We start from the raw sequence: 50,525 nt of genomic DNA, 5'->3' as shown, positions 1-50,525 counted from the left end.
AAGCATGATATGGTTTCTTTTTTTAAGTCTAATCTCCTTCCAGGAACTCAGTAGGGTACTTCAAAAGTTTCTTGTTGCAGTCTTGACTTCTAGTTGATCCAGAATCATCTTTTTGCCATGTTCATTCCTCTGGGGCCAAAGATGCTACTGATTTGATTCTGTGGGGCGGTTACTCTTTCAAACTGTCTTGGAGAAACACTGAGGAAATTTTTCACTTTGTGAATTGGCACCGATTTTGACAGGCAGGTTTTCAGAAAAAATGAAAAGAGCGGTTTTCTAGAATTCCTGGCTCCCTTTTTCTACCCCTGACCTCTCTTTCAGCTCCCAAGAATACAAGCAGGGCTGTTCCAAGACGGTCCAAAAATCTGTCTAGCCCAGCATCACACCTCCAACAGTGGCCAAAAGCTGTTCCTCAGGAACAGAATGAAAATAGACAAAGCATTTTTTTGGTGCTTCCCCAGACGACTTTCCAACTTTCTGACATTTTGTTAGGGAGTTCCTGACCAGGAAAAACATTTTGTTTTTAACAACGCACAATGAATTTCTGTTTCACTAATTTGCCCGGTCTCTCTGTGAGACCGTGTAAACTTTAAGCCTCTGGTTTTCTGTGGTAAGAGTTGCACAACTTGAACACATCTTAAGAAAAATACTTTCACGTGTTTGTTTTGAATGTGCTTCCTACCAGCTAGCCTGTGTAGTGGATGAAACATGAAGCAGTCATTCCTTAATCACCCTTCCCATGCCACTCGTGACTACATAGACCTCTGTGATATTTTCCCTCATTCATCTTTTTTCCAAGCTGAAGTGTCTTCTGCATCGCAAATAGCAGCACCTAACAGGAAAGCAGATTTCAACTTATGCAGGCCCATTTGAGAAGACCAGAGTGTCTCTGCTTTCTGCTGGATGTTTTTCAAGGAAGAACATGGACGAGAAGCGTCTTGTGAGAAAAGGTGCAGGACAGGAACTCTGCGTTCAGCTCTTGGTTTGCCACCAACTCCCTGGGTGCCTGAGCTGAATGCCATTGCCCTTGAGTGTGTCTTGGCTTCTCACCTGTGGAATGATGGTGTAAATACTTCCCAGAGCTCCCAAGCTCTTCAGAAGTTGTGATCACTGGCACAGACAAGTCAACTGGCTACTGTGCTGGCATTATTGTAAGAGCCCAGTCTTCACCCAATACAAAATAAATTCTAAATAAAACTCAGCTGTACATCAGACTTATGGTTGTATCCCTGCACCCTAAAATTAAAATATAAATGGTAATTTGAATAGAATGGAATCATAGAATGCCCAGGTTGGAAGGGACCTCAAAAGATCACCTGGTCCAACATTTCATGGAAAAAGGAGCCTAGATGAGATTATCTAGCACCCTGTTCAAGCACATCTTGAAAACCTCCAGTGATGGGGACTTCACCACATCTGTGGGCAGGTTGTTCCACTGAATAATTGTTCTTACTGTAAAAAAAATTCTTTCTTGTGTTGATATGAAACTTTGACAGTACAATATGTTCCTGTTGCCCCTTGTTTTCTCCATGTGGCTTCCTGTGAAGTCTCTGTCCTCTTTGCAGCCACCTTTTAAATACTGGAATACCGTAATGAGGTCCCCCTGAGCCTTCTCCTGGGAGAAGAGAACAAAGTCCTTCAGTCTTTCCTCATAGGGCAGGTTTTCCAGCCCTTTGATCATCTTTGTAGCCTTCCTTTGCACCCTCCCCAATCTGTCTGCATCTTTCTTGAATTGTGGGGGCGAGAACTAGACACAGTGCTCCAGGTGTGGCCTGACAAGCACTGAGTAGAGTGGGATGATCACATCTCTATCGCTGCTACTAATGCCTCTGCAGATGCAGCCCAGGGTCTGATTTGCCTTCGCTGCTGCAGCGACTCACTGCTGACACATGGTCAGCTTGTTGTCCACCAGGACCCCCAGGTCCCTTTCAGCAAGGCTGCTTTCCAGCCACACAGATCCCAGCCTGTACTGGGCTCTTCGGTTCTGTTGTCCCAGGTGCAGGACCTTGCACTTGTCCTGGTTAAATTTCATACAGTTCTTGCTTGCCTGCTCTGCCATCCTGTCCAGGTCTCTCTGTAGGATGGCTCTTCCTTCTGATGTGCGCACTGCACCACCCACCTTGGTGTCTGTCATCAGCAAACTTGGTGCGGGTGCTTTCAGTCCCACCATACAGATAATTTATGAAGATGTTGAAGAGCGTAGGACCCAGTACCAATCCCAGGGGACCCCACAGGATGCCAGCCGGAGTGAAAACTGTCACCACCCTCTGAGTGCAGCCAGTTAGCCAATTCCCTACCCATCTCACAGACTACCCACCCAAGCTGTATCTTGCCAGTTTTTCCAGAAGGCTGTGGGAAACGGTGTTGAACATTTTGCTAAAATCCAAGTGAACAACATCTACTGCTTTCCCATGTCGAGAGAAGATGTTATTTTGTTGTAGGAGGCAATCAGGCTAGTCTGGCATCATTTGTCACTGGTAAATCTGTGCTGGCTTTTCCCAATCACCTGCTTCATTTGATCAGTGATACTTTCTAGAAGGACTCATTCCATTACTTTCCCAGGGACTGAAGTAAGACTAATGGGCCTGTAGTTTCCTGGGTCCTCTTTTGGGTCTTTCTTGTAGATGGGTATGACAATTGCCCTCTTCCAGTCATCAGGGACATCCCCTGATCTTCACAACTTTTCAAATATTATAGACAGTGGCCTTTCACTGAGAAGGAACTACTTTTCATGTCCCATTTAGCAATGGTCCTGTGTCTTCCCTGTGCTTCTGCTCACTGCTTCATGTATCTGAAGAACCATTTCTGTTGTTCCTGACGCCTTTGGCCAATTTCAGTTCTAGCAAAGGCTTAGCCATGCTGGTATCCTCTCTGCATGCCCTAGCAAGGTTCTTGTAGTCCTCAATGGCTATATGACTGCATTTCCAAAGCCAGAATCTTCCCTCAAGTCCTGTGACTGTATTTCTATCCCACTTGTAGACCTCGCCTATCAGTATCCACAATGAGTTTTCAGAATGAGAGTTGCTTGTTTACATTAGAATTTTTTTTTTAATTAACCTGGATATTTTTTAAATTATGTAAGGTTACTGCATCATCATTAGAATGCTTGCAGAACTGCATTATTTTGTTTTGCATTGTGTAGAAAATAAGTCAGGTTTCTGGTTGCCTTAAACAATATCATTACTGTTGGTGTCAAGCTTAAGTAAAACAGAAATTTGCACAAAAAATCCAAGATCAGTACTATCATAACCCAGGCAGGTCTACCAAGCTTGTGAGCTGAAGACAGTAAAATTAAAATGGGGATATGGCATTCATACAAATCACTGCTCTGTGCCAATCAGTGGACTTTTTATCTATCTGTCTAGTGTTTTGTATTATCTGGGGGACTTGATTTCAAGTCTGTGTTTATTTCTTAATGCTAGTGAGAGCTAGAACACTGTTATTACATATGCTTGACCATATCAAAATGGCAGACAATTAGCTTCACTTATGTAGAATATCTGAGGGATGTTTAATTTATTAGATTTTTAATTGGTCTCTGTGTGTAATGGACTAGGAAAAGGTAAGAAATAAGGCTGTATAACTCATCTGAAAAGAATCTTGTTTCCTCCGCTTATTCCTTTCCTTTCAACTCTTAAGATTTTTTTTAAAAAATTTGTTACTGTTTTTGTTATTTATAACTTATTTAATTACCTGCTTCAGAATAATTTTTTGGTGGATACTTGCCAGTTTACTAATATTCACTGCCCACTACCTGATGGTGTCACAAAGACACCATCTGTTCACTTGTGCCTTCCAAAAGTCTCTGAAGTAGCTAGCTGACTCAAGCTGCAGGTGGTAGGATTGCTCAAAATATATAATCACCAAACTTCTAAATAACAAACATTTTCTTACATGTGTGTTTTTTTAAAACTACATTTAATGAAGGCTCTCTCAGCTACCCCTCTGTTATACACAAGCCTACCTCCACCACAAACAAATCTGGTACCATTATGCTGAAGAAGACTAATGCCCTGCTTCCCCATTTTAATTTTTTTTTTTTTTTTAATGAAGGGTTTCTCAGCATATCTTTCCATGATTGGCCCAAAACTATGTGTCCCAGTCCCCGGACACATTTCTCTTGATATCCTACTCACCTGCCTAGTGGTAAGCACCACTTGTTCGGTATATTTGAGAGTGATGTGAACACCACTTACCTTTGGCTGTACCCCTGCACCAGCATCTCTGCATCAAAGCCAGATCCCACCAGCCTTTGCACCTCCTTCCCCCTCTTTTCCTCTCACTCCTCCATCCTTTCCTTCCTGAAAGCCACAGAAAAACCTGTGGCATTTAGGTGCATTGGTCTTCTGCATGAACCAGCGAGGTGTATGGACAGTGAACTGAACAGAGCTGCCACTTATCAGATGGAGAACAAGAGTTTGGGGGTGCATTTGCATTTATAGGTACAATGGGCCCAGAAAAGAAAATCTAACATGAAAAAGGAATCGATAACACCAATAGTTACAAAGTTTAAGTAAGTTTCTCTAAATTACTAACTTTGAGTAAAAGCCTAACACTGGAAATTCTGCTCTTCAGTTAAGAGCAGAAGGAATGGCTGAAAAATGTGTAGTATAGTCCTGAAAACATTTACTTTTCACTAATGCCCTTGGCTTTATGACTGTCCTTATCTAACTGTCTTGCTGGTAAATATTTCCAGAAACAGATTTATGATCAGCATCTCCTTGTAGAATCACATGAGAGCTTCCCAGTTGCCCCTGGGAAACAACTTGTCATGTTATCTGGAATGAACTTCAAAAGTGTTAGGCAACTGACTCACACCAGAGTACTTAGGCACATTAAATGACTTTGTAAAACTCCGTCTTTGTTCATTCTTCTTCTGAGTTATGGCGGGAAAATGAATCTCAAAGCTGGGAACACCGGCTCAGCCTCCAGCTCATGCAGGACAGTGGTCATGGCTCTGCTGTTTTGTGGCTGCTGTGCCCTTTCTTTCAGTGACTAATGAATTAATCCTTGTTAAAACATTTTCAAACAAGAAATCTCAGTAGGTTACATGAGTAATAATATAATTCGTTTAAAAGGGAAAATAAAACAATATTTTTGGTGGGATAGTGGATATCTCTACAGGCTTTTACTTAAACTCCATGAAACAGTCAGTGTTATTTCTGCAACTGAAGATTAATTTCTGTGCCACTATCAAATGTAACCCTTGAGGAGTTAATTGCATTTGTATCTCATATCGAAGTTCTATTTATATAATCCAGCAATCTGGAACAGATAAGCCCCTTCTTGGGAAACCTCTGCTGCTCAACAATATTTGACTTTGCCTCAGACAGGTTATGGCCCACTGGGAACTGAGGAGCTCACTAAAACACCATTTGTAATGCAATGTGACAAATCCCGGAGCCAGGGTGATAATCTCTGCAAACTCTGTACAAACAGTCCCTCTGTCTCAGCAAAAGTGATTAATGGGCTCTGCAGAATCAGCATTCGTCCCTCCGTATTAATTACTTCAGAGGGCTGCTAAATGGAAACCTCAAAGCCTGCACAGGCTCTGGGGGGGAGGCTGGGGGATTTGCGAGGCCAGGCTGGACGCGGGGTCCCGTGCTTTGGCTGTAAGTGGAAGGGATGCGCGGCAGCCTGAGCTTCCCCCGGGAGCCCCGGGGACAGCTGCGGAGGTGGCGTGGGGTCCCCACGGTGCAGCTCTGCAGCAGCCTCAGCTTTGCCTGCGCTCAGCACAGCGAGCTGAATCACACCCGCTTGTCTGGGGTGGGCACGCAGGCACGGAGCTGCTTCTGGCTGCAGCTCTGCTCCTGCAGGCACTTCTTGTCCCCAGGTCAGAATGGTGGATGAGAAAACCTCCAGCAAGCCTGGCTTTTAAGTGGAGACAGGGAGAGCAGTCAGGTGGGGATCAGGAGCCGGAGCAGATGTGGTCATTCAGATGAGACTGTGGTTTGCAGTATTCCCTCTGTCTCTGCCATCTGAAATGATTTGAAATGCACAGGCCCTTTGTAAAAAATTGCAGCTCTACTGCAATCAGTGTAACCGTGCCAATTTATCTCTAGGGAAGATCTAAGCCTAAATGTTTTACAGAGAAAGAAGGAAGATGAGAGAAGTGTGCATTTATCTTTCCAGTATGTTCTCTGGGCCTCATCCAAGGTGAAAACTTCTGCATCTTTGTCTCAGGACCTTTAAATCCCAGCTGTGGGACTCTGGTTAGAGACCCTCATGGAAAAGTCTTAATGAATTTACCATGGATTTTTTTTCTAATTCATTAAAAATATGTCAAATCCAGTAAAGCATGCTAGACTGCCTATGTATTTCTCACTTGTCCCATAAAAATCTATGGCAGGGATATCATTGCCTGCCCAGCCCTCTGGAGTTACGCCGTGATGGCACAGCCCCAACCACTCTGCCAGATGTGATGTATTTGTGCCCAGCATGCTGAACTCCCACTCCTTACACCATAAAAGTGATTTCAGCTGGAAGAAATAATTTGATTATTCTGACTGTTTGGAGTGATCCGGTGACCACACAGGACTTTGATGCGCTCAGACAGAAATTGTATGGGTTATTGATGGTACTACATCAGGTGTGGAGCCACCATGACTAACAAAAATTTGACGCTTTCTCTTGTATAATAGCCTGTGCTTGTGACGGTGGCATTCGTCAAAGGAGGGGTACAGTTCCCTACGCTATGTTATACACAAGGAAAAAAAGGCAGAAGTAACTTTTCCAGTTTACATGCAAGGGTTAAAATTTTCAGCATTTTGGTTTCCTTACCTTGTGCTTATCACAATGTCCTAATCAATTCTTAAATGTTGTGTTCATCTCATGGTCACCCTTTTAACTGAAACAATACACCAAAATGGATAAATGTAGGAAAAATTACTTACTGGGACACTTTGCACAGTAGGGTGCTTCATACCGGGGTAGGAGGGTTTAAGCATAGGGAAATTCATAGGACAATTTTTCACTTGCTCAAAGGATGCACTCATTAGGCATTACACCTGATTTCTAAAGGTGTAGCGAGAGGTGATCTAAGTGAGAGTTAGGAACTCAAAAGCTTACAAATCATCTGTAAAGGCAGTATTAAAAACCCTACAAGTCATTTGGTAGGATCTTCAAGCATCTTTAAAAATGTGGCTTTCAAAACATCACTGGTGAAGCCTGAACTAAATCTCCACAGGTAAAAGCTCACTGTTTTCCTTGAACTACTCTGTCTTGAGAAGAAAATGTATGAAATGTTTGGAAAATACATAGCATGCAGTTTTACAGAGTATATTCCCCTGAAATTGCTTGGATAAAGGCAGAGCAGCAAGAAAGTCACAGCCATAGGAAGTAGGCTGAAGTCTCTCCTTCTGAGAAACAAGACAGCTGGAATTCTAAAGAAACTTCAAAAAAACCCAAGCAGTAAAATAAAACAATGATTCCAAACTGTTCTGAAGTCTTGCCACTTATCTGGCTGATTAGTGGGCAGGGAGGGCAGTCCGTGTAGGGACACTTAGCCCAGAATGTCTGGAGGGAAGATGCACCATGACATCCACGCAAGAGGCTTTCTGTGTGGCATAAACAATTTGATGGACATTTTGTACTGGAATAACAAAATCAGTCGTGGATCTATTCAAAAGAAAAGTGTCTTCAATCTCAGGTAACTTTTCCAGTTCCAAAGCCACTCAGTTGGAGTAATTACTACAGGATATGTTTACTTCTGTGCTGGAAGAGTCTCTCCTCAAGGCAGACAGGTCAGAAGAGCTGATGGGAACACCTTGATTGGAACAAGTGCTTGGGTAGGGGCAAGAGCAATTGGTCTGGGGGCAGCAGGCTCCTCTTTGTATCACTTCTTTTGCACCTCGTGGAAGGAGTCTATTCTTCTGTGGGAAATTTCTAGCTTTTGTGTTACTCAGAGAACAGTTAACCCACGACCACTGCCAGCAGCTGAGCACCAAGAGGCTGTGTTAAAGAAAAGCCACTGAAAATTCTCTGAATTGAATTTCCTCAAAATGAAACAGGATAGATTGCAACATCTCCTTGGCAGGGGCCTAAAACTGAAATGATTCTCCTCTGGCTAAGTAATTTCATGCACTGGTTAGACCACAGCCTGCAGCCAGAGATGGAAAGGAAGCTGACTTTTCCTTAAATTCTGTCCCTTGCTCTCATGAGAGCTTGAAACAGGACTAACACGAGGTAATTCCTTCCATTGCCAACCTTGGGCTCCAGTTTGACAACTCACTGCATTAATTTAGTGATTCCATGATCTGAACCCACTGGTTTATTGATTTAGTCTTAATAGGAACCCTGATGCAATCATGGTTTTTAATTAACTTAGCAAAATTGTAGCAGATTAACCCTTGTTGCCTTAAGACTAAACTCCCTTGCTTATTTTTTTCAATAAAATCCACCACACCATTTTATTCTATCAGTCTTCTCCATGCGTCAGAAGCCGAAGTGCACATGGGCTTTAGAATAAGGAATAAGGAATAAGGCCATTTGATTCTTCCTTCAGATTAGTATGAATCCCTCATATAATGCAGGGAGAATAAGAGTGGCACAGAAAGGATCATGGAAAACAAAGCTGAACAGGGGACAAAGACCTGTTTACTCATGCTACTTATTTTTCCAGAAACATGCTATTGAATTTCTAATTTAACTACTGACAGGTAGAAAAGGTTCAGAAATATGATTTAAGCACGAGGAAAATAACTGTTCTTACTACTAGATGGCTTTCCAGGTGTCAGACTATTTAGTAGGCTGGCTTTAAATAATGGTCATAGTACATATTTGTACAGTACCTTACAGCCTGCTCTGCCTTCTGTCACATTTGATAAAGACATAGTCCACTTACTGTATTGAAATTTCGACTGCAAGCCTCTGTAGAAAGCAATCATACAATTTTAGGGCATTTTCCATGCTGGCTATCTGGTGCTATTAGCGAACTTTTCAACTCGTTGCCCATGCTTTTTGCAGCATGATCATACCTTTTATTTCTTTCTCAGCACTCTTCCTGTTAGCTGTTGCTCACAGAAATCTCCAATACCAGCTGCCCAGGTACAAAGTAAGGCTGCACAGTCTGGCCTGTGGACCTTATTTCTTAAACAGGGAGCTCCTGCACTTATTGTGTGTACCCTTCTGGCACTCTCAGAAAGATGATTGGCTTTCTCCGTCAGTTTCCCTGGCCCTACAAGTAACATATTTACATCAGGTATTCTTGTTTATCTGAACCAGAGCCAAAACAACTCACCATAGGCTGAATACATGCATTTGGAGATGAAAAGTTCTATTAGTTGGTTCTCAGATTTGATTTTCTGAATCAAACAGTGCGTAGAAAGAAGGAGGATAATGGGCATGTTGTTTTGCCTAGAAAAAGTAGGAGTCTATAAATGAAAATATGGGTAAGAAACAACGAGAAATTACTAGAATGTTGATGCAGTTCAATTTCAGTCTCCAAAACTACAAGCAAGAAAATGAACTGCATCTCAAAGACTTGTAAAAGAAACTGGGGCATTGACTACAATGAGCTTGAAGCTGCTGTAATGAAATCATTCCATCAGATGTGTGCAAACAGCTGGAAGAGGAAAACAGCTGGTGTAAAGACCCTGGGATAAATTGCTCACCAAAGTAAGAGAAACCGCAGAAATGTGTCAAATTCGTTCAAGATTCAAGGAGAAGAGACAGCTGCTGACCACACTGGTGCAAAGGAAAAGGGGGCTGCCAAAAAACCCCAAAGGTTATGAGCCATGAAACATCCACATCATCAACAAGACAGATCCTCTTTTCACAGCAGCTCTCGCCTGGGCTTTGACACTTCTGGGAGCTCACAGAATGGAGGAAAACTCGTGGCTGGAGGTTTCACCGAGCTGGTCCCACATGTTTACACAGACCGGAGCCTCCACTGATGACAAAACCACTACAGGCAAGACCCTGCTGGTCCTGTTGTTGTAGCTGGGATGCACTGGGGACTCTTGGGACCTGCCCTGGGACCCTGCTGGGACTGCAGATGCTGGGGATGGAAGGTGGCTTTGATCGGCCCATGGCATGGTTTGCCAGAAGTCGGCGCAGCAGTCCCAAGGGTTTTGTTTTCCTGTATTTGATGTGTTATTGTAATGCCATCAACATTTGTGCTAATTTTTGATACAGATTGGGTCCGTCTGCTCTCCACTAACGAAAATATTTCATTTATTGTCACACTTGTTCCAGTTTTCAAACTTATGCTGCTGAGAGAGCTCAAAGGTAATCCTGTGAATCTTGTGAGTGGGATAGAGCAAACAGAAAGGCCACAGCACTGTTAGCTCACCCACTCATCCCTTCATAAATTCAACTTTTCCTGATGAAGTGCTTCACAAACTAATATTATACACCAAAAAGATTAAGCTTTTGGAATGAAAGAAGCAGCTGGGTCACAGTTTGGTGCGCAGTGGGTGAATGGTAACTGGAAAAAAGCCTGTTTAATATCAAATACAATGGGAACCTTACAGCATACTGTAGGAGCCACTTGGTAATTTTAAATCTTGTACAATGGACCACCATCACCCTATTCACACTCGCAAATAAATTCGATGAGACTTAATTTTCTATATGTCCCATGGAAGTGTGAGGCTGGTTCAACTCAGCCAGAAGAAACACAGCTCCCGAGAGTCCCACAGTTTCAGTTCAAAGCTCAGATCAATAAAGTATTCCTGTGCCTTAGAATAAAGACTTGTAAATATGTACTTGCCACGTGATTCTCTTTGTAATACAACCAGGGGGTATGTCTCAACAAGTGATAATTGGAAAACAACCACATGTGAGAAATCACCTTCCTTCAGAAAAGAGACAGCCAGAAATAAAACTGAGCAGATCACAGCCCAGGGCGCTCCAGGATCTTTCCACATGAATGAGAGCAAGTGGATATGAAATGGCAAAATCACAGCTGATGACAGCCTGCCTGTTAGCTGTGACCTGCAAATGGAATTTAAAACATTTCCAACCACTATCGCAATTCAGGCTGCATATCCTTGTTACCTGCACACAGAGGGGTATTTTAGAGGGCAAGAGGTGGCTTTTTTTTCTGGCCATACCTCTTAGCAGGTGTGAAGTATCCCCAAACTCCTTGGCTTGGTCTGTGGTATCTGCTATGCATCTTTCTATGCCAAACACTCCTTTTCCAAGTCACTTTAGGAGTAATGAAATTGCCATTTCCAACAGATGTGAATGCTGTGCCAGCCCTGGTTTGGTGCTAGGAGGCAGGATCCATTGTGTAGGCTGGAGCTTGGCAGGACGAGGTGGGCAGGTTGGGTTTCAAACAAGTAGTGGGATTTTAAGAGCAGGAGACCAAACCCAGGGTCTATTTGGTCTCGTACCCTGCGTTCAACAACTGCCAGGGCTGGGGGCCTGCAGGTTTGGGTAGGACAAGATATCCCAGGTATTTGGGAGTCTTCTTTCAGGAATGTGTCTGGTCACCAGACTGACCACTACACAGGTCAGGTGTCTGTACATCAGGGTAGCTTATTTCAGCATTAAAAGCATTTTTGTTTTGCTTCTAACAAAGTGGAGGATGAGATACGCTCAAAGGGCATCAGAAAGCACCACCATGCTTAGGTTGCCTGCATATCTGGATGGAAGCATTGTCCAAGGAAGATGCAGTTTTGGCTAAGGTTACTTTAAAGGAGGATCAAGCATCCCATCTGAGTTCCTGCTCTTTGACAGCAGCCAGATCCGTTTCCCTGTTGAGCAGGACAGCCTGACTAGAAGAAACCCAAACTGCAGAATTCGAAGACAGGCTGCTGTTATGGCACGTGGGCTCCTCACTTACCTTCACCACACCAAACACCTTGAGAGGTGAGCGACCATAAAGATTTTAACTGGGCATGGAAATAACTAGCAGACAACAGCTACAACAGGACAACAAAACAGGAAAAGAAAACAACAGACTAGCGATCAGTATTGAACTGTGATACTCGCCCAGTACCTGATCCTCTGCCTAACTTCCTTCAGCCAGCAAGTGGCTTTGTCTGAGGCTGGCAATTTGCCTGTGTTTCTTTTAAACCCCAGAAGACAAGATCACTTCCATCTATCTTGTTCAACCTGCAAAAAATGGAGGGGCAATCTTCCTTCTCTGGGCTGTGGTTTTAATTGCACCAGTCATTTGTAGTGTTCAGTAGATTTATATTTCAGGGGAAGGGGACACTTTTTATGCTCCTGTCTCCAGTAGTGGTCATAACATGGGTCAGACAAGGAGATCCCTGCTGGGACTCCTTCCTCCTCTGCCACTGAAAGCAAAAGGGCAGCACGTAAGTTAACTGACCAAATTGTCCAATGGCCTCATAATGATAATGTTTGAATGTTATTTGTGTTCTCTCAGCATAAGGAATGAGGAGACAGTGGAGGAGTGGTCGACACCAGCCCAGCACAGACCTCTGGGGTGACCACAGTGCTTGGTTGCAGAGGGTCACATCTTCTCATGAGGCGATGAAGACCATCTTTCCACAACACCGTTTCTGTTTGTTATAGTGCTGGTGGTGAGTGAGAGTGAGCAGCGACACAGATGCAGCACCAGCTCCCATGGGCCGTGATCGCTGGTGTTTCTGGCCAAGACCATAGAGCATCCCTCCCAGTGAGCCCAGCTCCATGGTCCCAAATTCCAGGACTGCAGCTCCAAGTTCACTGAAATCCATGGGCAAATTTCCACTCGCTTCAAGAGTGCTGGCATTTCAGCCAATTTTTGCTTCATGTGACCAGATGCCACACTTACCCAGTCATTATTTTTGCCCATGTAGCAAAGTTTCCATTAGTATTGGAATGACTTTCACCTGCCTTTGGCCTAGAGCAGGTGGGGTCTTCATACCTGGACAAAGAAAAAAAAACAACCCACATTTGTCCTGTATTTTGAATTTAAAAAAAGAAAAGAAAAAGGGAAAGAAAAATAAATAGAGGAAGATGAAGCCACAGGTAAGGAGGCTAGGACACCTGAAACGAGTAAGTCCTGAAGAGGTGGAGTATTAGAAAGACAGTAGGTCAAAGCTGCACGTTGAGTTTATCACCAAGCTTTTTGATTTTTATATAGTTGTGTCATCCATCACAGGGATGTTTTCTCTAAATGAGTGAAGTGTATGGCAAGCTGCCCTTACAGTTACGTGCACACACAGGAGTAAAATGCCTCGTCCTAAGTTTTGCCAGAAATTTCCGAGTATGCTAAGAACACAAGGAGAATTTTTTCTGATTCCACTTACTGTAGGAACATGCTTCTCCCCCTGGTTTTATAGTAATTCTGCTCTGAAGGTGGGACATCAGTTGGATTCATTATACTTCATTTATCAGGTCTGCAAAGATACACAGAAGGCATCCCTTGAGGGACGGGAAATTCTGATACTCAGAGAAATAAAATTTAATATCTACTTTGCTGGTGTAATGGAAAATTTTATTACTTTCAGAAATATATTTCAAGTTGGGAGACAAAGGTTTTAGGCAGACCTTTGAGAGAAATTTGTGTTTTATTGAAAATAGATATAAAAGTAGATCAAGTTTCTTCCCATACATACCTTGGTCTGCTTCAAGAAGTCATTCCAGCTTATGAAAAATCTGAGCTTGTATACCTGGTAGGTTTATCAGAGGACATCGTACAGGTAAGCCCAGTATTTACTTTAAAGCATCCCGAACACTGGGAAGTGTCTGTAAAACCAGGCAAAAGAAAACAAGACTAGACAATTAGAAAATGCATGGTGACCAAAAAAATACATATGACAAACACCTGGGCAAATATCTCAGATGCTGTAATATAATGTAGCAGCAGTAACTTCAAGCAGACAAACTGGAACTGGTGTCTTGGGAGACATGAGCACAGATTTGATTTCTGCTCTTTTGGCAGCCCCTAAGTAATGAGCTAAGATTTGATACCATTGCCTGGAAGTTAATGTCTCAGAGTAAAACACCATCCTCTGGTGTTGACACTCTTCTTACTTGCCAGCAGACTTGCAAAGCAGAGTGGACAGGACATCACTGGTGATCTTCAACTGTGGTGAATCTCTTAGATGGGCCTCCCATCACCAAGAGGGTCTGAGACATCCATCTCAGTGCCCCAAAAAGATGCAAAGGTAGGTCCAGCACAACCCTGTAATGGGCTGTAGTTGGCACAACTGCTAAGGAGGTTGACTGTCCTGGATGCTGTTCTGGGATGGTGACAAAATGCATCAGACCTGCTTCAGCCTCCAGTAACAAACAGCTTGAGAAATGACAGCCTCCAGGGAAAAAAAAATAGTCTCTTTCTGAAGCATATCTGGGAGTGATGCTACTGTTAATCCGTACCATAAAAAAAAATCCTTCACCATAGGAAAACCAATATTCCTCCTATTCTTCTGGACAGATCCATTCTGCCACATCTTCCCAGTGTTCACCAATATGAACTCCTCTGTGCAATTCCCCTGGCCCCAGCATACATCAGCACCACTGCCCTTGTCTCCATTGTTCAGGTCAGTCAACATCTTCCCATACTCCGTGCATGGACAGTGCGCGAATGGCTCCCTGCCCAGAAGGTTTCCTGACACAGCTCTATTGGAATGAGCCATCTTCCTTCCTGCTGCTCTTAGGACCAAAAGCACCTGGTTCTTCTATATCTCCCTACATTCCAGCCAACATATAGCATTTTGTACCAGAGAACAGGCCGTACATGGACCTAGGTTAGCAAACACTCCTGTACACTTTCAACTTGATGGACAATCTGAAAAACTGGAATGTCACGTGAACAGTTTCCATTGCATCTACAAGAGAAAACTAGCAACAAAGTGATTTGTATGGGGAAAATGCCAGAGGGGACTCTTTTATGCTACTGGAGCTCGGTGGTGATGCTTCGCTAAGCTGAGCACTGCTGTTGATAGCAGATCTGTGCCAGAAGTGCCCTGGGAGTGGAGAGAGAGCAATTGCCAGAAATTGTGGGAATAAGACTCCTCCAAGGATTTTCCAGTAACATTCCCAGCTGAGCAGTTTCCTAACTGGATAGTTTAAAATAAGATTTTATATTCTTTGTCTGGGACATTTAGCTCCTACAGGTTGTTTTTATTGGTTGAGTAGTTTGGGTGATTCCCTTTGCTAGCTGTGACTCCCTCCAAGGCAGCTGGCTTGGCCTTTCCTGGGAGGCTTGTGCTCTGGTGCTGATCTCCTGGCTTCCTCAAGCCTCCTAAAACCTTCTGAAACCTCCCCTTGCTCAGGAGCCATCCTCCCCAGTCACGCCTGGCTGTAACCACCCTGAGAAGCACAGTTCCTTCAATATGAAGTTGGTGTCTCGTGTCATCTGGAGTTGCCACCGCTTTTTGAGTGTGTGGATGACCTTGGCCTCTGGCATTTCAAATGAAGGCTCCGAAACAGCTGGCTAACCTAAATCCAGATCAAGAAGGAACTGGACAGTTACTTTCAAAGTTTTGCCACGTACCTAAGTTACGTGGGAGCGTTGTTAAGATGTGGTCTCATTCTAATGAGCAGGGTGAAGGCATCCAAGAAGCCTCTTCTGCCCAGAATACCTTTCAGATTGGAGGACAGAAGAGGAAGAGAATAGAAAGAGTCTCAAAATCTGTTTTCTATACAACTAAACTTCTCCATGGCAAAGAAAGCATATGGTATGAATGCAGAAACTCATTAGTCCAGACCTTTGGGAGACACCATGATTAAGCAAAACAGAGCCAGATGAACATTTGAGAGAAACAACAAATTGCCAACATTGGAGAAAAATAACTGAGAGACATGTGACTACAGCCACAGACTCATGAAAAGAATACTCAGGAATGTGATTTCTGTGAAAGACTTGTTCTAAGAAAGGTTTTTGGCTCTGTGAGACCAATCCAGGTGTGGAGGGAGCAGGTTAGCTCAGTCCTCAGCGGTGGTGCAGATGGATATTTAGGTTCGTAGCAGAGGACTGATGACATTTTTCTGTGGACTGTACTCATAGTACTTCAAATACCTCAAGAATCTAAGATGCTTCCCTGGACTCCTTAAATTCTTGGTCCTTCTTTTTACAGCCAGGTTCTCTAAAATTAAAATACCAATGCAGAAATGCTATGAAGATAAGTTTCCTTCCCCTCCCAGGAAGAAAAATGGAGTCACAATTGAAGATAAATACATGTGACCTCACACACGTCCTTCAGTCAGCAGGAAATTAACTCCTTTAAATCTTCTTTTCTTGGCCTTTTGCCCACCATTACATGGCTTTCATCAAGAACTCATACCTCCCAGACTTTATTGTGCTTCTAAACCCTAAGCTGCAAAAGAAGATCTAATTCAGCCAATTGGAGGAAAAAAATACGGAGAAACTACAGTTTGTAAGGGATTATTTTAAATGCTAGCTGGTTCTGCTACACTTCACTGGGATCTAGAAGCTGGTTACAGGAGGACGTGTTTTAAACACATGCAGACTATGTATTGTGGTGATGATCTGTCAAATTATGAGCCAGTTAGTTCTGCAATCAAACTTCATAAACATAGCGCCTCATCGCTACCTGTACCTTTTGGTTAAACTAGATTTCTCTAACCTGTGTTTGGAACAGAATTATTTTGGACAGCATCAATTAGAAGTTGAAGTTTTCAAATAACGTACAGTCTTTGTAGTAGGCTAGTCCAGTGGCCTTAAAACCTTATTCTGGCTTTGAATCTCAGTCCAAAATGTACTGTAACATTTAAAGTTACCTCTTTGGATGTAAAACCTGGTGCTAACTTGGTACCTGTCCATTGGAGTAGGCGGAAGGGAGCCATGGATGAGCATTCATTACTCACATCTGTGTAATATTCAGGTGAAACCAGCCTGATTTCTGCTTAAAGGTTGCATTGTTTTCACGTTCCTACTATAAAGCATACAGATATCTTTTTTTGTCCATGGGCCTTGTCCTGGTGCTCTAGTCTAAGTCTTACCCAAGTGGTGAAGAACTGATTGTGCATCAGTGCCTTGGGTGCAAGGACTCTGTCCTGACTGTGGGGCTCTTGGTGAGGGATGCTCTCTCCACCTTACTCCTCACGTCTGCCACAGGCAGATCATGATGTGACAGGGAACAGGGTGTTGACTTTCTTCTGCAGCTGTGATGTGCTCAAGGTGATGAGATATAAGAGTGAAATGTCAGGGCACATACCTTAATCTTCTTCACCAGGTTCTCTCACATGGGCTTCACCCTGCTTAGCCATGATCAGGCTTTCCAGTAGGATGGGCTGGGAAATTCCTCTGCCAGAGGGGATGGAGAATGGGCACTTTGTAGTCCAGGTGATGTGTCAGGTGCTGTTCACAGAGAAGTGTTTACACACATCCTTTCACATCCCTGAGGAAACCATCAGCTCCTATGGAGTAGGCAAACCCTGAGTCCAAGGTTTTCAGGGAACTCTGGGCAGTTCACAGCTGGGTACCAGACCTGGTGCCACCACATAACAGCATCCATTTTCCCTTTGGGAAGTAGAACACTCGGGCCAAAGTTTTTACCTGTGTACTTAGAAATTATGCGTGAGCTGGTCACTACCCTACGGGAATCCAGCAGCTGTTGTACCCTTCACAAATACTGCTGTCTCCCTCAACCAGACATAAACACTGATACCATGTGTGCGTTTTCTTTACAGATGACAAGTTATAAATCACACGTACTACATTGCCATGCATCCAGGCATTTTTCAGCCCAGCTCCTCTTACCATAAGGAATAAAGTCTTAGGTTCAAAAAATTGCTGCTGTTCAGTTGTTAACTAAAGCCACATACATTAATACAAAAATAGAAGTGCCACACGTAGGAGGCAGGAGCATGTAACAACAAAAATCTAAAGAGTAAGAGTAGTCTCGTCTTTCCTTCCAGTATGGCAAGCATGATTTGGTTGTGTTTTTCCAGGAATGATGCCTTATTTGCATGTGAGGTAAAGGTGTGCTTTGCTTTACAACACAGAATGAGCACACGTAGCCTTGGTTCCAGAAATCTGGTCCTTTGGCAGAAACGTCTTGGCCCTAAAATTAAGCCGAATACTCTGTTACAGCTGAAAAACTGGGCCTCGGGGACCACAGGAACGGAGAGACGTTTTGAATAAAGACTGCCGAGACAGCATGTTCATATTTGTACCCGCGGATCTTTTGAGCAGACAGGTAACTTTGTCTTATCCTTGTCCCAGCAGCCGAACTGCAGGCCCTGGCTCTCATCCTGCTGAATCCACCTCCACAGCTGGCAAACTTTATGCCTCCACCTCGCTCGCAATGAAAACCCACAGTTCTCTCACTTTCAGTCCAGCCTCAGAGCTTCAGAGTCCTATGGTTCCACTCTACGTATGCCCAGCACATCTGGCAGGATTTGGTACCCGCTGCACTTCCCTCGGGCATGAATGATCTGCACATCACGTGGAGCAGAAACAGCGTTACTGAGCCATAAGAAGAAAGACTGCCATAAATGCAAAATAATTTTAGACAGGGTTATAGGTGCACACCTCTAGCTAGACCTAACGCTCCTCCCGGAGGCAGGCTCAGCCTCCTCCTGCCCGGGCTCTGTGTGTTGGGAGCGATCAATCGGCACCCGCCCTCCAGGGAACAGCTCCTGCCCATCAGGACAGGGACTACAACGAACTGCATCAAAAGCTTCCTCCGCAGCTGCGTGCACCAGAGGCTGAGCTGCTTGCTTGGTTGTGCCACGTCAAAAGCAGTTCGCTGGTAATCGGCAAAACCTGTTGAACATCTGCAATGCTCCAATGGTCATGTCACCCCTGCCAAGGGAACAGCACAGGCAAGACAGGGGAATGACAGCGGTTCTACCGCTGATGTGACAGATGGTTTAAGTACTCCTGATACATTCCTCTTGCATGCAGCAGCTCTGCTCTTCTTGGATTTGGTTTTAAACCTTTTTAGGATCAGGACTACCTGCTCAGCTCCGAACAGAGCCTCCCTGTAATTCTGCAGGCTTGGTGGCAAAGGTGACAGAGATCCCAACCCCAATTCACACTGCAGGGAGCAGCCTGCCGCAATTAACAAACTGGAACTGCTTCCACAGCTGTGAAGATGAAACCTGGTGCTGGAAGCACCCGGTGTCTTCTGCACTTATTTCAGTCTTGAGAAATGATCAAGCAAAACCTGCAGCTTGTGTTGCTAAGTAGCTGCCACCATAACAAACCTTTTTGTGCCTTTTCTGGCTCATTGCTGCCTCCCTCAGCATCATCAAGACCAGCTACAAGTTTGCATTCATGTAATTACAAAAAGCGCAAAATGGTACACTTCATTTATTTTCGGAGTCTCTCATCAGTTATTTGACCAATCAGAGAAACGTTCCTACGTTAAGCATCACATGTGGCTTTTGAATCCAAATGCTAAGCTGCTTCTCCTATTTTTTCTCACAACATTGACTGTGGTTTCTTATTCCTTAAACATCAGCATTTCTTTTGTTTTGGAGATTAGTCCCGTAGTCAAGGAATACAAGAAGCAGCTTAATTTGCACAAAAATAAATTTAGCTGAACTTTTCTGCAAAAATGCTCAGTGGTGGAATGGTTTATGGTATTCCAAACCCTTCGTTTCAGAGTTAACAACCCACTGTGATGTGTGGCACATGCTGCCTGTGAAGTGCACGTTGACTCTATTCTGGCTTGCTCTCAAGTAACATGAGGACTGGATATATTAACATTCACGAAATGAACAGAAAGCAAGTGCAGACACATCCTCTGGCAGAGGCTGGACTTGAGCTCTGTCATAGAAATACCCAATTTGAGGAAGAACATTCAACTTCTGCCTTGGAAAAGCAGAATATTAATACTGGTGTGCAAGCTGACAATAAACATGCCAATCCACCAGTTTTAGGCAGTGCTAGGACTCCTGAATTCAAACAGTATTATTGGGAATAATTTTCTTAGACTGATTTAATACACATGCAAAGCTGGCACAGCCATCTGAAAAAGCAATCCTCACCCCTTCCCTTCTCTATTCTCCTGCCCGGTGCTTCTTGCGTTATGCTGGCACAAGTTTCTGTATGGCTGCCCAGTGCACAGGATGTAGGAATCGATCCAGGCGGAGGAAAAAAAAAAAAAAACAACCATATTTTTTTGGTGGGTTTTACCCTGAATCGGTTCCCACCATCCCCAAACCTAGATAACTAAATTGTACAAACAATTGCCAGCACTGCCTGGGCACTGCAAGGCACGGAAGGGGAAAGCACTCCAAGAAAGCAGCAGAACAGTTTGATTTCGGGAGGAGTCCTTGCATGGAGAACGCTACTGGCTTTAAAACCCCATCTGCTCTAGAAGGATGCTGAGTGTCATGAGCAAATCTGTGTTTCTCATCACATGTATTCTTGATCGATGTCAAACAACGTCTACAAACATCTGTGATTAAAGATCAACCATACAGTCCTCAATTATTTAGTGTTAATTTCGGGCTATGTTAACTATAATGGTTTTTTGTTATGATGTTTAACATTTTTATCAGAAGCAAAAGTTGGGCAAACAAGAAAAGCAGGGGGGGCTGGGGAAGGGAGAGCATGGATAGACCCAGCTCATGACAGCCAGACTACTTGTATCCTTCCTGTCTGCTGGGAAATAGCTAGGGCCAAATGAAGTTGGAGGCTGTGTTCTCCCAGAAAGGTTCTGGCACTTTATTCTACTTATAACACAACATTAATGTTAGTGTTTGGCTAATAAGAATATTTTCTCCTAGCTGAGTTTTTGGATTTTTCTGGACCCTGTATTAAAATGTTTTGAACTAAAACAAATGCAGAACTAGCTCCTGTGAGAATAACACAGGAAAACCTTCCCTTTTTCTACCTCCTGTTCCTGTCTCTCCAGTGGCTTTATCAGACGTTAGCAAGACATGCAGAGGCTTGTCTTTTCTTCCCTGTGTACCGAGACAATCCATTTCCTGGTCCTTCAGCTTTTCTTTATACTCATTTTACAGAAGTTTGCAGTACATAGCCTAGCAAATTCTTGTACGTATAACAAAAGAAAAAATCTTTGAAAAAGCACAAGCAGGAACATGATAACCACTTGAGGTAACATATTCCACAGTAGTGGACACTTGAGAGCTTTGGAAGCAGAAAAACTTACCAATCCCTCCCCCAAAAAGTAATGTTACATACCACTGTACAGACACACATGTGGCAGCGGGATGACAACAGGGAGTGGAGAACAGCCCCTTTAATTCTAACGACTTTTATTTGCAGGTGTAGGAGAATGTTAGCTGCAAAGACAAAAGCAGAAAAGGCAGTCTAGCACCTGCAAAAAGACAGGCACAGCTCAGCATCCTTAACACCGTATACTTGACCTTCCAACCAACACCCCTGAAGTGAAGCTGCACATGGCCGCTGCCAGGGAGGCTGCTAACCAAGTTGGTTTAAAATCCTGCAGTTTCAGTGATACCTTCAGCAAATTCTTTTTAGCCAGGTTAGAACCTGCCTTGCAAAACACCTTGTGAATTACCGAGTCTTCTACTCATACCCATCCCAGAAGCAGAGAGCTGTTCAACCTACAGATGTGGATCACATTACCTGCCTGGCTTCCTCCCTTCTGCCCCAGCTGGAATGAGAACAGAGCTCTCTCGAGGGAGAGCTGGAGCAGTGTCTTCAAGGTGGTCAGCCATACAGGGCAGCAATTCATTCAACAACTGAATTTCCTTGCAGGAGTATTCCCTTAGATTCATGGACTGTTTTCTTTTTCACCCACCAAAAAGGAGTAATTTGGAAAGCAGGGCATGCCACAGTAGTCACTGATGTAAATACTTCAGATTTGCAGACAGAACAAACCTGCTGACAGTGGGAAAGACAGAGCACCGAGGTATTCACAGCAGTTCTCTCCCCTCACTGGTGCAGTGTAACGCTATAGCAAAACACACCAGAGACATTCCAGCCTGAACGGTAAAGCAGCAAGGACTACGCTTTACAGTAATGTTATCCATCAAATCTAAATCCCTCACAAGACGACTCGTTTCTGACAAGTAAATGGTGTCTCACTGAACTGCTAGGAAAATGGCTTCTTATCTAGTAAAAACTAACTGAACACTTACAGTTAATTCCTTTAAAACCACTCAGACGTTTATTTGAAGAGGAACTATAATAAGATGCAGATGCTATACTTTAAGTACTCTAATATCTTTGTAAAGAACAGCAGTCATAGGGAAAACAGTAAATGCTGCACAAGATAGCCTTTCTGCATCTCGCCACCTGTCTGCACAACAGAATAAAGAATACACTTCTTGTAGATATAGGAGAAACGTAGAGCACAAACGCTTTCTCCATCACCGTTCCTTAGACCTCACTCAGCTGATCAGCCTACTCTCCAAGAAACACCAGGTCTGTCAGTGCTGCTCGCAGGCCACGTACAAAACCAGTAACAAATACTGTACGTTATAAAGCAGCGCTGGCATTCATCACCTCAGGTTACATTTACTGTCATCGGGCATAAACATTTGTGCAAAATCAACTCATCATAAGCACCGACCACAGTGGTGTAACAAAGAGCAAAACTGATGATAAAAATGTCGTAATTATTGATGTAAGAGGAAAAAGGCAGAAAAGCTACCTTCCAGGTAGCCTGAGTACCTGAGTTCCCATACTTCTCTCCTCCCAAAGGAATGAAAAAATCAAGTCCTTTCTTCTTGGCAGGCACATTGTATGCACACACACACACACGCTCAGGCCAGCACAACACAGGCCAGCCTGCATCCCACGAGACTTACAGCACAAACAGAATCAGCCCGGCTTGCTTCCACAGGTGGCTCAAAAGCAGCACTGGCACTTCTGTGTGGAGCCCAGATTAAGGCAGTTTATTGGATCCAGGCTGGTTCTTCAGCTTCCAGAGACAGCCCACGTCAAACAGAATTCATTACCCCGGACTCTGCAGCAGCTCTGCAGGTAACCCGCCTGACTCCCTAGGAGATTCGCTGCTTCTGTAGGCTTGGATCCAAATGTCTGGATCTACCAGGAACACATAGCTTCAGAAGCACCGACATACCCACACGGAAAAGGAATTCTAGAAGCAAGGGAACAGCAGAGCTAAAAGAATTCCAGCTGGGTACATTCCGGCATTCAGAAGGGACTGGCATGGAGATGAATCCCATTTTATAGACAGTCTCCCCTTATTTTCCACACAGACATTCCTAGCATAGAACGCTTGAACAAAACCACAGCAGGGCCAGTAAAATAACTCTCCTTCCTAATGGCAAGCAGTCTATTTACATATTCAAGCTTTGAATCTCTCAAAGACCTAAGTCGTTACACTTCCACTCCTAATACCCAAACCAACAAACTACCTGTAAAAACCAGGTCCCTACTGCAAAAATAAAAGGTATTTAAACAAGACACCTAACTAGTACCGTAACAGCTTATAACACAACTTTTATTAGAAAAGTTATACATAACAGCATCAACTATTTTCAAGAATATTAACCTTGAAAAGCAACAAAAACAGACTAAAAATGTGTAACAAGAAACTAATGACCTTTTCTATAATTAAACATTCAAGTTATCTACAATGTCTCTTTTTACAAAGGGGAAAATCATGGTTTTACAGGCACATCATGTTGAAAATAAAGCTGCAGTAACTTTATACAATTAAGTTTTTCAAGGATTATTAAAACATGGTCATCATGTAGTCTCCGATTTTTTTTAAACATTCACATAATTTTACAGTTGAGTATACACTTAAATTTCAGAGTCCCAAAATTATTTCACGAAAGTGCCAACATTAAAACCAGAACCTTCAGTGTGAATAATTTTGCCCTAAAAAAAAGTTAAGACAGGTTTCCATAATCAACATATTCACATGATTTCTGGTGCTACCTAGTCTAACAGTAAAGCTTCATTCTTTGTAAGTAAAATCAAGTGGGACTTTTTTACAAAACTGAGAAAATGTTTTGAACACAGGAGTGTGCATTATTGGAAAAATTGATACTAAAACCATAAATATATCCGAAGAGCCATTAAAACACTACACAATTAAGTGGAACTGTGCCCGTTTGTACTGTTTATTCAAGTTTGTTGTCCATCCGGTACAGGTGGTATCTGAATTTAGCATCTTTACAAAGGTAATCTGTCCAGCTTCTCTTAATCTTATCTTCATATGCCTGCTTAATAAAAATCAGATAATTTACAATCTAGAAGTCTGTTTTAAAAAGTCTGGAGTTTATATACAGCTCTAACAAACCTAAAGCACTTTGATATCTTAAAAGGTTTAAATGAAATTACTAGAGTTTTTATTTGACGCTTATTAACAGTAATTAGCCATTATCAGTAGTGGACCATAATGAGGTGATAAGTGAAAAGGAATGTTTCGTCTAAAATGCTTAACACGTGTTCTGTCCTTTCATGTATGCAACAGTATCACGTAGAGGAAGTGCTTTCCACAGACACCCGTTTCCCCTTAGCATCAAGGGCTACAAAAATCTGACTGCAAAAATGCAGTGACAAAGCAAGCTGACATATCAGGCACTACCTTTCATATTGGCAGCTTTAAGAGACCCACGGTATGCACAAAGATCTAGAGAAGGGGAAAAAAACCCACTACTATGAGAAGCAGACCGAACATCTTAGACGAGTTTGGCAAAGTTTTTAATCAGACTAAAGGTTGGCCGTTCAGGTTTTACCTGTATAGGATAAAAATATCACTATTGCATCAACTAGGCAAATTATCGTAAGACGTTTTCATTGATACTCAACATTACATGCACCAATATTGCACACATTGCTCTGAGTTGTTAAAACAATCTTTACCTGGGTCCTTGAGCTGTCTGGTTTCTGCAGTTGGAACTCAAGCCACCCACCCCAGCAGTTTCACTAAAAATTTAAGTGGAAAGTGGAAAATACAAAAACCAAAATAACCCCAAAAGAAAACCAAGGACTTTATACAGACAATAAAATCTAAACTTTCTGCAATGGTCTTGTGGGCCCTACAGATGGGGCAATACACGTACGCACTAGTGAAACAAACACTAGCTCTGCTGTATCTAACCATTCAAATAATATGAAATCTGGGACCAGGTGTTGCAATGATGTCACTGTAAGGCTCCTCCTGTGTCAGCTCTATAGCTTGCTGCTTTTTAAGTACCAGGAAACTGTAGAATTTTGCAGCTGCTTGTTTTCTATTTGTATTTCTGCACAGCTCAAGCAAACTGATAGATTCTGCTCCAGTTTTAGCGAGAGCTCTCTGAAAAACACAAACATTGATACCACAAATTAGAGAACTACATACCAACAAGAATTCTGTTTGTTGTCACCCCAGGGGCACTGAGGGATTGGGAAGGACTCTGCATTGCACGGGGACATTACAGTATGTACATCAAAATTTCTATAAGGATCTTATCTAAATGCAACCAAGTAAGCTTCCCAGAGATGTGTGAAAAATATCAGTCTTGAACTTATTTCAGAAACACCGTAGTATAGCACAAGACTTTATTTCTGCACCAATAGCTAGCCACTCTTTGACTACAGGACTATTTTTAAACAGGAATTAAAAAAAAATAATCCTGGTTTATTTCTCAAAATAAAAATAATTCCAAAAATAATCATGATCTTTTGTTTAAAACAAAATTTCAAGAGCTAAGGTTCTTTAAAAGATGCATAATTTTCTCAAGGTGAGAGCCTTTTTATTTCTAAAACTCTTCCGTTTGTCTGAAACTAAGTACCAAAAATCGCTTACATTTTTTCAAAGTCTTGGCCAGAATATTAAAAAAAAAAAAAATATCAGGAAAATACATCTGTTTGCTGGCTAGAACAACAACTGACGTCTTCAATTTAAAACAGAACCGTCTGCTCTGGAATACCTACTAGATGAAAAGATATGAGGCTGGCCAAACAAAATTACTTTATATTAAACAGATCTTAAGTTCAAATCTCATTACTGACTTAATGTTTCAGCCATCCAGTGTGATGCTCCTTTGGGCACATGGAAGAAAGAATCGGAAAAAAAAACCCCAAAACTTAGACATGGTCCAAAGAGAACTCTGAAGTTCTTTTCAGAAATTGTGATGAAACATTCAGCAAGGAAAACATTACACAACATTACCAACTAAACATCTGTATACTTTAAAAATTACTTTTAAGCAACAGTTGTACTGATTTGGGCTGGGACAGTTGATTTTCTTAACAGCAGCTCATACAGTTCTATGTTTTGGACAGGAAAAAATGTTTTTGTTTTGGAGCAAGCAGGCTGGGGGGTACACAAGTTGGGAGGGGACAAGTTGTCAGCCAGGACAGCTGACCCCAACTGACCAAAGGAATATTCCATACCATATGACATCATGCTCAGCAATAAAAGCTGAAGGAAAGAAAGAGGGGGTGTGTGTGCATTCGGGGTATTTCCCTTCCCAAGTAACCATTACATGTACCCAAGTCCTGCTTTCCTAGAAATGGCTAAATGTTTACCTGCAGCTGGGAAGCAATGAATGAATTCCTTATTTTGCTTTGCTTGAGCACATGGCTTTTGCTTTACTTATCAAACTGTCCTTATCTCAACCCATGAGTTTTCTTGCTTTTACTCTTCTGATTCTTTCTGCCATTCCACCCAGGGGTAGTGAGCAAGCAGCTGTGTGGGGTTGAGCTGATTACCAAGGTTAAACTGCAACAACAGTTTAAAACAATCTCACTTAAACTAGCAGAATTCTTGCAGGTCTGCAAAAGAACTAACTTAAATCATACTAGTTTACAACATAATCTGAACTACATGTAAGTGTATTTAAGTGTCATAAAGGCTATTTAGGAGTTTAAAATTAAGGTTTCACTGTTTAGAGATGTAAGCAAGTAATTCTTACAGTATAACTCTAGTAACATTGTCCAGAAGTGTAAAGCTTTTGCTTGATTAGATTATACTTTAGAGAAACTTAATAGAATACAAAATACTGCTAAATGTCAGGTTACTGAAAACTCAGCAGCACACACACCCACCGCCTGGCAATCCACTATACTGGAAGGTCAGAGATACAGTAATGACAATGAGCTTTTATCAGCAAAGATGGAGCCTATCAATTTCATAAAAAAGTGAGGACAACTTTGGCAAACAAAAACAGCCTAGAGAGATGGAACCGAAACACTTCAGTGACAGGAGAATCTCAGGAGTTGCCAAAATGTTTCAGGGAACAAAGGGGTAGGTAGGAACCTGTTGTGATTTAAACCCAACCAACAACTAAGTACCAAGCAGCTGCTTGCTCACTCCCCCCTCCCTCCTGCAGTGGATAAGGGAGAGAATGGGAAAAAGGTAAAACTTGTGGGTTGAAATAAGAACAATTTAATAACTGAAATAAAACATAACAACAACGATTGTAATGAAAAGGAGATAAAAAGAGGAATAAAACCCAAAGGGGAAAAAAAACCCCTCCCAACACCCAAGCGATGCCCAATCCAGTTGCTCACCACCCACTGACCGATGCCCAGCCAAGTCCCCCAGCAGCAACTGGCAGCCCCAGACAACTCCCCCCAGTTTATATACTGAGCATGGCGTTCTATGGTGTGGGATCTCCCTTTGGCTAGTTCAAGTCAACTGTCCTGGCTCTGCTCCCCCCAACCTTCTTGTGCACCTCCTCGCTGGCAGAGCATGGGGAAGTGAAAAGTCCTTGACTTAAGAGTTAAGCACTACTTAGCCACAATTAACACATCAGTGTGTTATCAACATTATTCTCATACCAAATCCAAAATACAGCACTGTACCAGGTACTAAGAAGAAAATTAACTCTAACCCAGCCGAAACCAGGACAGAACCACAAACTAGACTGAAAGGCAAGGTAGTCCAAGAACATATAGAAAGACCTATATGCAAACAGCAGTTTACGCTTAAGTTCAGTGTATACTAGGGGTGTTCAATTATCTTATCAGAAAAAAGCTCTTCAGTTCTAGCAAGCAAGAACCCATGCTACAAAGATTATCTGTCTGCAGACTGCAGCCACATACTCAAAAGTAATGCTGAACCTTCAGCCACGGTCAGATTCCTGCAGTTATTGATTCAGCTTATCATAGCGTGGAAGTTTTCAAACTAGCCTAGCCAGGAGTAAACGTCCTGTAAAATGGTTTTATCCCTAGACCTTGATGGGGTTTGCCTAGGGTCACAGAGCACAAAGTCAGAGGTGCTAAGGTTTCATTAAAAACACAATAAAACCCAATTATTTTAAAATTTGAATTTCTGGGAGTCGTACTTGCACATCCAAGTGTGGACACAAAGGTTGATAAACATATTAGGTGAAAAAAAATCACCTTGAGACGTTCTTTGGGAAAAAATGACAATTATATTATGATTTAATCAATCACAAGCATATTTTTTCTTCTTCTCCAAGACACAACTGGTATTTTAAGTCCGTAACATCTACTGCAATAAAAACTCTTTCTTAACCTTTTAACTCAGGTCAAAAGTGTTGGTAAGCACACTCACAAGCTACTTCAAGAGAAAGGAAATCATCACAAGTACCTGAAGTCCATGAAGCATTTGTTGAGTCCTCTTGTTCCATCTCCTTTCTTCTTGATCCTGATCACCCCCTGTGCCGTCTTCTTCCTGCAAGCAGCCAAAATTCACACATTTACAAAACAATAATATTTTCATCCACTGAGTCATGAAATTAAAAAGTTATTTCTAGATATCACTAGAATTTTTTCTTTTCATCAAGCCAGGTTCGGACAACTTGAGTCACAGGACACATCTGGAAAAGGAGGAAATGGGACAGAGGAAGATACACATGTAAGCTGATGCACCATAGTAAGGTTGCCTACTGCTATGATTATACCTCAAAATGCTGTGCTGACGATTAGTAAAACAAAGAAGTTCAGTCACAACAGCTGAATGAGAAGAGACACTTCAGTTTAATCCTGGATTGCTAGTACTGACCACGGGCTCAACAATGCTTTTATTTTGTAAACACTGATAAACACAGCCATGTTCTCATTTCACTACGGGAACAGAACCATTGAAAAGGAAAACAGGTTGATGCTAAAAGCCGCAAAGGCTGGCTGTAGCAACTCAGCTCCCCATGTCCTATGGGGCATTCACCTACACAGAGCAGTGTTTATGGAAGATGTGTTACATACGGCTTTTGAAATAAGAACTTATTTCATATCAGCAATTTTTAAAAAATGACCACAAAAGAGACACATGCAAGCAATATCTGCTTTGTTTCCAGTCTTAACTCGAGAACCTCAAACAGTGCAGAAAACCCGTACTTCACATGTCCAGATACACTTTTTCCAGCAATAAAAGTTTTAAAAAACCCAAAGACTATGCATTTTGGGTATAAAATAAAAAGAATCAATGAAGTTTGATTTTATATCCCCAGAATATTAAATATCGTAGCTAAGAAACAACTTATCATATTTTAGGACATGGATGGTTTTCTTACCAAAATATACTCCTATTAAGTGGCATGAGCTATGTAAAATGGAACCATAAAATGAAGGTGAAACCTTCTTGTATAAGGCATAAATATATAGTGGTTTGATCCAACCATGTGTAAGAACAGGAGAACTCTCTAATTCAAAGCAGAATGTATTTATGCTCTTTATTATAATTATGTACATATATAATACATTACATTACTAAATGCAATAATATAATTAATATTAACTTGTTATTTTACAATCTACATTTCCAAAGGTTCTACTTTCCCAAGTAAGGACCGAATATTTTTTTCGTATGCCATTTAATGAATCTACAGTCAAATAGTGCTGGGGAACACATAAACCATTTCTACATAGAGTTCTTACCTCCTCTTCTTCCTCTTCCTCTTTCTCCTTTTCTTTCTCCTTCTCTTTTTCTGGCAGAAGTTCTAGCTCTGGTATTAGCTGGCAAATGTTTTGAGGCTCCTCTGGAGGCATTTCTACAGGTGGTATTTCCAGCTGTTGTGATGGTTGATGCTTTAAGAGTACACAATACAGTTAAACCAATAGCGTAATTTTATCAGTGCTTTTACAGTAACACTAATGCTACAAATCAGTTTCACAAAATCTAAGCCTCTAAATCTTAGCCACTTGCCAGAATTTTTAATTTTTGAAAAATGAAAAGCAATGTGTTTTGTTTTGCTGTCCATACATCTATTTTTAATCCTTTAGATTCTACTCAAACCAGAAATTACAAATACGACTATAAAGGAAAAAGGTTTTCCAACAGCTCCACTTAGTCCACCATCCTAACAACTGATCTCATTTCTTGGATCCACACATGCAACTTTAAAATCCCACATAACCAGATGCTGTGCTATATGAACACACTTTAACTCACTGGAACAAGACAACTTCAAAATATCAAAATTATGTTCTTTGCAATACAAACACGAAGGAATTAAAATGTAGGTACTTTGTAAAGCTTCAAAAAAATGTATGAGTGACTTTGGTGTTCAAGTATCACTCAGATGATATTTATATAAAAAGGAAAACCCAGAAAAGCAGTTTAACAGGATTTATGTAATCATTTTTAATAAAATCAATATATAGTATTCTCCCCCTGCACCTATACACAGTTAAGTGTCTACCAGTAAAGTTACCCTGACACCTGGAACTGTTTATACACACACCCTAAAAAAGCTCAAAGTAATTTCTGGTTTAGAGTCATACAGCAGGTATCGCTACAAGGATGTTGCTAGAGGCCTGATCTGGCTGGTGTGATCAAAGAATTCCCAACACACATCAACAGCATTGACTTCAGCACAGTCTGTCAATGCTAGTTTCACCAAATGACATGGCCAAGAGGAGCACCAGCTGCCACCCTTCTCACAGTCTCATTCTACAGCAAACAACCTGTTAGCCAAGAAACATCTGAGAAGTGGCGTTAAAAAAATGCATAAATACGAGAAAGCATAAACCAGGACTGTTCTCACCAGGTAAGCATTCGCAAAAATAATACACTTTTCATTTTGCCCATTTCCTCTCCCCTTCAAAAATATGGTTTCCTTTCACGCTGCATCACGGCTTTTACAGAAGAGGTAGAGGTGAGCTGGTTTCCAAGTCCACTCATAACTCAACTAGGAAATCCTTCCTGAAGACCAAAGTTTTATTTTGAACCCTTAACCCTGGAACACTAGAACTATCTTAAAAAGCAAGTTTGTGCAGCTAGCACAATCCTTCGTCAGCGAAAGCTGTCCTTACACACTTGCCAAGCAGGAGAACTTGATAACTTTGTAAACAATACACTTCTTGAAAACTTCTTTTTGGGAGGAAACAGTGTTATTTCTTTATCCTACCTGCATTTTCAATGTTTCCGTAAGCTTTCCACTTAAGAAAAACACCATAAAGGTTACACAGAAGCAAAGATTCTGACATTATTCCAGTGTATCTCATACCACAGAAAGCTAGTGCCTCAGATCTGCATCACTTCCTGCTCAAAAGACACTACCCATCTCTCATTCCCAAAACAAAAAAACCCGCAAACAAAATCTTACTCACAGGTAACACTGGCTCTGGTTCTACTTGCTGCAGTTTGCGTTTAACACCTGTCTGAGGTGGTGGAGGTGGCATAACAGATTCGTCCAGGTTGGTTCTGCTGCCTTCCATCATCGACTCTTGTAAACGACTTGGTTCTTCCAGAATAGGTTCATCTATATTCCAGAACAAACCCAGTTTTAATTATTTTGGTACATTTTCAAATTCCATTACTAAGTCAAATCTGCTATTAATTTTGAATTAAGCACTCTTAATAGCCTGCATAGATTTTGCAGTGACTTAAAGAAAACTGGTACAGATGTGTATACAACCGGATCCAATACCCACTTAATCCACTGGATCAAACTGAACCTCTAAGTGTCTTCTACTTCCAGGAAAAAAAAGCTGTTTTAAGTCATAAACTGTATAGCAAGCTAAATAACCATTACAAAGCCCTTTGCTTCATTCATAATCTTTAGTGACTTAATATAAAGCACAAACAAAAGAAGAAAATAAGCTGAGGAAAAGCAGAGCATCTTTGACAAGACACAAACCAATAACATCTCGTTGCTGCTGTTGCTGCTGCTGTTGCTGCTCCTCTCTGGGAACCTCTGGGTTTTCAAAATCTTTAAGGAACTCATCAAGGTTGTCAGCTTCTCCACCTTTCCTCCTCTTTCTTAGGTCTTCTGGTACCAGAGGTGTAAGACAACGAGTAAAGAGCTACAGGGGAAAAGTTACATTATTCACTATTGTAGTTCTCAGTGTCCTTAATTTAATTTCAGATTAAGTAATTACAGGCCATCTTCCTTTCCCAGTTTTTAAGCTCCTCTCCAACAGTAGTAACATTGTTTTAAAAATCATTTATTTCTGTAACTGATAACACCAGTGCTTAAAATATTTATCTTAGTTGATTTAGTGAGGTGGGTTTTTTAAATGATGAATACTGCTATCCCTGTATCATTATTCATATGCTGAGGTTTACTATATAGGAGGCACAATCCTGAATATAGTCCATTTAGAAATGAACCTGCACAAAAACATTACCTTCAGTAGCCTGTTATTCCACAAAGGCTGTGCAGGCAGAGAGAAAAGCTTTTCTACTCCACCAGTTTCTTTCCACATCATCAGTTTCTTAGTAGGAGGTGCCAAGTCCAAAGTCGTAACAATATCAGAGTAGTCACTTAATTGAGCTCGAATAGTCTTGCTATCCAGTTCTTTCACACTGTCCACAATCAGCTTTCTCTTCCTCTTTGCTTTGGTTTCCTTGACTGTTGAGATTTTTAGCAAGTAAAGAACGTTAGCTCAAACAGGTATCACACTGTAGAAGAATCCTGCAGCTTCTTTATAGGTCTTACTTGCCCATGTATGAAGCTGCCTCAAGAATCTAAGGCAACGTCAGCTTTGGGAGAAGGAATGAAAAGCCATAAGCACTATGAAAGGTCAAACACTATGAACGCTGTCCCATAACCTACAAGTTCTTCTTATGTATTCTTGTAGTTCTACTGAATTCACCTAAGCCTCAATACCCTCAGCTGCACACACCTCCCTCCCTCATGGCTTGCTTGCCAGACTGGTGTTTTTCAGCTGCAAACCCCTGAGAGATGTAAGGTCCCTCTGACAAGAGTCAAAATACCACATCAAGTTTTTCCCCCTAATCCCTATCTGAGCTTTGGCAGTGTTAATGCGGGTGGTTATCTTACCTGTACCTCTCATTCTGCTCTAGAATGACTATACTGTAAATTGCTTACAGGCTGGCCCTCTGCAGCAGACCCTGAAACTCTGGCAAACGCAGTCTTTTCTGGTCCCAGCTATCAGCTAGGACCTCAGTTGCCAGCTTGCCACCAGAGGGCAGCGCTAGGGCTTTTTAATTGGCCGAGCAGTAAGTCAGGGCCTGGAGGTCAGTCTGAAAACACAGGACAAACTACATTTTTTACAGATCTCAGGTTGTTGTTTTTTGAAATAAAGCAGGGATCTGTTTAGAACGAGCCAAATACAGTACCAGTTAAAATAATAAAGTGTCTTGCATGAAAGAAAAAGACAAGGAATTTCACTATTTGGCAGAACTTCAAATACAAAGATGCATCTCCTGAATTCAGTTGTTCATTAAAGCTATGAATCACTAGAGGAGCACTCATTTCCACATAAACTGTCACTCCTGGCCATCAAACATAGTGTATCAAGAACTGTACTGCACTAGATACTGTATTAGAATTTAAGACATGATGAGGTCTATTCCAACCCTTATTTTTAACTAGCATGTTTATCAAAAGCTACAGTATCATGCTGCTATACATACTAACTGCAGAAACTACAAACTAGTATCCTTCAGGACCATTAATGTAAGAGATCTACCTGGAAAGTACTGGAAGGCTACAGTTAGAATAAAAGGAATTCAGCACTTGGTCCTTGGTTTCTCTTCCAGCTGAGAAGTAGAGTCAGCAGCAGGGCTAGATATTCATTTCCACTCCAACAAGCTAAGGTGGTCTCTGATGACTGAAGTAAAATATTCCCAAATAGCCTACTCACCTGTTATGTCAATAGGCTCCAGAGCAAAAGCTTCCTCTTCATTGGGAACAAGCGTTGTCTGATCAGTCATAGTTGGTAACGGTTCAACTGGATCTACCGAGTCTGGGCTGTCTGGTCCACCCACTGCCAATTAAGAAAAAGTACCACACGCTATGTCAAAACATTACGAAACTGTGCTACCCTTCCCATCCCCTCCTCCATACCTTAAAGTGGTTTACCATATTTCATACTTTGGAGCTCAATGTGCTTTTAAGGAATTAGAATCTCAGTTAAATTAGCTGAAAACAAGTAATTCTAGATCTAGCCCTAGATCATACTCACTTGATACATTATCATCATCATCCATATCATCGTGGGGAGGTTGCTCTGGCATCATTACTCCACTTTCGGAGAGTGCAGGTGGGTCATCAAAAATACCACCATCATTATTGCTGAGAAGTTTGTCATCTGAAAGAACCACATAAAAGAATCAGTTTTGCGTGAAACAAGCATAGATGAATTTATGAAGATGTACAAATTTATGACAACACAGATAAAGATAATGCAAAGGTTAGGGAAACCTATATTTTCAATGCTGACACAAAAGCAATCAGCAGTGCTTTTCCAAGGCGCATTTCGGCTCAAATTTTGAGCTTACAGATAACCTTAATTGCAATACACTTGACACATACTTGATCTTACTAGGTATCGAGTACCTCACAGAGAAGCACTCAATGAAATTCTCAACATATTAATTAAACCCTTGGAAGGAGTCAAAGAACAAGAAGAGTTGCATGTTGATTTTTCTTAAAGAACATTACATATAAAATGGAAAAGACTCTGGATGATTTAATTTTACTTCACTTGAAATATGCCAATGCTTAACATGCTACACATCATCTGTGTTGCTATAGCACTCATAAATCAGAATTCCATTGCTGAAAGCGTAACTTAAGAGAGAGATGCTGGCAACAAAAGCAGCAACCTGTCTTCCCAAGAACTAGTTATTGAGGCAGAAGGTAGGACAAAGAAACCCCAAATTTCTCAAACATACCCAATATTCCACCATCATTTCCTTCTCCAAAATTATCATCTTTGTATTGGTCTTCATATTCCAGGTGATTAGACTTCTCATTGAGGTGACTGGTGCTCTGTTCAGGTTCCAGTAGGAGATTGGAAGCACTGGTGCTCACTAGCATGTCATCCTCAAATGCACTACCTTCTCTCATCATCTCACGATCATCCATCCCAAAGTCACCTGCAAGAATATGATTTCACAGCGATAAACCCTGCAGAACCAAGATGCAAGAGACCTAGCTAATCAATCAACAAAAGCCCAAATGTAAGACCAAACTTCACGGTGAAAATACAGTTCAAACCATTATAAAAATAACCATCTCCTCTTCAAAGCATTTTATTATACTTATTTGAATTGATTTTAGCAAGATCCTACTACTAAATTTTAGCTGCGCTGAAATCAAGGAAATATGCCTTGAGACTGGCCTTCATGTACAGAGAGCAAATCAATACCAAATCAACACCACCAATACCTAGATTATCCTTTGAAAAAGGTTACTAAATTATGGATTACATTATTATACTCTGGAAACTAGATATTCAAATACAACTGTCTTTGGGCTTTGATTCAGATCTTAGAACACTGTTCTTGACAAGATACTGGGAAGATGTGAACTAGTCACCACTGACTGCTTCAGCTTTAGAAATCTAACAGTTTGACTGAAAACAAGTCTACGATTAAAGCATGGCTGACTTAAATTTTCAGAACATGGTGTGAATACAATAATTGACATAGTACTTCACTAATTAACCTGACTGAATATTCTTCAGCTTTATATAGGCAGCTAGAAGCTTGCTGAAGCTTAGAGGACCGTTTTTTTGGTAAAACTGTAACATACAAACTAAAAACTAAATGTATGGAGACACAGCATGTTTGATCTAATTTGTTTTGTATTTAGTGGGAATTCTGTAGTAATTGCAAAACCGTAACTTTACAGTTACCAAACTAGCTTAGCAACACATAATAATACACAAGATTTTTTTTACCAAAGTCATTATCCTGGAGGATACTGATGTTGCCTACTTCTTCTCTCATTGTAATTTCTTCCACTCTACTCTGGTTCAAACTGAACTGCTGGGCCACATCAATATCACTTAAACAAACAGAAGGCAATTATTAAAAAAAATCTCCATTAAAAAAAAAATTAACAACAGATAAAGCCTGCTTAGATAAATGTGAAATTGGTTCCTAAAAAGTACACTATATACATCAATTTATGAAAAAGCTGATGGTGAATACAAAATAGAGTAAGACCATTCATGGTTAAAACCTATCATCCAAATTGTGTAAGCTTCTGGGAAACATAGATACTCTTTACTGTGAGGGTGCTGAGACACTGGCACAGGTTGCCCAGAGCAGCTGTGGATGCCCCATCCCTGGAAGCATTCAAGGCCAGGCTGGATGGGGCTCTGAGCAACCTGGTCTATTGGAAGGTGTCCCTGCCCACAGCAAAGGTGTTGGAACTATGTGATCTTTAAGGTTGCTTCAAACCCAAACCATTCTGTGATTCCGTATTTAGTAACAGTATCAAGTTAAGACTCTTTGTGGCTTGTTACGGTATGCTTCTTTGAGTACAAAATTTTTACGAAGTTTCAGTCAGATTAGTATATACTCTAATTCAAAAAATAAACCAAATAGAACACTCAGTAAAGCAAACTGTATCACAGAAATTCCATTATGAATAATCCAAAAGGGTAACATCAATTCTTTAAAGATCAAGAACTATTCAAGTTGTAAACATAATAACAAGTAAACAAGTAACCCAGTAGTATTAAAAAGTTTGAAGAATTGTACCTGCCACTACAGAAGGTCAACAAGGACACTTCTATGCAACTAATCTTGCCTAACCTGCGAACATGTGATATAGACTGCCTTGCATAGAAGAAAAATTAAAACGATAACAACTATCTTGAGCTTTTCAAAAGCTTCTGTAAGGGCAGCTTTAACTTTGGTTAAAATTACATGCTACTATGAACTTAAATTCAATACAAAGATGATTGCATATTTGCTTGGTATATTAAAAGACTTAAGAATACAAGCTGCCTAAAGACTTTTTTTTTTTTTAATTCATCTATGAGTTTGCTGTTTAGAACCAGCTTCTCCTCAACTAAAAACAAGCATCATTTACATGGAAATAAAAAAAAACCAACCAAACCAAACTTACTCTAGATCAGGAAGTGGTTGGTCAAAATCATGAAATTCCTCAGGTAAGGTAATAGCATTGTAAGCAGCCTCTCTGTTTTCCTCAGGCAAATCGACAACCCCTGCAGAGAAGAACAGTCAGACATGAGTTCCCATTCCTTACAAGGACAGCATTTTTCCCTGTGCCTTCAGCATTGTTCCCCCTGCACCAGCAGAGTCTTTAAAATGCTGAATTGAACAGATGCTAGACACCTATGAAGAAACCTTAGATAATGTTAGTATTGAGATTCAGTCTAAATTCAAAACAGACCCTCAAGCCCTTGTACTATTTCATGTAACTGTGGAAGTCTCGAATCACTTCATAATGTTTGCATAGCTGCACAGCTCTACATTGTGCTAACACACGCACTGTATGTCATCACAACACTATGCAGGTACCTGCTACATAATCATTCTATCATGATGCTCCAGATAAGCAAGTTTAGTCCTACATTTTGGTTTGGGTAAACCAGTGGCCACAAAGTAGCCTGGTTTTGGGTAAAGAAGTGGCACCACTACTTTGCAACTGGTCATTTAGTCAGTTCAATTAGCTCTGAAAGTCCCAGCACAGTACTGACTGTACTCAGGCCGCACAAACTCTTAGGCTTCTGCATTTAAAAGAGCTGGATTACCTAAACCACATACATACCTTTTTGTATCATCCTGAGATGCTTAATCTGGTATTCAGTGGGCATTCTCAGAGCATGACTATCAGATTAGGCATCACATAAAAACTGAGCCAGCAGCTGGTGCCTCTCTCCTATGCAAAGGTTCAGAGGTCAGGACACTTGAAAGTGCATGGGAAATGCAGGTTCAATTCCTTCTGTAACTTGCAGAAGACTTGAGCTCTATGTTCTGTCTTCTGACCCACACAACACGGGCAATTCTGAGGTACAGATACTTCAGAAACACTCTGCCCACTGTGCTCCCCTCCACAATGGATACTCAAAGAGCCACTGTCTGGAGAGACCAGGAACCAGCACGAGTCTGCAGTTTACTCATCTTGGTACTTGGCTAGTAATGAAGAAACCTAGTCCATTCTTTCAGGGCTATCCAATATTTTAACCTGTTGGCTGCTTAAAATAAAACATGTAAATGATTCTCAGAGCAGAAAGGATCAAGACAATGCCTAAGCCACAAAGCTAGTAAGCTGAGGCACCTGTCTTTGTTCTCAGTTTGTTTCAGGTCAGCATAATGCTTTTTGTAGAACTTGTTTTAAGGCATTTCACCTTCTGCATGTGCTCTGTTGGGAGTGAGAAAACTGGGAAAACAGAGGATTGCCTTGTGAAATTAGACAAATTTATGTGTTCTCATCACCTGAGGCAGTTAAATGCAATAGTAAACAAAAAACTGGCAAGTCAATAAATTGCCACTGAAAGCTACATAAAGTTCAAAGCCTGAATCATGACACGAAGATCAGGAAGTGAAGATAAAGGCATTACCTACCTTAACTTTTCTCAAATTTACTGTTGCAACTGGGTTTCAAGAGTTGCCTTTCAAAGGAAGTCTTCATTAAGTTCAGCTTTTAAATCTATTACACTCATAAACTTAAAAAGGTAGAATATGATTCAGCAGCTGTGAGCATCCAGCAGCATCACTGCCACAGCCACACTCCAGCTGGAAAAAAGCCTCCCAGGCCAGAATTAAAGAAAACTATCAACTGTGTGTAAGCCAAGTAATTGCTGGATGGAAAGTAATCTCAGTTACTAATATGGCTCCCTATGTTCATGGAAAAAAATCTTAAGAGTAAGCAACAACAGAGAGGGAAGTTGAGTGTCACACATAAAATGGGAAAATATCTTTGTTGTGCACATACAGTTCACATTATTTCCGGAAACTAGAATGTGAAAGTGGCAAAAAACCCCAGCTTACTTCTATACTTTTTCGTAACTCATGGCAAAGCAAACTTTACCCTTGATGAGAAAAAGCTCCCTTCTGTGCTTCTATTCAGTAAATGTAACTGGCCCTTTTCAGACTTGTGACAGAAGGTAAAAAACACACAGCATATTTCCATTTAATATCATACACCACCAACAGCCAAAACAATAATTGAGGTTTTACAGAATCAGCACTGAATAAGAAATGTTTTCATTCAGAATTCAATTAGAAGTTGTTTTCCAGCATACAACTCAGTCACATAGCCAGCCTGAAGCTGGGCCAAAGAAAATAACTTCTCCTATAAACCTGCGTAACTTTATGTAATTCTTCTACAGAAATAAGAAGGTAGAACCATACACCTTCTTAATAAATAGCATTATGTAACTATGTAACTTTTCAGAGAGTGCTTAAAGACAGATACCTGGACGAAAAGCCATCTTAATCTTAATGAAAGCCTCATTACAGTCTGCAAGAAGATATTTTGCTTTCCTGTGGTAGATTCTAACGACACCTAGTAAGAGATGTCCTGAGGTTCGAAGTGCCATCTTCACCTAAAAACAAATGGAACAATCAGTGAATTAGATGTAGCCTATTTTTTTCCCTTTAATGAAATTTCAGTCAGCTTTGTATAAGTTTTTCAGTAACATCAAATATCTAAAACAAGTATAAAAATTAGCAGAAAACTGAAGACATAAAGGATGCAAAGTATACAGTTCAAAATAATACTCTACATAATATTTATGTATGACCTGCAAATATCAGTAAATTAGTAGCAGCTCACTCCAGGAATTCCCAAACACTGCTCTGTCTAGTTAAAAACCCTAAAAACCACATGACAAGACCAAACCCATTTTAACACATCATCTTCTGACATCTTTGTTACTTTAAATGTGGAAAAAAGTGAAAAATAAAAAAAATTGGACAGTCATATATTACAACTTTGTTAAGTAAAATATTGTTAAAAACTGTTCTTTGTTACTTCTCCACCTTCTGTCCTACAGTTCAGGAGAAAATCAGAGAGGAACAGTGGAAGATGTGGAGTGTCCATAAACAACACTGCCACATTAAAACAAGTTTAAATTCCTTTCCTTGTTAACCTCACTGGCTTTGCTATGTAATTGAGCATCTGCTGTGGGAATAGAGAACTAATAAAAAAAATTCCAGGGGAGGACTCTTCTTAAGTAGTTTAGTCTGAAAGAGCATGAGACTTGGTTTGGAGGCTACATGGAATAACTGTCTCTCAGAAAGATTAAGCCATACAGGGTTTACCATTAAACCTTAAAAGAACTACAAAATTTTATTATATACAATGTCTTTCTAATGTTACAGCTGATGAAAGTGTTACACAAATACATGAAAGAGTGGCTATCAATCTCTCCTTTTTCTAAAAGAATGCTGCAGCTCATTAACGAGTCCATGAACACTATGATTTTCTTTCTAAATGCTTCCAGAGCTGACACTGAAGCAAATAACTTTTCTGTAATAGTAAATATCACTGTGATTCTACTACACATTTTTTGTTTATACTTTTTTCAAATAGTTACTTTTCTTATAAGACATTCAGAAACCTGTTAAGTGACAAAAGTCACAACCATATTAGTCCACTAGTTCTTAAATAAAAAATCTCATTTTCATGAGAAGTAGATGGAAAAACAACGTTTAAAAACCCAAGTTCCTCAAAATTTCCTCTGGTTTCATGACAGCCATCCAGAAGTGTTATGTTCTTTCAGTTTTGTGGCTGTCTATTTGCTTCCCAGAAAACCAGAAACTAAAAGCTTCAAAAGCAAGGCTTCTATACTACAGCGCAGTGTTTTTATTATATGGAAAATGATCCTCCTGTAACCAGTAACATCACAAGCTACCACGATACTTCAAAACTTTTTGCTGTAGCTTAGCAGAAACAGGCTGAGCTTAGGTCACGAGCATAACAAGAGTATCTTACGCATTATTTCTACAGCTCCCAGTAACAGCACTGAAGTCGTCATCATAAGGCCTTTTGAGGTTCCTACTTAGAAAACCTGGGCCTTCCTCTCTTCCAGACATTTGCTTCTAACAATGCATGGTACATCAAGGTACAAGTCCTTCATTTATAGGAAGTAAACCATTTAGTAATTCAGTTGCATGATATTTCAGCGTTACAAAACTGACAAGAAAATACTCTTCAGAGTAAGAGTCAACAGCAACAGAGTACTTCACATGTGAACAGACCCTTCCACCCCTTAGAACAGCAACATTAAGAATTTTGTTTCAGCAACCCAAGTAGCAACTACCACCTGTACACACAATTTCTCTTCATTACAAAGTAACTTTCCATCAGTGTAAAATAGATACCTTTGGTGAAATGATACTCTCCACGCTGCTCTCCAGATTACATTCAAAAACATGCGCTTTGGTTAGCTTCTTATCCCAGTGGGCCGCCAGCCAGATTTTGGCTAGCGGCCCACGTTTGCTCAGGACAAAGTGGGCATAGAACATGGTCCCAGATGTCTAAAACAAAGTGCAAACCTGTAAAGAGAAAGCCATTTATTTTTTTCCTAGAATTTTTGTTATGAGGAACATCCTTGTAAACACATCCCTTACCCACAGTACGCAAAGCACATGTTTGTTTTTCAATTAATAAGGTCAGACTATTTGTTTAAAATTTTTAAGAAGCCAACACTCTGAAGTGGCCATGTAATAGCATATATATTTATTGCAGAGGAAATACAAAGCAGGAAGAACATCAACCAATGACCATTTACATAGTTTAAAAACACTCTACCATCCCGCAAGAAAAAAATCCTGACTATATTAAACTTCATGGTAATGATACCAAACTCATATAACGTAAACAAACGTGTCTCAGTTTTCAGTCCATGGTAGTTTTCTACCACTTCCATTTCTTTCTACTCTTAATTCAGTAGCTACTACTATACCAGTATATATTCTACACTGTTTCAGTAAAACATTTAGCATTATAGAAGACATAGTCCTAAACTTTTTGGACCTCACCGTGTTTTCTTAAACGGAAAGCTCAATTACATCTTCATTTCTGAACAGACTGCTCTCCATTTCATAATCTCTTAGTAATGCTTCATATTTTTTTATGTTGATAAAAATTTTTAAGTGTTGATAAAAATGGTAAGAAAATAGACCGCATTATTCCAAACTTCCTGAAGATTTAATTTTCTTCTTTCTCCTTTACCAGAAAAACAGATTTCCTTTTATCTATTTATCTAACTTTCTCACGGGGCTGATAAGATGTCAACACATCAAACCATGGGGAAGCAGAACAATGTATCTTATGACCTAAACATGCCAATTTCATGCATGAGGTAAACATAAGATTCAGCTCAACTACAAGTTTGAAAAAACAAAATTTGCTTTTAACAGGTGTAAGATTCTCCACAAACAGCTTCTTCTTCAGCGATACATGTAACTAGGGAAAAAAGAAATGAGAGGAGAACAGGAGAGATGCAACAAGTGCTTTTCAGTTTTTATATCCTCTGTGCCTATAGAAAAACTGCCAGAGGAAGCACAGCAACCCAATAGTAAAAGCAGGGCAGCTTAACCTGGGCAGAGCCAGTGTGAGCAGCATCAGTTTCTAGCCATAAAAAACCCCAGTGTTTCCTAAATGCATGCCAACCCAACTTATAAGCAAACAGGGAAGACAGCGAAACACAAAGCATTGGTAAACATGATAGCCAGAGACAGGTTCTCAGGAAGCCAATTCCTAAACCATATCAATTTACTTGTAGGTAAAACAAGTTTCAAAGCAGCTAGGGCACATCCGTTGATATTTATAGAGTATGCTTCATAAAAAGAAGAAAAGGAGGAGCACAATTGCGACTGTTAGAAAAATAAGTATAGGGGCAAAAGCAGCACTGGTATTACTGGTTCAGTGGAAGCACTTGACCTCTAGATACCTGGATAACAAATGAAAAACTGTCGATCTAGGGATAGATCTCTAAAAGTAAAGGCCAATATTCTTTTTTTTTCCTTAGTTTTTTTGAACTTATTATTTGATTTTAATAAATGGGATTTGAAGGAATATAAAGGATAGGGAAAATTATCATCATAGTGGTACCATATTCCATACTCTTATCCACTCATTGGTACTGTTCAACATGCAAGATGATGAAAGCTTTGAATTTCAGCTGCATTAGAGAACACAGTTGTTTGGAGAAGAGAACTGATTATCAAGCTTATCTGTCTTAATGACAGGCTAGCCACTGATTCTGTTCATAACCAAGAACGAACACAGGGGAGAGGATTTAAGGAAAATAAAGGCCACGTTCAGCTTCAGCTCAAGTTAACACAGTGGATAGGGATTAAAAGGATTAAAACTACTCTTAGGAGTGAAGCCAATAGCTTTGAGTCATAACAAAGCTGCAGATTAACAAAATGTTAATCATAAAAGCTAAAACATGACATTTTTATTTGTTGAGATTGTGTGGGGGCTAAGGACAGCACTGCACAAAGATGGACATAAGCAAACTTTTCCAGGAAGCACAACAAAACGATTTTGGAAGTCCCCTTAATCAATACATTATCTAAAGGAAGGTATTCTACTCCCCCCTCCCCAGTATTTTTTTAAAGACATCACACTGTCTCAAAGGTCAGCAGACAATTCAATCCCTTGTGCTTCTTCAAAGACTTCGGTATTTCTGTATATGCAGAGACATAACTTCACAGCACAGCATTTTGCTATCTTGAGTTGCTATCACAACTGTGGAGTGCTTTGGTAACAGCAGGCCTGTAAAGTACCGCTTCATATGAGGAACAAGGGAAAGCACAAACATACTGTTAACAAAACCACTTGTATTACTCTGCTAAGAACTTCCAACAACTGTTGCAAAAGATCCTACTTTGATTCATGGAGTTTGGCACAATTATTCAGCAATGTTTTACAATAATTAAAATATGTGGCACACGCTTCACAAAACTTCAGACATACAGTTAACTGTAACCCTGAAAATAGATTTCCTGTTAAACATGGAAACATACTATCTGGACAACTCTGACAAACAACTTACCACTTTAAACCCCAGACAGCATGCAAGCGTAAGACAAACAGCTATCCAAGATATCTAAGAGGAAGCAAGGTTCCCAAAAAAACTAAGGTGTCAGGATCACACCAAGGTTAATGATTTCAGAACTTTTTCATTTGGGTTTGTTTTTTTTTTGTAAACACACACACTGTGAATGTCTGTCTTAAATAACAGACAATCCAAGTACTCCCCATAAGGTGACTTAATATAAGACAATGGGTTTCAAAACATAGACTGTGTTAGCAATTAAAAAAGAGAGGCTGAAAACCACTGCACCAAGGGAAGGCACAGAAACAGTAAGAGGTTACTTGTGCTTTTTTCTAGGTTTGACTACCACTCAATACTGGAGTTATGGATCAAACCTATAACTTGCTTGTAAGACTAAAGAGATTATATTATATGTGCAGGGTACTGAAAACTTCTGGAGTGAATATGAATGAAAAATAACTACCCTCTAACAGAGGTCATCAGTTTCTCTTCATCCATTAATGAAGCCTTGCCACAGTGAAATACATGGAAATAAACAGTGAAAAATCAGACTACAAAGAGTTTTAAAGTGTGTTTTAAGATGAGCCATTATTAACAAACACTTAATTCCTTGAAGCACTAATTTCTGGTCACAATGTGTCACTTCCAGATTCCAGGAGGTGCTCTGCTTTGTATGGTAATACCTGGGTTACCAGCAATGGTACAAAGTTGAGCTGCAGCAGTTCAGCTACTGTTGTTTAGATCATCAGCACAATTGCCCAAGGCAGGCCCCAATGGTTGCTCTCACTTTCTCCAGATTATTTTCCTTCTTTTCTGATCATTCTTTTCCTTATTCCAGGCTTTTTGTCTGATCTTTAATTCATAGGGCAGCATGCTGATGCAGTGCCATAAAAGGAGAAGAAATAAATTTTCTGGCATAATTTGAGATTGGGATCAATGTTAAAGGAACTAGGAGTTTCTTGGAGTGGCAGAGCTCATGCAGACGTGTAAAACATATGTTGTTGGCTGCAAAAGCAACTCATAAGAATCCTCAAAAGAAAGAGTAGCTGATGGCTCTTGAAAGGCTTGTAAGGTGAAATGTAACTGTTAATTTCTGAAATTGACTGGATAGGAACCAGGACCTTAAACATTTGTTCTAAGAACTTACTCATTTTTCTGTCTTGCTTGCACTGCTCCGAGACAAAAGTAATATGTACTCACACAAGGCAAGGTGGGACCAAAACCTGATCTTGCCAAATTGTGCTTTTACAAAACTTTAAATTGGATTTTAATTAACTTAGAATTTACTTCAATGTGCCAGAATTGTCCTCAGGTTCTTCTGCCAAAATTGGTCCTCGACAGCTGCATAATCTTGGTTTTGGTATTTTTCTTTCTATAAAGTGTAAAAAAAAGCTGTAATTCTATACAAAGAAGCGACAAGAAATTCGGGTACATGCTACCTATGAACTTTAGCTTAACCATCAATTCACACATATTAAGTCTTAAAATCCTTCTGCATCTTAGAATGGCTAACTCTCTAACCTCTGAAAAGCACTCTGACATAGCTTGAGTTCCATCCTTCAAGACATTCAGAAAGAAGCTTAATGAACTAACAGTTGACAAGATATAAAATTCACTTTATTTCAATTTGATCATGGTTCACTCTAGCCTATTAAATCCACTTGCCTGTTACTCTACTAGGTCAGGTTATGTATACACATGCAAGTTCACAGGTTAAGCTCAGTCTTCTATTTGTTTTATTGGCAGATACTTTTGTTCCTGTTGTAAGGCTACTCCTGAACCAAAATCATCCACTGCTCAGCAGACAACTCCCATACTACAGTTTAAAAACTAATCAGTCATTTTAATTAATTTGTTCTTATTCTATCCTTCAACCTCTCTGCTGGTTGGTTCCCCCTTCCCACACACTTTCTTCCTGTGCTGTCCCCGTTTCTGTTTTGCTAAGCCAAGCCAGCCCTGGGTGATGTGGGGAAGGGTGAGCTCACCCTGTGCAGCTGCTGCAGTCTGAGCTGGCCCTGACAGACTTCAGAAGTCCAGAACAATTACCCTGACTCTGCAATAGTACTTTGAGTTCTTCTACTTTAACTCATAATCCTTCACTATACAGTCCTTCTCACGTGTCTAAAACTTTCCTTGTGCAGGCAGGCACTAATGTGTCACCAGCAGGTTTCATTAGCACACTGAACACCTGGTGCCAATGAAAAAAAAAAATTCATCACAGGGCCAGTTTTCACAAACTCCACTAATAACTCCTTACAGCTCAATGGCTCTTTTCAGCACTACCTCATTTCATCTCCTTCCTTCAACCACCTTTATAATTCTCTGGTCAATCTGCATTTTTCTAAATTTTAATATATTCCTTTGTGGTACTTGAAGCTTTACTGAAGTTCAGTGACAAGTCACCTCAATTTCATATGTCCACAAAATAAATTACTGAAAAGATGAAATTGAACTAGTTCAACTTGACATACTTTTGATAAATGCATACACTATTTTCCACTTGTCTGCAGGTCGTGGTTTTCCCATAAACATTTTTTCTGAAATTTGACATCTGAGGTTGCACTACCAGGTCTATAATTGCTGAAAACATACCACTTCTTTACAGAAACTGCATTTACTTTTCTTCAATTACAAGACACTACACACCTACATAATCAAATTGCTAGAACCAGTGCCCCACTAAAGCTACAGATTCAAAAGGTAGATCACTCAGAATTATTGTACGGTTTGAGATTACTGAACTCTATGAACACTGTTCCATTCCCCCCACTCCCCAACTCCATTTTCATACATAAACCTCAGCAGGTGTCCTGCCTTTACCCATAGATTTAGAACATCCATTCATCCAGTGGAAAAGAATCTTCAATTTTAAGCCCTATCTCGATTATCCCGACATGTTTTGCAAAATTTCAGTTCACAGTCACACATAGGTTTTTTTGCAGAAACCATGTATTACACTCTCCTTAAACATAGGTAAGTTGAACGAGAGAATAGAATTCCTTATGTTATTTTGTCTTTTGCGGCAGTTATTCCTCCACACTCTTCACCCAAACAGCCCAAATGTAAAAAACTTTAACATTTTGCCTTAAAGAAGTTAAACTCACTTATTAACTGAGACAACTAGTCTCATTTCTGTGGGAAATCCCATGGTATCAGCAACCCTGGTGGCAAGACAAGACTAATTGAATTGTGTGGTAATTTGAGTTTATTGCAGGTCTCACTAACTTTTTGCTCCTCCTCTTATTCCCCCCCCATGACACTTACTTCCTCTCTAGTTAAAACCAGACCAGTGAGCTTTGCGTTTCCAAGTTTCACAGAATGTCAAATATTTACAAATGAACCTTTACAAAATAAAATGCAAGCCTAGCCCTAGTAATGCTTTGATGTTTGTTTCACTATTTTTTGATGTACCGAGTTTTATTGAAGAAGAGATTAATGAAAGCATATGCTTATTGCACATGTTCACACAATGTGGGCCTGAATGATAACTGCTCCAAATTTACAGTATTTTCTTCCATGTGTCTAAATGTAAGAAAAAGGCATATTCACTGAAACCCTGTCACACCAATAAGACACAGTGACCCCAAACTGCCTTTGTTATTGGCAAAAGCACACCATCTTGTTTTATATTTAACAGAAGCTTTTCATTCAGGATCAGAGGGAAATCTTAGAAACCACAGCAAGATTTATATGGGTGTCCACAGGAGCTGCTAGAGTAAGGTCTTAGTTCTTCAAAAGAGAGGCATTTTTAAAGGGGTCTTTCATTTGCAGATCAACAGTCACAGCACCAAGAGATAGTTCATATACTACCGGCGAAGACTGCCAGAACATTCAGAAGCCTGCTTTATTCAAGTGAGAAGTTAAAATACATTTGAAAATACAAGACGGACAGATGGAACTTTGCTCCTCTTCCCCTCCCAGCCCGCAGCAGCCCCGCCGCCCCTTTTGCCAGCCCACAGCGGGGATCTTTTAGGTTATTCCGGCTACCAGACCCCGACACGTTGTCCCCTGGGCTCCGCCGTGACCCGGCTCCCCCGTGGGAGCGGGGAGGTCAGCGGGCTCCGCGGCTGTCACCGCTCTGGGCTCGCAAACCGCCCGCAGCGCGCACCCCCGGCCCCACGCCGCGCTGCCCCGGGGCTCTGCCCGGGCCGCCGCCAGCCCGGCCCCGGCCCCCCAGCCACCCGGCCCTGCGCCCTGGCGCCTCGGCCGCGGCCCCGCCGTCCTGTCCCTCCCGGGGAGCGCCGCGCACCAGGCCGCCAGGCCGGCCTACCCTCTCCTACCGCCCGCGCCGGCAGAGCCCGGCCGAAGAGCCGGCGCGTCCGTGCCCAGCCGCAGCGGGCCGGCAGCGGCGCCGGAGTAGGCCGGCAGCGCCCCGAGAGCCAAGCTGCGGCCGGCCCCACCGTGCCCCTTCGGGCGGCGGCAGCGACCGGCGGGAGCAAGCGCGGCCGCAGCCGCTCCTTACCCTGGTCCGCTGCGGGGGGAGGCTGCTGCGGCGGCTGGCGAGACCGGGCTCGGTAGCCGCTGTGCTCCTCCCAGCCGAGCCGAGCCGCTCACTCAAACAAACAAGATGGCGGCCGCAGCCCTTCCTGCCGCCCAAACCAGCCGTTCAAATCGGCAGGATGTTTACTGTTAAACTGCCCCCTCCTTCCCCCGCCGCCTTGCGCCGCCGCCCGCCGCGCCTGCGCCTCGGGCCGCCAGGAGGCGGGAGCCCCGCCGGACCCGGCCGGCTGCGCATGCTCCCGCTCCTGCCGCGCCGGGGGGAAGGGGCGGGGCAAAGGGGGTGACGAACGGTCGGATGAGTAACCGCGCTCCGTGAAGGGGCGGGGCCAAGGCGGGGCGGGGCCGACTGCGCCTGCGCGGCGCCGTTCTGGCGGAAGGGGGTGTGGCGCGGGCGCGCCGTCGCTGTAGCAGCGCGGGGCTGCCGGGGCCGCGGCCCGTCGCTGGCCTGGCCTGATCGCTCCCCTTTCCAGCGGCGGCGCGGCCTGTCAGGGATCTAGCGGCGGGGCACGGGGCCTTGGCCGGGACCGCAGGCCGGCGGGCCGGACAGCCTGCGTGCCGTGTGCCTGACCGGGGGGGGGGGGGGTACGCTGCCCGGTGGTGCTGCGTGGTCGGCCCCTGCCTGGGGACGGCGTTCGGCCCGGTGTGCGTGGCGCGGCCTTCGAGGCCAGCCTGGGCTGCACGTGGGGCCCTGCCGGCCTGCATGTGGTGCTTAGCTCTCCTTACACAGCAAGCAAAAAGCGCTGCCTTGAAGCTGACATAAATTTTTAGTTAGTTGGCTTTAGAACAGAACAAAAGGCTCATTTAAAACAAACAGCCTTTTTTTACAGCCTGCTTCTTTAAGGCAGTTAACACACCAGGTCATCTTTTTTAGCTTTGCAGCTTACTCTTGCTATCTGGGACCCCACAGGTGTTTCTTTTATGCTGTGGGGGTGTTGTTGACGATGTTGTGAACAATTGCATGCACCATGCATTTGGATGAACTTTGATCTCAACAGGATTTGGATTTCTTGTTTCAAATTGCGTCATCTATGATAGCCAGCTATCATGCAACAGAGAGGGAACTGTGGCTACAACTGGACTTAAACAGGCCTCGGTTACTAGGTAGAAAGAATGGAAAGGGGAAATAAGGAGGCTGTTTTAGGGAATAGATTTTTCAGGTCTCTGTGAGGCTCTAGGAAGTCTGAAACAATGAGTACATAAAATATCAACAAACAATCTTTAGCCTAAAGAGACCCAATGTACAAAAACCTTGTTAAAATAATCTCTTAAGAAATAATATTTTTTGTGTAATGAGGCGTCAGTTTACATAAAATAATGTTAGAATGCCAAGAAAACCTGCCTACGAAAGGTTTAAGAAGTGTTCCTGCTATCTGTGGCACTCATATCAGTTAATATGTCTTAGGGGATGATAACATCAACAAATAATATGTAAAAACATGCAGGCTCAGTCTCCCAATTCTCTTTCCTCAGATTCATTTTTGTGGGTTTCAGCATTTATTTTTGTTCATAATGTCTCGCTAGAACCTTTATTCAGAATGAACATTGATTCAGTGTATGCCCCGCATGGCATTCTGTTAGGTATAGTAACATTTGGAAGAGGTTTTTTTTTCTGCAAGAGAGCATCTGCTGTATCACCACTACTTATTCCTTCTTCTGTCACCATACCAAACGAGTTAGTGGTCCAGGCACTGAACCAGGGAGTGTATAGGTTATAGGCCACTGGACCAGTGATTAGAAACTCAAATCCACCACAAGTGTGGACCAGCAAAGATGCATTGTTTGCTGCTATAGGAAAAAGGGGAGGGGGGGGGTGCGCGGGGAAGCCACACCAGTAAAGTAATAGTACAGCAGTGTGAGTCAGGAATCTATACCCCAACATGTTTTACTGAAAAGTCTGTAACATAGCCTTGTTTTGGCTTCCTGAGTAGTTCCCTGAGTTGCATGCATTTTAATAAGAAATCCTTCTTTCTCTGTCTTGGCAGACACTTGAGTATTAGGGGCTTTTGGCCAGAATTACTTTTCTAATATTGGCCAGTGTGCGCTGGTTGCCTGTCTAGCAGCCCCGCATCAGACTGCCTTTGATAGCAGAAATTAATGA

The 50,525-nt window shown here is 41.5% G+C and overlaps 1 protein-coding gene across 3 annotated transcripts; it reads right to left on the bottom strand.

Annotated features, from left to right (window-relative positions):
- Window positions 1-23,258: 23,258 nt before the first annotated feature.
- Window positions 23,259-48,574, bottom strand: RAD21 (RAD21 cohesin complex component). 3 transcript variants are annotated; one of them, XM_080378907.1, is made up of 15 exons: window positions 48,390-48,574; window positions 45,215-45,299; window positions 41,241-41,414; window positions 39,331-39,460; window positions 37,015-37,114; window positions 35,837-35,943; window positions 34,827-35,030; window positions 34,115-34,240; window positions 33,794-33,916; window positions 32,312-32,535; window positions 31,822-31,987; window positions 31,292-31,443; window positions 29,618-29,767; window positions 28,332-28,415; window positions 23,259-25,085 (listed from the first exon to the last, which is right to left on the bottom strand). In XM_080378907.1, exons 3-15 carry the CDS (start codon window positions 41,382-41,384, stop codon window positions 24,894-24,896), a joined length of 1,902 nt encoding a protein of 633 aa, XP_080235033.1. In that variant the 5' UTR covers window positions 41,385-41,414; window positions 45,215-45,299; window positions 48,390-48,574; the 3' UTR covers window positions 23,259-24,893. The 3 variants fall into 3 exon arrangements, with proteins under 3 accessions (XP_080235033.1, XP_080235032.1, XP_080235034.1); XM_080378906.1 differs by lacking the exon at window positions 45,215-45,299 and having other exon boundaries at window positions 48,390-48,573; XM_080378908.1 differs by lacking the exons at window positions 41,241-41,414; window positions 45,215-45,299; window positions 48,390-48,574 and adding an exon at window positions 37,681-37,791 and having other exon boundaries at window positions 39,331-39,462.
- Window positions 48,575-50,525: the final 1,951 nt, after the last annotated feature.

Source organism: Falco punctatus (genome assembly GCF_963210335.1).
Source record: "Falco punctatus genome assembly, chromosome: 3".
In the NCBI taxonomy this organism is placed as follows: Eukaryota; Metazoa; Chordata; class Aves; order Falconiformes; family Falconidae; genus Falco; species Falco punctatus.
Note: the sequence above shows the minus strand (reverse complement) of the source record. Positions and strands in the feature narration are given on the sequence as shown.

Excerpts from the sequence above, each read along its gene's own strand:
- RAD21 (XM_080378907.1), bottom strand. The coding sequence starts at position 41,384 with ATGTTCTATGCCCACTTTGTCCTGAGCAAACGTGGGCCGCTAGCCAAA. Across the intron at positions 35,031-35,836 it reads CCTCCAGGATAATGACTTTG|GTGACTTTGGGATGGATGAT; the intron begins GTAAAAAAAATC and ends ATATTCTTGCAG. Across the intron at positions 31,444-31,821 it reads GCAGCAACGAGATGTTATTG|ATGAACCTATTCTGGAAGAA; the intron begins GTTTGTGTCTTG and ends TCTGGAATATAG.